General features: G+C 45.0%; 2 protein-coding genes and 1 long non-coding RNA gene across 8 annotated transcripts; 1 reads left to right on the plus strand and 2 right to left on the minus strand.

The window, feature by feature from the left end:
• Positions 1-719: 719 nt before the first annotated feature.
• On the plus strand, positions 720-7,524 carry gldn (gliomedin). 2 transcript variants are annotated; one of them, XM_018763474.2, is made up of 10 exons: positions 720-1,119; positions 2,821-2,872; positions 2,988-3,005; positions 3,211-3,309; positions 3,542-3,661; positions 4,623-4,760; positions 4,974-5,051; positions 5,144-5,272; positions 5,383-5,533; positions 5,621-7,524. In XM_018763474.2, exons 1-10 carry the CDS (start codon positions 733-735, stop codon positions 6,081-6,083), a joined length of 1,635 nt encoding a protein of 544 aa, XP_018618990.2. In that variant the 5' UTR covers positions 720-732; the 3' UTR covers positions 6,084-7,524. The 2 variants fall into 2 exon arrangements, with proteins under 2 accessions (XP_018618990.2, XP_018618991.2); XM_018763475.2 differs by having other exon boundaries at positions 5,147-5,272.
• A 270-nt stretch (positions 7,525-7,794) lies between these two features.
• Positions 7,795-42,987, minus strand: dmxl2 (Dmx-like 2). 5 transcript variants are annotated; one of them, XM_029256162.1, is made up of 45 exons: positions 42,278-42,987; positions 37,800-37,925; positions 37,555-37,626; positions 36,736-36,814; positions 36,357-36,501; positions 35,354-35,420; positions 34,500-34,672; positions 34,107-34,287; positions 33,806-33,980; positions 32,948-33,154; positions 32,543-32,805; positions 31,663-32,365; positions 31,403-31,524; positions 31,218-31,307; positions 30,997-31,108; positions 30,737-30,862; positions 29,742-29,972; positions 27,879-29,546; positions 26,176-26,286; positions 25,745-25,914; positions 25,417-25,514; positions 25,077-25,242; positions 23,704-23,968; positions 22,154-23,247; positions 21,777-21,974; positions 21,524-21,600; positions 21,093-21,223; positions 20,250-20,498; positions 19,965-20,108; positions 16,917-17,101; positions 16,679-16,812; positions 16,359-16,444; positions 15,443-15,644; positions 15,224-15,341; positions 14,181-14,246; positions 13,655-13,741; positions 13,210-13,331; positions 12,980-13,118; positions 12,396-12,456; positions 11,908-12,035; positions 9,982-10,059; positions 9,730-9,821; positions 9,558-9,610; positions 9,186-9,403; positions 7,795-8,695 (listed from the first exon to the last, which is right to left on the minus strand). In XM_029256162.1, exons 1-45 carry the CDS (start codon positions 42,362-42,364, stop codon positions 8,486-8,488), a joined length of 9,309 nt encoding a protein of 3,102 aa, XP_029111995.1. In that variant the 5' UTR covers positions 42,365-42,987; the 3' UTR covers positions 7,795-8,485. The 5 variants fall into 5 exon arrangements, with proteins under 5 accessions (XP_029111995.1, XP_018619240.1, XP_018619241.1 ...); XM_018763724.2 differs by lacking the exon at positions 19,965-20,108 and having other exon boundaries at positions 7,796-8,695; XM_018763725.2 differs by lacking the exon at positions 19,965-20,108 and having other exon boundaries at positions 7,796-8,695; positions 21,783-21,974; positions 42,278-42,364.
• Positions 42,988-51,313: 8,326 nt separating this feature from the next.
• Positions 51,314-53,561, minus strand: LOC108941065 (uncharacterized). Its single transcript, XR_001966605.1, has 6 exons — positions 53,449-53,561; positions 53,322-53,356; positions 53,145-53,240; positions 52,816-52,979; positions 52,509-52,685; positions 51,314-51,758 (listed from the first exon to the last, which is right to left on the minus strand). It is a non-coding gene; the product is annotated as an uncharacterized LOC108941065 (long non-coding RNA).
• Positions 53,562-71,644: the final 18,083 nt, after the last annotated feature.

Here is a 71,644-nt window from a genome sequence, read left to right on the forward strand (position 1 = left end):
CAAGTGCTTATTGAAATTGGTTGGTTGGTTTGGGTTGGACATAATTGGACAGCTGCTACTGTAGTGATTAAAGCTACTGCCTTCAACCCCAAAGGTCAGGGGTTCAATTCCCACCTCTGGCTGTAGTTCCCATCAGCAATGTACTTACCCTCAATTGCTCTACAAAAAACTACCCAGCTGTATAAATACCTTAATGTTGTAAGTTGCTTTGGAGAAAAACATAAGCTAAGTGAATAAATGCAAATTGACTTTAAACAGGGAAAAAATGTTGTACTGAGATAGATTCCTTTAGATTGTTTACAGTACATTTCTCTTTCTCAGCTCAGAGGCCATTAACCAAGGTCACTGCTATGGTTGAATGTCCTGTGAGGAAATGTTTGCCATAGTTAGAGTCCCAGATCAGGAAATGGGAAGGTCATCCATGAACCACACTCCTTCAGCCTTTTCCCATCACTTAGAGCTCTTTGAATATGAATTATGGCAGAAATGGCCCACAGTTGCAGTCTTGAGTGCTAAAAGCAGCCGTGCTGCATATAAATCAGGTGGCTGCGCAAAGCGGGGGCAATCTTTTACAGAGCTGCCATTGCGCAATACTGAAATTGCCTGACATTTTTGGAGAACAACGGACACATTTATCAGACTGCTGTATGCTGTTGTCTGGAGGAGTTCAAATCTGCTCGTGCACGTGCTCATTTGTCCCACATTCGTGTTCTTTCAGCCACTGGAGCTGGCATGCTGAAGCTGAGACCGTGTGCGGGGCAACGGGGGAGTGTAGGTCGGACCGGTCCTGGGGTGCCCTGGGGGCTGCGAGCTCTGCTATTTGGGGTGAGCTCACTGACCCTGCTCGCTGGAGCCGGGCTGCTCCTCCTGCTCTCCCAGCACACTCAGCTGTCTGGCCGCCTGGCCCAGCTGGAGAAGCGGCTACAGGAGCTCTCTGAGCGCTCGCTAGTGCAACTCCTCACCGAGGCATCTAGCGACCATGACCCCGACCCTGACCGCGAAGTGGTGGGGTACCAGTACTCCCGAGACAAGAGGAGCCAAGACCAGTGGCCTCAGGAGGGACTCCGCAGAGCTGAGCATGAGGACATGATGATGATGATGACTTACTCCATGGTGCCGGTGAGCACTATTACTATATGGTGCACTGAGTGATTTAGTTTACAAAAAAGGATAAACTAAATATATGGTGTAAACATGATGTTTATTTTCACAGTATTATTGGGAAGGTATTCTTCTGTGTTGGGGTGCTGTGGCACAGTGGGTTTGAGTGCCTGCTCTCTGGTGGGTCTGAGGTTCAAGTCCTGCTTGGGGTACCTTGTGATGGACTGGTGTCCCATCCTGGTTGTGTCCCCTCCCCTTCCAGCCTTGCACCCTGTGTTGCTGGGTTAGGCTCTGGCTTGCCATGACCCCACTTGGGACAAGCGGTTTCAGACTGTGTGTGTGTGTGTGTGTGTGTGTGTCTGTGTGTGTGTGTATTCTTCTGTACAATGTTTAGGTAACATTGCACTTTAGTTTTCTTTGGTAGTTTAGTGTTATGTGCTTCTAGGGGAAGGGGGTGCAGTGGTGCAGTGGCGCAGTGGGTTGGACCATAGTCCTGCTCTCTGGTGGGTCTGGGGTTCGAGTCCCGCTTGGGGTGCCTTGCAATGGACTGGCGTCCCGTCCTGGGTGTGTCCCCTCCCCCTCCGGCCTTATGCCCTGTGTTGCCGGGTTAGGCTCCAGTTCCCTGTGACCCTGTATGGGACAAGTGGTTCTGAAAATGTGTGTGTGTGTGTGTGTGTTTGTGCGTGTGTGCTTCTTACAAGCAAAATAGCTATATTCACAGCCATTCATCAAAATTAACCAGCTTGTTTAAGCAGCATCCAGAACTGCTAATTAATAGTTACAAAGGTAATGAACAGCTTTCATTATTATTGTAATGCTTTTTATTACAGGGGGCGCGGTGGCGCAGTGGGTTGGGCCGCAGTCCTGCTCTCCAGTGGGTCTGGGGTTCGAGTCCCGCTTGGGGTGCCTTGCGGCGGACTGGCGTCCCGTCCTGGGTGTGTCCCCCTCCCCCTCCGGCCTTACGCCCTGTGTTGCCGGGTAGGCTCCGGTTCCCCGTGACCCCGTATGGGACAAGCGGTTCTGAAAATGTGTGTGTGTGTGTGTGTGTGTGTGTGTGTGTGTGCTTTTTATTACTCCTGTATCATTAAGATGTACTACAGGTTATTGCAGTGCATTTACACTTATTCAGTTATCTGACACTTTTCTCAGAAGCAACTTACGATGTGTAGCTATCTATTGTAGACCCATTTATACAGCTGGGTAATTTTACTGGAGCAGTTTAGAAGCACCTTGCTCAAGGGTACTACAGCCTTAGGTAGAATTTGAACCTGCGAAGGCAGCAGCTCTAAATAACAGACCACAAGCTGTCCCCAGTGGGAATAAATTATTATAGAGAATAATTTATTGGAAGTTCTGTTCTTCCTTGTCAGATTTCATAACCTTAACTGATGATTTTAGATGAATTTATGTATAAATTCTAGCTACTGAAAGTCTTCAGGTAGCTTTATTTACATTTAAGTATATAAATGTTTTTTTTTTTCGGTTTACAGAAGAGCTGCAGAGACTAAACAAGGCCTTTTTTAAAGTACCGAATTATTACTCTTTCACCATGTGTAAGAGTTTGGATGTAATTCAGGAGAAAAGCACACCTGTCCTTGTATTTGCTCTGCTCTGTTCTGTCGACATTCAGTATCGTCAGTACCTGACTGGCAGTAACTGCACAGGTCGTCTGGACAATAAGGATGTGGGAGCAACAGAATCTTTTGTTTTTTTTTCTAGGTCAGAGTCTTAGTAGACCTCTGTAACAGCACAAAAGGCATCTGTTTAACAGGTACGTCAAATTTCTGTAAGATTCCTGCTCTGTTATGCCCATTATATACAATAAAGGAAATCAATGTAGTGTGATGCAATCTTTCATGGTGTTAATTGTTCTTCTTGTGTTACAGGACCTCCTGGACCACCTGGTAAGAAAGGCACTCTAACAATTCAAACCAAAAATCCAGAAACCACAGGGATGTGCTGCTGTCAGCACTGCTGCTCATGCTTTCAAAGATCTGCTTGGCTGCATTAGTGAGAAGGCCTGAAGGTCACATGTAGTGGGTGTGTGCAAATATACCGATGATGTGGTATCGTTGTTTGCGTGTTCATTTGTCCACACATTTATTAAAGGTCTGCCTGGCTCTGATGGAATCCCGGGACACAATGGAACGGATGGAATCCCAGGGCCTAAGGGAGACCCAGGAGTCCAAGGAAGACGAGGGAAGAGAGGTGAGGAGTAGCTGCATATTCTTCCTTGTGGCTCTCGGATTCTTTATTAAGTGAAGATCCTGATACCTGCCACCTGCCGGTCATGGTTCTAGGGTTTAAACAACTGCATGCTGCTTCAACACATTCCTGAAGGTATTTTGTGATGGTGCACTCTGCCATTGTGACTAAAACATGCAAAGACATTCCTCCTGATGAAGTAGGTTTCTTAAGGAAAAATGTCAAAATCTGCTAGGACCCACTGGAGAAAAGGGAGATTCAGGAGAAAAAGGGGATGTAGGAAGTCCTGGTCCACCTGGTCCCCCTGGTGCCCCTGGTGAGAAAGGAGAGCCCTCCAATGAAGCTGGTTTAATGGGTAAGCAAGACAGACACTGACAGCGTTTGCATGGCATAGGTTTCAATAATACACTAAAGTATTACGGATATGATCCATCATCCAGCTGACACTCTTTTCCGATGACACTTACAATGCTAGGTTTGCGCACTAAACTGCCTACAATTGTTTTCTCATTCATTCAGCTGAGTAAACTTTTCTGGAGCATTTTCAATTCAGTTCAGTTCAGTTCAGTTCAATCCAATTCAATTCCATTCCATTCCATTCCATTTATTTTTACAGTATAAATAAATTTCAGAGTAAGTGCCTTGAGCAAGGGTAAAACGGGTGGTATGGTGGCACAGTGAGTAGCGCTGCTGTCTCACAGCGCCTGGGTAGTGTAAGAGAACGTGGGTTTGATCCCTGCTCAGTCTGTGTGGAGTTTGCATGTTCTCCCTGTGTCTGCGTGGGTTTCCTCTGGGTGCTCTGGTTTCCTCCCGCAGTCCAAAGACATGCTGTTCAGGTTCCCCCATAGTGTGTGAATGTGTTTCACTGATGCATGGATGAGTAACCCCTTGTAAGTAGTGTATCTAACAATGTAGTCACCTTGGTGAATAAGGTGTGTGGGCTAGTATAGTAACACTACATAGTATCTGTTGTAAGTCATTTTGGACAAAAGCATCTGCTAAGTGAATAAATGTAAATGTAAAACAACAGGAATGGAGATTCAGACCTCTGAGTGTAAGGGAGTGCTCTATTCACCACACTTCTTGCTGAATTCAAATATAGATTATTTATACTGTCTTCAGTCTAAAAATACAGACATTAGAAATCTTTAACACTGAAATTATGTGTACTCTTTGTACTAGTCTAAGACCCCAATAGGCGTATATATTACTAAGATATATTGGGCAATGATATTGCCATTTCTCAGCCATCTTGAGGGAAGAGGAATGGTTTGTAAAAGTTTTTCTTAAATTGGTATGTCTTTGTTTTTGGGAAGGTCCCCCAGGTCCAGTAGGACCTCCTGGAAGTCCTGGCCCTGCTGGTCCGCCTGGCCCTCCAGGCCTACCCGGGCCTCCGGGGCCCCTCAGGGGAAAGAGCAATCGGGTGAATGAGCAGCAGGCCCAGCAGTCTGCAGGTGAATGTGGAGCATGTTTCACTGCAGCCCGCTTGGAGGACTGACCTCTTCATTCTACAAGCAACTCACTAACAAGAGCTGTAGAGGGTCAAAACAGCTGGACAGCATGCAAAATTTCAAATGTTTTTGGACCGCTAAAAATAAATGTCAGGCAACCCAATTGTGCTGATGCCAGAGTGTGACTCCAAGTTTAATTCAGGTGGTGTTTTCCAGGGTTGTTTTATGCTGTCCCAAATGATGACATACTGTATGGAGGAACAGGAAAAAAAGAAGCAGGACCTCAAAAACCTGGTACAGTATATGTATTGTTGTATACATGCTTGTTAATTTCTCTAACACTCTCCAAAATCCTTCAGTTAAGATCACTATTTGTTTAAACCCAGCAGGGTGCATAATTAAATCCATTGTTAGCTTGAAAAATATCACTAAAGTGGACACTACATTCGGGGCATGGATGCAGGATTCAGCAGTAGAAAATGACCAGCGCATCTGGGTGGCTGAGCACTTCTCAGGTATGCCTACAAAAAATTAATTTCATTGTATAGATTAATTACCTTTTTTTGTATCAGTGTTACAGTGCTGAATCACATTCTTTGACTTCATGGATCTGTCAACACGCCAGGTCGAACAGTAAGGGAATATAAAGACATTGAATCCTTCGAGAACAGTAGCAGTGACATCATTGACGTAAAGAAGTTCTTTCAAGGCTGTGGTCATATCATGCGCAACGGCTCCATCTACTACCACATAGCTGGGACCTTCAAGATTGCTAAGTAAGTGTCAACAGCTAGGGTGTGTTGGAAATTGGGGTGCTTTTCCTGCATTTTATTTTCCATTTCTAATGAACTGTTATTTTACAGATTTCACTTGCAAACCGAGAAATTATACACTCTCTCAGTCGAGAACGCCCTCTACCAGAACCTTGTCTATCTCCTCAACAACTCCAAGACCTACTTCAAATTAGCAGTGGATGAAAATGGCCTGTGGCTCATATTTGCAGCCAGTGCAGATGAAACCATCATGGTAGCACAACTGGATGAGAAGACCTTCTCTGTTGTCGCTTACATCAACACGTCATATCCCAGAACAAAGGCTGGGAATGCTTTCATAGCCTGTGGGGTGCTGTATGTTACTGATGTCAAAGACATGAAAGTGACATATGCCTTCGATCTGCTCAAAGAGAGACCCCTGAGTGTTAGTTTTGATTTTAGATCTTCCACAGGTGTCCTGGCCATGCTGTCCTATAGTCCGCGAAATAAACAATTGTTCGCTTGGGACAGCGGCTATGTGAAAACATACAAAGTACACTTTCTTTCTGATTAGTCTTGAAGGCCTTATATCTCACTAATTTCTTTCGCAATTTTTACTGAAGAATAAGAAAAGCTGCAATAGGCAGTATTCCAATTTCCATTTACAGACACTCCTCTACTTATGGTTTGATTTATGATTTTTAGAAGTTACAATGGTACGACAGCGATACGCAATCAGTAGAATCCATACTTCAAGTTGTGAATTTTGATCTGATCACGCTTGCACTCTCTGTAGCGATCACGCGAACGAGTGTAAACAACTGATGCTGTGTTAGAAGTGTTTTTTTGGGTTTTCGCATCCCCTCATGTCTACTAAACACCCATGCTTGTCTCCTGCTTAAATTTGCCCAGCTGTAGGCTATGGTAAGTGTTCCGAGCACGTTTAAGGTAAGCTAGGCTATGATGTACTGTAGTCTTTTTCGACTTACGATTTTTCCACATACGACGGGCTTATCGGAACGTAACCTCGTCATTAGTTGTGGAGCATCTGTACTCAACTGACAAGTGATGTTATACTATTAATGGGAGGCATAGTGGTGCAGCAGGTAGTACAGCTCTCTCAGAACTCCTGAGCTTTGGGTTTCCTTTGGGTGCTCTGGTTCAGTCCCACAGTCTTGAGACATGTTTCAGGTGAACTGGCTTCAAATTGCCCAGTGTCAGACTGTGTGAGTAAATGAGTGTGTGTGATTCCCCTTACAGTTCAGGATCAGGGTTTCAAGGTGTCCATTCCAGGGTGCACTATGCCTCATACCTTGTGCTTCCAGGATAGGCTCTGGACCACTGTGTACCTAAGCTAGACAGGTGGGCACTGATAATAAATGGATGGATTTGATATGCTATTAATGTACAGGAAAACCATTCCAAAGAAGTCTTGCTGTAAACACTTGCAAGATAAAAAGGAACCATACACTGGAAAATTACAAGTTTTTAATGATCTCATGAGGGGGAAAGAAAGTACTCCTTTTCTTTCCTGAAATACTATTTACCGGGATAAAACAGGCACAGTCTCCTTCATGAGATAAAAAGAATTTATTCAACTTACAAAGGTAAAACATTGATGGTGGCAGGACTACCTATGCACAGCGAGACTGCTGAGGCCTCGGCCGCGTTCCCCGTGAGCAGAGCATCGTGGGCTCTAGATCCATACACAACACAGACGATAAGTGAAAGTACAACTGGTGGTATTTAACAGTTAAATACACAGAGCAGACATGGCTTCCAACAGTTTTGACAGAAACACAAACCTGTTTAACGAGTACCGTACAATTAACCAAAGTACAACTAATTGAGCAGCTATGATACAAATAAAATAAAGAAAAAGCTTTAATGTTTGTACAAGCTGTTGTGGTACTTCATATATCTATATATATTAAAACTATTTCAAATTATTTACTACTTGGCCAAACAAAGCCAGACATTCATTTGTAAATGTAACAGTTTCTTCTTTAAGTTTGCATTTGTAGTTTTAAAATAAAATTTATTAATGTCCAAAGATTTGAGTGCAAAGGATCCTCTGTCATGGATAAATTGTTAAAAAAAGTAACACCAACCAAAGTAGTGTTGCACTGAGTCCCAGTTTTCTATGTAATACACCTTACATTCTAATGTAAAGGCAGTAAGTTAAATATAAACACAACAGTCTATGAACACAAGAAATAAGCAAAAAAAAAAAAAAAAAAAACGTTGTGCAAAATAACAAAAACATTGCACTTCTGTTAAAACCAATAATTTAGTGATTTAAAATGTATGTTCCAAACCAATGGCAGATGACATTTACAGTATATGATGTAATAGTTCTGAGCTGCCACAAAAAAAATGGCATTTCATGACAGCAGCAGCAGTAGCATGTGAACACAACGGTGCTCTCCCCTTTTCAATTACTCGGGTTAAAGTGGGATCGAGGGCCCTGCGTTGCTTATTCTGCAGTCTGAGCAGCAAAACAAACAATCAAATAAATAAATAAATAAAATGCAGATCCAACAACTTGATTCACACTGGAAACCACAGACTTGAGTATAGAACCACAGTGCTGGTAACAGATGCTAAGAGTTTAAGCTGTGGGCACAAAATGATTACAGATACACACTTGAAAATTTTTGCTTTGAGTACTTTTACAGAGCACTATCAATAACCTGTGATTGCACCGCTTTTACAGTTACAGTACATGCATAGCTTTCCTATTAATACACTCTATAAGAGATTCTGGAACAAATTCAGCCTTTTTTTTTTTTTTTTTTTTTTTAACTGCAGCAATTTGTCTTTAAAATAGAAGAATAATACCTAGCCTCTGCTTCTGGGTTTCAAGAAAAATATTTACTGTAAGCTTCACTTTATTACAGTCCACGGGAAAAGAAACGTTACCATTTACTGCAGAAAACTTTTCCCACCCATCCTTTAACTGCAAACTTTTACAATTTACAAGATATCAAATATACTAGCCGGTATGTTGTAGCGGTCAGGCAGGACCCTCATTTTCAGAGTGCCGTCTGCCCCGCAGGTGAAGATGCGGTTGCCTGGGCAGGTCTCGATCTGCATGACGCCGGCGCCAATGTTACGGAAGATGGACTGCTTGGCGTGCTCGGTGCTGAAGGAATGCAGCAGCCCGTGACCCGTTAACTTCCAAACCTGTCCAAAAGGGCCCGAGAACGATGATCACTCATAAGTGGAAACAGGAGCAGGCAGCACGAGAAACACAGTGGACAGTAAATAGAGCATCTCAGAGGAGCATTTCAAGTGGGCTCTTAAGTTTGCTTCCCTACAATGACTATTTTGGGTCCTCAATGTTTACCGTTTACTAAGATAATTAGCCAGGGGAGGCTTTTGAGGAGAAAGCTACACTCAGACTCTGCTTTCCATTGATGCGAGCAGATGCATTTCGTTCTGGCCTCCACACGCATATATTTCCTCCCCACAATCCAATACTCAAGTGCTCTGAAGTTGCTCTATCAGCTGCAATAACGAAGATTCAGGACTTCAGACAAATGGTGTCCTGCCAATTCTATACAGGGTTCCCAGTGAATGGTATTACGGCGGTACAGATTACACACTAGGCATTCAGAATTCTTATGGGAAGAAGACGATAACCTAGTGAAGTTACGCAAACACAGGAGGTCACCTTCATGTTCCCTTCGGCAGACCCCGTGACGAAGAAGTCCTCGGTGGAGTCCAGGGACAGTGCCTTGATTGCAGAGTCATGGGCCTGAAACGTGTGCAGCAGTTGCCTCTGGCGGATGTCGAAGATGCAGACAAATCCCTTGCGGCCCCCAGTGATGATGAGCTGCTGCTTGGGAGCGTACTGCAGCACCGTGGCCCCGTTCTCGTGACAGTGGAAGGCTGGCAAGACGGAACGACAGGTTAGTGACGCGTCTCCTGGGACCAGGTGACACACAGGGTATGTAATCCTAGAGCAGAACAGACACACTCAGGGTTTCGGATACTTATTGCCTCATTGAATGCTGGGTCATATCATCTCAGGAAGAATACATACCGTGGACCATGGTGTTACTTGGTGAAACAAGGGTGTCCCACAAGCACACATTTCTGTTAAATAAACAAATATTAATGCATAAATACCATTCTCTACAATGGTGCATGAGGAGTTTGATACAGTTTTTGTGCATCGGGTACATATGTCGGGTCACGTCTGCCCTCACGTTCACCTGTTGTCGTTGGACTGGCCCGCAGTGGCGATGAGACTGGAGGATGTTATGAAGGCAAAGTCACCGCAGGTCTTGGAGTGACACTGCCAGCTCTGCATTTGGAGATGAGTGAGACACACAAATCATTGGCTCAATTCAGTGAAGTTTAAATTATTCACACTCCAGTTGTTCTGCGCTAAAGCATTAAAAAAAAAAAAAAAAAAAAAAAATCTGGAAAGTCTGTTTTTGTTCGTTTCTTTCTGGCCGACTTACCAAATACGGTTTGGGATTTGATGATGTTTGGTTCACTTGCCAAAGGCTTAGAAACCCTTCACCATCTGCAACCCCACACTGCAGCAGGAGGAAACAGGATTTTAAAAGGACTGGGATTGTAAAAGCAGTGTCCTGTTGTGCAAAATTTGACCTTCAGCACAGAATCTCCCATCAACAGTATATTAAACAGATACTGATGATACAGCTACATCAAGGTAATGCCAAAAAAAAAAAAAAAAAAAAATTGTTCACTAAGCTGACACTGAGATAGTCTACAAAGTAAACATGGTTTCCATTATTTGAAACACATAACAGTAAGCATAATGAATGAATTACATGTGTTCCTCCTTTCAGCCTTAGGTATATAACGCAGCAAACTACTGCAGGGTCATAGAGTAAAAGCGGGTAAAAATTGAGTATTGCTGCAGTGCCCATAGACTCCCTACTGAGCTGGACATTTTCCTTTCAACATCATTATGATTCCAACACAGCATGAAGTCCAAAGGGAGCTTACAACTTCCCATTTATAAATATGACCTCTTTGTTTATTCATTTAGCGGAAGTTGATTTTTTTTTTTTTTTTGAAAGCAATGTACAATTATTATTACCCAGTATTTAGCCTTTCCATTGTAAGGTCTAAGGTGACCTACAATGCTTGATACATGATGCTGAACAGCAAAGCTATGAAACTAACAGACACACACACACACACACACACACATATATTTGGACTGCAGGGGGAAAACACGAAAATTACACTGAGACTGAGCCTGATTTGCACCCATGTCCAAATCCAAAACCTAGGAGTTGTGAGCACCAGCACTACCTGCTGCGGCACTGTACTACCTAGTGAATATTATATCAGTTGAAACAGGTTTGTATTAGACATGCTAAAGTACTGATATGCATTTCATAACACATTTTATTTTATACACACACACACACACACACACACACACACACACACACACACACACACACACACACACACACACACACACACACTGCTTATCCCAAGCAGGGTCGCGGCAAGCTGGAACCTAGGGCGCAAGGCTGGAGGGGCAGGACAAGAACCCCAGACCCACCAGAGAGCAGGCAGAGGCCAAACCTGCTGCACCACCGCATCCCCTATATTATACAGTTACACATTAATTACATTTAGATTGCTAAATAAAAAACACTTTTTTTTTTTTTTAAGGAAGTTACAATGATTTAACCATTTAAATAGCAGGGTAATTTTTTTTTTTTTTACTGGAGCAATCTTGGGGAAAATTCCTTGCCAAAGGGTACTTCAGCAAAAGGGGAGATTCGATCTTGCAGCCTCCAAGTCCAAAAGTAGCAACTGTGACCTGGTGCCCCTTTTATTATATAAAAGATGTACAATTTTTCTTTTCATAAAATGCTAAATCTAATTACACACAACTACAACACTGACATACAAATACATGTTAAGTCATTATATTTAATTTATATTTGCTTTTATATTTATTATAAGCAGAATAGTGCTTATAATAAAATGTAGTGGATTCGATCCTCATTCAATCTGTGTGGAGTTTGCATGTAATCCCTGTATCTGCGTTGGTTTCCTCCAGGTGCTCCGGTTTCCTCCCACAGTCCAAAGACATGCTGTTCAGATTCTAAAAATCACCCACAGCACGTGCGAGTGAAGGAATGATGGAGTGTGTGTTTCACTGGTGTATGGATGAGTAACTCATTTTAAATAGTGTACCTAGCAGTGTAAGTCACCTTGGGTGAATAAGGTGTGGGTTGATAACACTACACTGTAAGTCACTTTGAAGAAAAGCATCTGCTAAATAAACAAATGTAAACGTAGGAGTAGTATGACCGGGTTCAATCGTGGGCAGTTAGGGTGCAGGAAGACAGGTCTGCACAGAGGAAGTGGAGGAACAGAACCACGACACCCACCTTGTTTCCCTGCGAGTTGAAGTAGAGGCGTGTCACCCTGGCATTGCCCGCCTGTCGGAAGCACAGCAGCTGCTGAGGTCGACTCCACTCGAACATGCGCACGCTGCCATCCTGGGCGCCTGTCATGTCTAAGCACCAGGAAAACTCATGGTATGAGTGCGATAGGAACGTTTTACACCTCAGCAGGTCAGCGTGGACAGCACAGAAACGCTGTTAGGGTGACGGCACAGCAGAGCAACATTTGGCCTTTTTATTGGCTCAAAGATTTACATTGTATTTTTTTGAAAGGACTCAGTGACGTCTGTAAAATCAGTATGTAGCAAGTACAAAAATATTAGTCTAATTTCAGGTGGTCCATCTTAATACGTTCTGTGCATTGCAGGACCACGGGCCAAAGTTGCACTTGAGAGTGAAGAAAAACACACGTAGCATTGTTTTCACCCTAGCGTGCATGCACCCTGCAGAAATGTGCCGGAAGTAGGACTTACAGTATTGGTAAATGGGATGGGATGTCATTCTCTTCACATTGTTCAAGTTCCTTTTCATAATCTGTAAGATAACAGACATAAAAGTTTTTCCTGTTTCACCACTGCAGAATGTAGTCTAGGGGACACACACTCTATAAACTGGCTTCTTTTAAATTCTAAATTCTTTCTCATACATCATGGAGTTAATATATGGTAAGAGAAAATGTCTTTATATGAAAAAAATAATGTGTACATTTACGTTTCCTTTTGAAGGAAGTTAATGAAATGGTCCGGATTTTGCACCATTGTTAATGTCTCCATTCTCCTACTAGCTGATGAAATTATTACATAATATTTCTCACGAGTTCAACTTTCAGTGTATCACACACTTCCGAAACACAGTTTCATTTGCAGATGTGCGGTGCTGCACACACAGGAACTGTACAGTTGGGAAAACGCGCAAAAACCCGGTGTAACATGTGAACCACTTAGAGGTGGAGCAAAGGGCACCATCTGCTGGCCATGTACTGCTCTACCCACAATCCCTAGCTCAAAAACAGCTATTGACCCCCTCACTGGACCCTGGCACTTCAGAAAGCACGTACCACGCTAGCCCCGGTGCTGGTCTGCCCGCTGCCCAGCCATGGCATCGAGGAGGAGGCTGGCACCTGCGGAGGGGCGAATGGAGGCGCACTGGCCTGAGCAATGTTGGTGTGTGAGGAGCGATAGTCCAGGTCATCGGAGCTGAAGAACGAACGCGAAGAGGAAACCAGGTCACAAACCCGTGCAGGTAACCAGCGTTCAGCCCTAACCCAAACCAGATGTTTGGACAGACCTGCGGGACTCCTTGTCAAACTCCTCCCCAATCCAGGTGTAGGGCTGTGCGGCTAGAAGAGTGGACACGTCCACCTCCTGCACGTCATGTGTGGAGGCCAGCACGACTTCGTTTGTGTTGGCCTAGGGAAAGCAAACAATAGCCTACAGCTCCAGACTACGATTACCTTTAAATCTGAATCCTAGAATACAATTAGCGCTGAGCATATTAGCCAAACTCATTGTGTAGTACCAAGGCACATTGTTGGTTAAATAAATCCAAACATCTGACTCATGGGGACTGGAAGTCTGAAAGCAGAACCCGTGAGCATATTACTTTTTTGTACTGCGTGGACCTTGAGCCATCATAACGAAAGTGTTTTCTATTTTACAGGCATCACGGTACAGTTAATAATGTGCCAGTCAAGACAAACACAAAGTCCAACCCCACTTCAAGTTGTTCTCACCTTATTGATGGCAAATGCCATGATAATATCCGACTCCTTGTGAATGATTTTAGCTTTGCCTCCTGGATAGCCCAGATCTGCCTCCACCTGAAAGGAAGGTCTATATTGTTACACCAGCCAAACCTTCTCATACATAAATGCTGCAATCTCTGCATATTTGATGAAAGGAGGAAAGAAAGCATTCAATATTCATGCATTTTAAACCATGTGCCACATCTCCTGAGTGGTTCTTATAATTCCTTTGCTGTCTGACAAAATTCCTCCATTACTATATTGGAAACCAGTTTTGCTTTGCAGTGCAGACATGTTCAATGAGTTACCGTATGTACACTTTTGTTAGTATATTTCAGTTTGTTAATGTCACAACATAAGCATGACTGGAGGTTTGGGTTAGGGGTGGTGTTTAGTACTTAGGGCTGTGTTAGAAATCGTCTGTCAGGAGGAGCCTGGGCGTTTTGAAGTGGAAGTGAACAGAGGCCCAAAGCAGGAAGCTGCTGGCGTGAGGGTCTCAGCAGAGGAATACTACCTTGGCGGGTTTGTGACCTCCTGCTACGCAGTTTTGTGTGAGTTGGTCCACATGGTCTTCTAAAAACTACACAACACACACCACACAGTCACGACAACAACGAGAAACACATGCACGCACGACAAAAACATGGAATGAAAAAAAAAGAAGAGGGTTTTGCCATAGAGAACACAATGTAATGAATGGGCCGTATTTTTCATATGAACACTTCACTCCGCATCTTAACTGAGCTCTCAGCAGTTAAGATCTCTTACCCGTTGACAATACTGCCAGGATCTACGATCTACCTGACGTCAGAATTTGAGGATCTACGCGCAAAACTGTTGCGTCACTTACCTCTCCGACTACAACAAAGCAGTGGTTTTGATTTACTCTGCCTCGTGTTGCCAATTTAACGCATGCAATCTGCATGAAATTTAATTTTCTATTGTAATGACTTCATGATATGTTGGTAAACAAAGACAATAAATGATATGGGAAAGCATAAAAACCAAGGAATATCATGAGATCTTGTTTTTCTTTAGCAGAGATGACTGATATTAGCAAACAATGGTGGTGTGTATTTGCCAGAAAGAATCTGAAAAGGAACAGCTGTAACAAGGAAACAAAAGCTTATTGGTCTGGCACAGTAGTGTATGGGGGGGGGGGGGGAAAAAAAAAAAATTAAGCCTTTATTTTTTTTGCCCATTGCACAATAAATTCATTCCTTAGTTATGCTATGGATGTATTGTTTATGTCTAATTATGCATCAGATCTGTGAGTCTTACAAGCCGTTGCATCACACACGCAGTAGATCTCGATACAGGCACTGCTTAGGGACTTGCTTTGTAAAACAACTACTGGCAGTAGTTACGCACGAAACACTCGAGGTGTCGTGTAGAAGCAACAGTAGGTGGCTGCTTTGCCCAAATCAACTGTAAAATCAGCAGCTTGGACAGAGCAATGCAAAGGGGGTGTGGCCATGATGATGAAGGCTGACTGGACTTCTTGGGTGAATGGAAGAGGATGAGAGGGGCTAGACAAGCTCAGCTCCAACCCATTACCTCACTCTGCTTCCTCTTCTTGGTGAAGATGTAGCGAATCAGAGTCTCCTGGAGAATCTCCTGTTTGACCAGGAAGTGCCACAGACGTCTCACAGGAAAGGACTGGTGATGCTTGGTCCTGAGCAGAGCACAGGGACACACTTGAGTGACATGACAGTGCCGGCACGAGGACGTGCGTGATATTCCGATGCCCAGGGGAAGGCGGAGGCCATGGCGTACTTGAACGGGGTGTTCTCGGGCTCAAGCATGGCCTTGTGCCTCAGTATGGCCGGACCACCGCCTGCGCTCAGGTCCGTGGGGTAGGTATTGATGTAGTTGGGTGGGGGCCCATCGAATTTGTTCATCCGCTCAAAGAGCAGCTGCTCCCAATTCTCCATGGTCTTCAAGACAGCGTTTACTAGAGGAGAGCTGACCGGCAAATCTGCAAGCACACGGATCAAAAGAAAAGAAAGGACAAGCAAGCAGAGTCATCCCTCCATTTTTCAGATATTACACTGCAGGACATCAGTAATTAAGCCACAACAGGTCAGTTCTAAACCTGAACTCATTCAGTGAACTAGCATATAAAATTCTCAACTACACACCAAGCCCCGCAAATTAAACCGCTTCCTTTGTGTTACGAATAGTCGACTTAAGAAAGATACATCTATCGTGATATTGCATTTTCCTTACTTACAGTATTTTATAAAATTTCTACTTGCTGCACAGTGAAAGCAACACATTTAAGATCCTTATTACCCAATTACTTGTACAGCTGGAGCAGCTCAGGGTAAAGTACCTTGCTCAAGGGTCCTATTGCAACAGTGGGATTCAAACACTGACTGCAAAGTAACAACTCTACCCACTACATCACCTGCTGCCTGGACACTAACCTAAAAGTCTTAAAGAGCATATTTATTACAGCTATACCAAAAGATTTTTTACAGACCTTAGCTAGTAAATAAATCAACAGATGACCATACTAGTCAACTTTTACTGATTTTGCATTCGATTCATGAATACATCATTCTATAAAGAGACTTTTGGTCCCAGTTGTGTTTGTGAGCTGAAGAGCCAACATGTTAATTACAGACAACTTCAGGGAGGAGAGGACAGGACACTGAGCGTACACTCTTCAGCAGTGGATGAACAGTACCTGTGAAATCCAGCCCTGTTATAGGCAGGAAGCTCTTGACACTGTGCAGAATCAACTTGACCATGACTAAGCGGATGAGTGCCCAACTGTGATTGAGAGAAGGGAGGGGGGCGGGGAAAAAAAGTCACTTTACTTCTGAGGCCTACATACTGTATAATCTCAATGACAGGTATTTTAAAGATCATTTGCTTTGCACATATTGGCCCCTAGTTCCACCACAGTGCAGGGCTGAAGTGCATTTTTCTCTAAATGAGTAAAAAAAAAAAAAAAAAAAAAAAAACTGGTACAGCCACTCTGCATAAGGAGTAATGGCGACACACCTGTACGAGTTGGGATCAGAGTGCTCCGTCATTTGAGTGTTGGACAAGAAAGCATCCTCATCATCCTCATCATCGCTGGCCACACTTTCGTCGGAATCGTAGAGGGCGCCACTGTCCGAGGGGGGCAGGAAGGGCTGCAGAGGGCAAGAGAGCAGTACGGTCACAGATCTGCAGTGCAACAAACGTGACCTTTAGACCAGTACCACAGAACAGCCAATCGAGTACAGGAGGCACACACTTTTGCCACAAAATAGTCCCACATGCTGAGCTCAGGGGGTATGAACTTCTCCCGGTAGGTGGGCCGCTCGGCTGGCACCGGTGGGGGTGTGGCAGGGGTCTCTTTCACAGGCCGACCTGGGACTAGCATCCGCATGTTGAACCTGCGCCGGTGCTTATCCACATCCTCAGTTGGGGGTGGGGGCACTGCAGGGAGGTGAAGTGAACACAAAAGGAGTTAAGAGGAACCAAAATGTGTTTTTTTTTTTTTTAAAAAAAAAAAAAAAAAAAATTGGAGTGAAAGCAAGAAGGCAGAAGGGAAAATGTGAAATCCTCCATGATAAAGTCCATATAGCATCACTTCTGGTATCAGACACTCCACACTACATCGATAAGCGTCCTCCTCCATCGACGATACGAGGCAGGCCGATCCAAGCGTCATCCAGCTGACAGATTTACGGTAAATCTATACCAACCATGTGTCAGCAGAACAAAGAAATCCATCTGGTGAAGAGGTGCACACCACTCTGGAGTGGACAGTGTAAGCAGTCAGATTTGACCGGAAGCTTACAAAATATCTCAAAGTGAGGAAAAAATGGGAAGAAGCCTGGACGTGTACTATTTAAAAACCAAGGCCTGGTTTCACACACAAAAGCTCAAATATAGCATTTAATACACGCTGACCTTCGGGTCTTGCAGGCATAGACCGTGCTCACAAGGATAACCATTAAAGACCTTTTTAACGAGAACAATGCTCAACCCTCATCTGCGTCAAAACCCGGAGAAACCGGAATTGGATACATCATCCGGAATTTTCAGTCCACACCGCAAGATGAGTCAAGTGTTTTAAATTTAACTCCAGATCAGCCTTGTTTTTAAGCAAATGTGCCTCCTAACCCACAGGAAATTAGTTTTTTTTTTTTAAACCACAGGCAGGTTTTTAAAGTAAATGACACTGTAAAATTATATCAACCAGCACCAACAGAGCTGATGTTTCCCTAGATATGCACACTGGTGTCATTAGGCATAAGAGCACCAAACAGGCAGCTTCAGAGAAGAGAAGAAGCATGTCTTTTTGGGATGAGATGCACTTCAATTAAAAGGTGCAGATGAATATATATAAATGATTTCATCTGCTCTATGCCCTCTTCCAATGAAACAAGGTGTGTGACACACACACACACACACACACACACACACACACACACACACACACAGTTCACAAACCTTCACAGCTGTCCTGTGTCAATATCTCAGGAGCCACTGCGGTGCCATCAATTAGACAAGCAGGACAAAGCAGGCAGTGAGGACACAGATGAGCAGAGACCAGTGAAAACTTTGGAAGGTATCTTTAACATGACAACATGGACGATACAGTATGATGTGACACACAAACATGGCACAGCAAGAAAAATTACACCATGAAGCCTAAAATCCCCCATAAATTATAGACTCTTCAATCTCTTTTGTATTATATCCTTGCCAACAGCGTGAAAAACAGTCTACATTGCCAAGGGGACAGATAATCTGCTTTTTTGAGGATTATGGCCCAGTATAAACCACTCCCAGCTGATAGGAGTTCAGTGACCTTCCTGTTCGAGAAAAAAGTTCATGATCAGATAAGATCTTATCTTACAAAGACTTCACAGGCTCCGGTTCCCCGTGACCCCGTATGGGACAAGCGGTTCTGAAAATGTGTGTGTGTGTGACTTCACAAATGCTTTCTGGGTAATGTGAAGAGGAGTCCATCGCCCAGGTTTTTCAATCAGTGTTTTTGTGCTTTTGTTTTCATTTTCTGGGAAGTGTGAATGGAAAGGCTCTTGATTGTGGAGCGATACCTCCCAGTCGCATGCAGCGCTTGCAGATCTACGCTTCTCTGGTCCCCTCATAATTGGACCTGTTGATACCTCCTTGGCACAGAGATCGACATCACGACAGGCAAACGCACAACACGGCGTGTCTAAATCTAAACTGTTCATGAAATACGCAACTACAAAGAATCCAGCAGTACAGTTAATAAATCACGTGTCATGTCCCGTTTGCGGTCTTGTAAAGTGGTCCGATTAGCACAATAAGATACTTGGTCAGTCATCGGACATTAGGTTAAAAAGTGAAACTAACAAAACAGAGTGAAAAGTGTATTTAATTAGACGGGGTGGGGGTGCGGTGGCACAGTGGGTTTGGCCGAGTCCTGCTCTCTGGGGTTCGAGTCCTGCTTGGGTGCATCCTCTCCCCATCCAGCCTTGCGCCCTGTGTTGCCGGGTTAGGCTCCGGCTCGACCCCACTTGGGACAAGCGGTTTCCGAGAGAGCGTGAGTGTGCATTTAAGTACAAATCTACACAAAGTGCTGTATTAAAGCAAATTTGTATGATGGCAAAGATATTCAAAAATAATATTTGCAAGCTTAAAATGAGCCTTTGTCATTTGACATCACCGCTCCCAAAATAATGAAAAACTGTATAGGTGGGTGCCATTACGGTAAACTGATTTATATGGGACATTAATGTGTCGAGATTTTTAGTAACAAAACAGAAGCGCTGTCTGTGACCAGTAAAAAGCCAAGCAGTGACTCGAGACTGTCCCTTCAAACCACAACCGTTGCAGAACAGAGCTCAGCTGTAATGGAAAGGGGATCTCATTTAGGCCACTAAAAGGGACAAGGAGGGAAGTAATCTAATCTATTTATCTAATACTCCACTAAAAACATCTCAGACACAGTGGAAATAAAATAGAATGACTGTTAAAACCAAATGTGTACCTGCTTTTGACTCACTGGGCTGGTCTTCTTTGACCTCACAATCCAAATTAATGTTAATGGCTGCAGTGTTGACACATGGGAACAGCAAAACATAAATGAAACAGAGGTCACGGCATGCAAGCAAGCACGACAAACAAGCGACGGACACTCAGAAGAAACACATCCTCTTTTGGTTCCTTAACAGGAAGCCCAACTCTGAAGCTCCCAGATCCAGAAAACAGAAAACTCCAGAGCAGAAGTTTGAGAAAGAAAACGGGGGAAGTCAAACTGCACCAAAAGCTAAATAATGCAACCAGTTCTGCAGTTACTCACGACTAGACAATGATGCGACTCCCACTGTAACATCAGTGTCAGTGGGCGGCGTGGCCCGAGCGGGTGTGACCTCACTGAGGCCTTGTGAACTCTGCTCATTCCCAGTGCCTTGTGTCTCTCCTTTTTCAACGCCTTCAAAGACATCTGGCAGAGGCGGATCGGTCATGGAGATAAGCTAGACAGAGATGCGCCCAGCCCGTACAAAAAAATACGCTGGGGAAAAAACAAGCGAGAACAGCTGGGGTGTGTGCGTGCGCACGCATGCGTGGGGGGTTGCTGCTGTACCTGGGGCTATCTCTGGAGGCCTCTTTGGCTTGATGATGATCTTAGCCCCTCCCCCGAACACAGCAGCCCACATGCGGTTGTTCAATGGGTGGGCAGCCAGGCGGAAGAGCTCGTTGGCAGAAAGCGTTCCCAGGCCGTGGATGAGGAGGCTGAAGCAAACAGCCACCACTGCCTCGCACAGCATCACGTTCAGCTTGGGCTGGTCCTCACCCTGCGCTGATGATAGCAGGTTGATGAGGGAGGACACGCCTGTGGGAAGGAGGGCACGGTGACCGTCAGTCAACGCAGGGCTGCCTGCAGCGAGCCCCTCTTGCGGCAACCTGCGTAACTGCTCGTCGCACAGAGGCCCTCATCCTGAATCCTCTGCAGTGGCCCCCCTCCTCCATGCAACGCGTTTCAGCATCAGGGCCATCTTGGCTATGTGAATCTACTAGCTGGGAAAAAAAAGGCAGCCCTCTAAACACTATTCCATCTTCTTTTTTCCTTAGAGTGCGCAAGAAGAACCATGTGTGCCATATTTAAGCATGACTTACATTTTATTCCCCTCCTACAGGCAAGCGTGTTCTTATTCTAATAAGCCATCTGCCTTAGACTGTTATGCACACCATAGGGCCAGTAAACAAAAAAAAAGGCACCAATTTTCAGTGATGTCTCCATGTATGCTGCATTGCATTAATTTAGCTACTTAACAGACGCGGCTGTTGTACATTTTACCCTTTCATACAGCTGGGTACTTGCTGAAGCAATTTTAAGTACTTGGCTGATGGGTACTAAAAACACGGAATCGCCTCGGACCTGTCTATAGACATGACTGACTGGAAGTGTGGTCCCACAGCGAGGTACCTGGCCACTGTGCAGGAGGGGAGGTGGGCGTGGCGTGTTCCTCGATGCTCTCAGTACGTAGTCTCCGTCTCTCGCTCAGCAACAGGCCTTGGTACACCATCCCGGTGAATTGGTTTGCTTCCGATTGGCTGCTGGAAACATGGACCATCCCACAGCGACGTTAGCGATGCACAGGATCTGAACATGAATTAGAACTGACGTGTGGTAAATGGTGATTCAGGTTGAGTGAGGAAAACAGCCAAAACGAACCGCATAAAAAAAAAAAAAAAAAAAAAAGTCTCTATTCGGGATACTCTGATCTACCTGTTCGGTAGCAACATTGCCAGTACATAATGGGTTCCAGATTTCACTAAAAACTCAATTTACTTGCTTTGATTTGCTTTTTGCCAGCTTTGATGCACCTAAGACAGCAAGAACACAGTGAGCAGTACCTGTAACTGTGGCTGTCACACAGGGCCTGGTAGATGCATGCCGACAGGGAAGCTGCCAGGGTATGCAGTGCGTTAACCTGCATGGGGACATCAGCATGTTAGCACCATCATGGACTCAGAGCTACTCTTGCATCCTGTGCTGTTTTTCAAAGAACACATCTCTCTGCAGAGGAGATCAGAAGGACAAGTGGATGGACAATCCCCCAGTCTGGACCTCCTGGCTCCCTTCTGAGCTACTGCTGTGGATGCGTACTCTTACACGATCGTCGGGAATTTCGGGATGCGGTGGAGCCTCCATCTGCAAGATGGTGTACAAAATGTCATGGATGTGGTTGCTGAGGTGCAGGACAGGGTTGGCAATGACGGTTTTGGTGGGGGCAATGCTGGCGGACAGCAGTGGCAGCGTGGTGGGCAGAGGCAGAGGGGACTGCAGCTGCTTCACCGTGGTTTCCTAAATCACACCACAGGAGACATTAGGACAAATATTCAGCAGGACACACCCATAACTGCTTGAGCACTGTATAAATCAGAAGACATATACATGAGATGCATATCTCTCATTCCATGGTATGAGGAACCCATTAAAACAAATGAGAAAGCTATGGGTGGAGACATGCTGTAGAGGCTGACCTGTTGGGATTCCTGCAACAGGAATATGAGCTCCATCCTGACAGAGGTAACACCTCCTCCCTTAGCTCCATGTAGGCTGCAGTAGCTGAGGAAGACCCGCAGCAGTGCCTGGTTCTTGCGTAGCCAGGCCTTGCGCCTCTCTGCATGCTGCTGTTTGGCTTGCAACCGACGTCTCTCCAGCTGGTGGCGCTCGTACGCCCCTGCATCTGTTCTATCCAGAGCTTCGTCCAGCTCGCCCGAGCCCTCGTCCTCCTTCCATTTGTCTAGCTCGCCGGTCACCTCCTTTCCCCCAACCTTGTAGTTGCAAATCTTGTGCATGGCGCCAATCTCCTTCTCCAGCCAGTTATAGAGCTGGAAGCGCAGCTTCCCACCGTCCACCTCGTACCCAGTAGCCAGAGTACGCAGTTCTGTCATCAGGATCTTCAGGCAGGCACGGAACTTCAGCTGCTCCGCAATCACGTCCACCTCAGAGTCTCCAGCCGAGTCTTCTCTCTGAAGGCTGGACATTTTCTGGCCCGTTTGCTCTTTCTGCTTCTCTTTTTTCTCATCAGTTTCAGACTTCATTGTCAAGCCACCATCATCATCCTCCTCCTCCTCCTCATCTTCATCCTTGTCATCCCCCCAGTCGAGCTGCAAACCGTCATCTTCCAGCGCAGCTGATGGCTGGCTCCAGTCCAGTCCTGCAGATATGTCACCACCACTCTCCCAGGCCAGGCCCGATGTGGCTTGAGCAGGAGTCGACCAGTCCAGGTTGCTGGCTCTGCTGCCATTCTGTTGCTGGGAGGATCCCACAGTGACCATGGAAGAACCTTTACTCAAGGAGGCCCCAGCCTTCTTGGTGACCTTTGGAAGTTTTGAGAGGACTTCAAGAGCCAGAACTGGACATCCCACCTTGAAATGAGCATTAGCTGTGGTGAAAAAGAGCTTCCGTTCAATGAGGTTGATTTCATCGGCAGTGCTCTTTTCAGAGGCGAGTCCTAGGGTGGCCAAGGTGCCTTCTGGAGAGGTGAAGTGTCGACGGATTAAAAGCGGGTGTGTGCGCAGGTAGTTGTAGAAGCTGAAGACCACAGGATTGCAGGACTTCACCATCACTTCTGAGAAGAGAAGAAACCTTCTTAGACCTGGTTATTGCCAGGACAATTGTGTACTTATATACAAACACATAAGCTAATAATTACATTGACACTTGTAAACAGCTGAGTTACAAATTTTTGAAGACACAAACATTTTTAACTGCTTCTGTCCACTTTATATAGTTTCTGAAATTTCTGTATGTAGTGGGACAAACATGATGTATGTTGCTGGGCCATTATGGTAGACAATGTGTGTTTCTGGGCCAATATGGTCACTAAAGCGAATCCAGATAGAAGGAGAGTGTGGGATCTAATGACTTCAATTCACTTCCACATCGTAAATTAGTTTAATTTTCATGGAGCTTTAATTCAGAACGCTGACTAATGTAACCAGATGGACCTTAGTCAGATGTCCTTATTAGCAATGTTCAGTGTTCAAGATTCCTTAGACAAAGTAGCTCATCAAATTGAGCTCACCTAAATTTTCATCATCTTCCTTTGGTATCTGCTCTAGTAGAGTGTCTAGGGCTCTAGTGTAGTCCTTCATTATCCAGAAGGCAATACTGCGCAGGAAGGGATCTGGGTGGAGTTTGGTGCAGGAGAAGCCGGAGCCGTCCCTCTGGCAGCCGAGAACTTTCTCGTAGAGGATGCCTTTGCAGGTGGAGGAGCTCTCGTAATCTGACTCATACAGCCTGGCCACCACCATGGCCAGCTGAATGTCCTCCATCTTCTCCAAGCATACCTGCAATTCATAAAGAGCGAGTCATCCTGATGGTGTTGTAGAGCTCTGTGCCAATTCAGCAGAGGAAGGCAAAGGAGACACTCCAACCACATTTTGTTTCTCAGGACTGAAACAAATTATTGCTTCAAATCACAGGCACATAATTTTGGTCCTCAAGAGCCACAATCCTGCAGATTTTCAAGGAAAGCAGTTTAATTTGCAAACACTGAGCACATGGGCTGCCAAGTACGAACACTTACTAAAAATAATTACGAGAAAGCACTGCAGCCAAGCACCCTTACTTTGAGCATCACATCCAGACTGCTACGATAACAGGAACGAAGCACTACTGGGCTGTTCTCACCTTTCCGATTTAACAGTACACAATACATTTACATTATTTAGCAGACGCTTTTCTCCAAAGCAACTTCCAATGGACATTATGTAGTGTTATCAGCCCACACACCTTATTCACCGTTGTGACTTACACTACTAGATAAACTACTTACAATGGGTCACTCATCCATACATCCCAATACACGTACCAATACAGAGCAGTCCGTCCGAAGTAACCCTTGTGTACGAGTGCACAATGAAAATGCGATGGGTGATCTCAACAATAGACCTATAAAAACTGAAAATGAAGTCTGACTGCAACCATAAGCTGTGACAGTAACCAAAATGCATCTTCAGGTCTATGACCAGAGGCTTTATTTCATAACCAACTAACATCTAGCCAACTGTTAATCAGAATGAGTAAGGCCAACACAAAAACAAAAAACAATGAAGAAATTAGTTGATATTTGAATTTTAACGTCATAGATCACTTAGATTCATTATGTACAATTGTATCTCTGGAAAGTTTGTGGCCTTCAGAGCTTTTCTTAATTCAGTATCACCATTATTTACTTAGCTGACGTCTTAAAATTAAGTCCTTTTGAAAGCACTGGACTGCACTCATATGATAATCTAACAAAACACAGTACTGTAGTTAACACAAGATCAACATACCAACAAAAAAATCAAATGAAACAAAGCAAAAAAAAAAAAAAAAATTTTAAAAGGTTTCTTTTAAAAAAAAAAAAAAAAAAAAAAAAAATTTTTTTTTAAAAAGCCTTTGAATTCAGACCTCAATAGCGTCTTTAAGGGAGCCTGCGAGAAGGAAAAAAGCTGCGGACTGCTCAAAGCGCTGCTTCCCCAGTAGGGAGAAGGCGTTCTTAAGGGCCGCTTTCCGCCATCGATCCTCTGTGAAGTTATGGCTGAAGAACTGGGTCATCTTTTCATCATGCTGGGACCTGTGGAGAAAAACGGCTAAATGCAATCCACACCCCGTGGGTCAGTTCCCATTGACAATCCGGTTCAAACACACACAATACGAAGCATCTCCCGCTAACACGCAACAGACAACAGCTGCCATTGACAAGAAATAAAGTCTAGCTAGTTACCATTGAGAGGACTGAAAGCATTACCTGAACAGCCCCCACAGAACAGCTTTCTTCTTCATAGCGAGGTAGAAAAGAGCGGCATCCAAGGGATCATTATTCCTCTGAAAGGCAGCTTTTCCAACCTAGTGGAAGGACAGCAAGAAGCACTGGTGAGTTTAGAGGGGAGGAATGAGCACGTCATGAAGCAGTTTAATGTGCATTCGATCAGCGGTTTTCCGTTTGGCCTTTGGCAGACTATCAGCAGTGATCTGTGGAACTACAAATACTGATGTGGAGACAGACAGCTGGTAAGAAGGGCACTCTGTGCAGCGAGGTCGCCCGCAATAGGGCCAGACCGCTAGCGGAAGCCGACCTTCTCCACCATCCTGCGAAGGGTGTTGATGTTCCGTATCCACCAGCCCACGCCTACGGCCCGAAGTTCAGACCACTGCGGGTCACCCCTCTGCATGGCCGGAATCATATTCAGCAGCTCCTCCTCTGCCTCCGAGTGGAAGGCCCAAGCGAAGTGGCACGTGGATAGCCCTGCGGGTACGCATTGGGTAGGGAGAGCTGAGCATGCAGACGCACAGCGGATGGGAAGCTCTGTCACACACACACAATTTTAAGTGGAGAGCTACATTGGGATGACCTTACTTAAAACCCTGAACATCGTATATGACAGCCCTTCGGGGAAGCGCCCTTGACCGACTGCGAGTTGTTGAAGCGACAGTAAAGACCACCGAAAGCGCAATGCTGGATCAACTGTATGAGCGCCACATCATCCTTCTGGCCTCACCAGCTTACCCTGGTGCAGCAGCTGCATCCTGTAGAGCGGGGGCAGGGAGGTCAGCAAACAGGTGTGAAGACGCATGGCCAGCAGGTACCGTAGGCCACACTCGTCCAATGCCTCACCACCTGGATTTGAGCAAAACAGGTCACAGTTTACCAACACACTTGGGAGGAGACCCAGGGTGGCCTGATGACCGGTAGATGCTGAATGCACCCCCTCCAAGGCTACCCCGCCCATGTACATCTGCTCTAATTCAGCTGTCAGGCAAGCCCTCCCCTCCCAGGGGCATGTATAGCCTTCTCCTCTCTCCGACAAAAGCAAGCAGCTGAATTAGCCAAGGACCTTCCGCTTGTATAATGGCAACCACAAAATACCCTGGGTTTGGAAATAACACTGTTACACAGCAATATATGGTATGTGAACACCGCAAATGGACACAACATTGCAGACAGGTGTACAAGTAGCAGAAAATTGCCACTGCAGACAACGCTCTCAGTTGTTTCATTCTGTTAATACACTACATTTATTCAGCTAACATCTTTATCCAAGGCGATTTTCAACGTTAGAAGCTTAGAGTACAAACCTAACCACGGTCTGTCCATTTATACAGCTAGTTAATTTTTACTGGAGCAATTCAGGATGTGGGACTCAAAAACAGGTTCTTATATTGCAAGGCAATGACTCTAACCACTAAGCTACATGCTGCCCATTTATTATTTCATAATGTAGTTAAGGTGGTCAAGTTTCCGACTTCTACTTCGCAGACAATGAAGAATTACAGCCAGTGTTAAAGCCGGCATAGTAAATGCACTGTGCCAGTTTCTGCAGCTGTCGCTATACTCCCCAAACCAACATTTACTTAATTTCCCAGAAGTAGCCGTCCAGAAGTCTATTAAAAAATCTGAATCATTTAGTATTGTTGCAAATTATACAGGTCTTGTTTATACTGGTTGCTAAGTTCCAAGCTTTTAGTGCACACTGCACACATTCCATTAATTACTTCTTACAATGAGTTATTTCGGAAGACCGTATGTTTGAAGACATAATAGTCATTAGATTAAACCGGATCTAAAGTACACTGAATCCTCAACTTACAACAAGGACCAGAATTCTGTTTGGAATTTGATTTGTTCAAAAACATTTTACTTCTAAATCACAATAAAATATTAACCATACAGATATCCCTTAACTTGTTTACAGGTTACGTAAAAACCTTGGACATAGCCATAATAAAAAATACTTTGTAAATTAATGTTTCGCGAGCTACATTAAAATTGAAATTACATAATTAAAATACTCCTATTCAAAACTGAACATTGACAGAATAATGACACAAGCACGTTAAATGGTTGACATACATTATTGATCGCTAACAATCACAAACTCTAGATAGGAACTATGAACACTGAGGACGGAAACTGAATAAGATCCCACATTCATATTCAGTGTTGGTGAGTTTTATTGACACCTATTGGTTGAGTGAAGAAAAATGAGTCGCTTTCTCTCCTCAGACAAGTTTTTTGAAAATAGGCAAGTAAAGGAAGAGAAAGCATTTATTTAAGTAAACTGGAAAAATTTCAATTTTCAAATATGTAGCATGACGAACCCGTACCTAATCGTCAGCCAAAATAACCATAAGAATAGTCATGCATCCACCCTTGTGTTACTTGTGGTTGCATTCAAGGAGGAACCACTAAAGAAGAGGTCCAGCACTCACCAGTGTACTGTTTGTCGGAGGTGCTGCTGACCTCAGCGCTGGTGGTGGCCACGGTGTCTGCCAGCGCTACTAAGAACATCTGCTCCAGACGAGTAAGGCCTGGTAGGCTCGAATGCATCAGGTGGCTGGACAGCACCTGGGCGTGCTCGGGGCCAAAGTAGGTAGGGCCATACTGCGACAGGTTGATCACTCTAGACTTCTTCTCTCTCTTTTCTGCTGCAAAGCTCACAAAGTCATCAGTGGTTACTGGCTGCACCTGGAACAGATCCGCGTACTGGTCCTCTGAAGACTTCTGTGCCTCCCCGTCTGGGCCCTTAGGTCCTTTACTCGTCTCCTCACCACTCTTGTAGGAGGTGTCCAGGTCAGCCGAGAGGAGGGCGTACAGAGGAAGTGGTGGAATCGAGTTGATCTCAGTGTAGTCGCGCCCCCCTTCCCGGCCAGCAAGGATGGTATCCTTTGCTGTGCTGCCACTGACGCTAATAGTCCGAGATAGATGACGTCTAGCCCCGCCCTCGCCAGCCTCCACGTCCCTTACTACCGCCACTTCTCCAGCGATGCACTTCACCAGGTGGGACAGGATGGCCTTAGCCCTGCGTACCTTCCCTAGGTCCATCAGTTCCAAGAGCTGAGTTGGGTGGTACTGCGGCAGCGTGGGGGACAAAGAGTGGGCGGCCTCAAAGAGGCTGCCATCCTGGATGACAGCAGGTGTCCGAAGAGCATCATCCATGCCAGCGCTTCCCTCTACAACGCTTTTCGACCTGCTGCGGGACTCGGGTCCCGTGAAAATTTCGTCGCTGGATGAAAGACTGTCTCCCTCTTCACCAGGCTTCTTGTCTTGCCTCCACTGAGAATAGACATGCATTTCACAGTCCATGCCCACCACGAGGATCCCGTCTCGTACCCAAGACAAGGACACAGGCAATGAGGGCGTGCCATCCACAGAGGACACCAGGTCCACCGAGCGCAGCAGCACCCACCTGGACTTGATACCTTGCTTGATGCTCCCCCCAAGAGGTAGTGTGATGACTGCCATGCCATCCTTGCTGCTGGTCTGCTCATTGACGATGCCAGAGATGCGGCCGTACATGAGAATGTTGGAGCCCACGCCAACAGTCAGGATGTGGGAGCCATCCTCCTTGGACAGCCAGTCCAGATGGACAAAGTGCTTGATGTTGGGGCTCTGACGGCTCTCTCTATTCAAGTACAGGTCAGCCTTGCTGTACACGAACAAGTTGCTGTCCACGCTGACTTTGGGGCCCAGCACGTTGCCTACTTTGGTGAAGTCGTCCAGGTGGATGGTCTGCTCCAACACCCACTCGGAGCCGCCCGTGGACTCGCACTCGTAGATGGACACGTGCATGGAGAACTCCTTGGTGACACAACCGTTACTCTGCACGGGCTGCTTGAAGGACACGGCCAGGCGGCCTGTGTAGGAGCAGCTGACAGCAACCGGTCGACCGAGCACGCACACGGCACTGTCATTATCCTCCTCCTCGTTGAGGTGTGCCCAAGGCTCCCAGCGGTATGTGCGGCCCTCCTCAGGATTCTCAGCACCCAGGTCTGCCTCCACAGAGCAGCGCCAGAACCTCACTCTACTGTCTGAGCAGGTTGTTACGATCAGATACGGAGCCAGGCATACTGGGTAAATGGATGAAGAACTAAGATGCCCTTTAAAAGAAAGAGAACACTTAAAAGTGGTATATTAAACTAGAGAGAACACAAAACATCCACTAGCTATCATCTTACTTAAATCTGGTTGATAGATTATTACAAGTTTGGTTTAGGAAAGTTGTCAATATTATTACAAAAGGCCCAGTTAAAAATCACATCCCAGGGTTCTAATAAGCATGATCCCAGACTAACCTGCTGAGGGTGTGGCGCGGATGACCTCGACCCCGCTGGGGAGATCCAGGTGCTGGCTGTACACCAGCTTGGAGCTGAGGATGAGCTTGCTGGCGGACTGCAGGTTGGCCGTGGAGGTGGAGCGGGGCAGGGGGCTCTGCCCGGGAGACGTCTCCGGGGACGATTCAGCATTGCCCAGCTGGTGTGGGACCATCAGCTGGTTCTGGAACATCTGTGCTGGTCCGGTGCTCTCTATGGTCCACAGAATAGCCCAGAGCTGCTACACTTCTGTTTGCATGCATTTGTGTGCAAATTAAAAATCTTCTTTCATTTGGTCTAAACTTACAGCAATCTCAGTAGCAAAGTGATATATTTGAAACTAGTGGGAAATTACATCCATTCGCCATGTCATTTACCCTGGAGAATCTTGTAATAATTGAAGTTTTAGCCAGTAAAGCTTTGAATCTTACTCAGGAGCATTATTTTCCACTGTAACAACAGCTTTGGTAGTAAAGTTTTTGACAACAAAAGCTTAATGTTCTTCATAATCCAGAACGGCAACTTCTATGTGGCAATAAACTGCCGGCCCTGCTGATAGTCATTCTCTTTCATGGATGCAAACTGCAGCAGTGTTGCTCTACACCATGCTGTTGCAGTATTTATTAGATTCATAAATTGGTCATTCATCTCAAACGCCATTTCCAGCGTAAGCAGCCAGCATAACGCTGTTCACTCCGGCTACATTCTTTGCCATTTACAAGCGGAATGCCACTTGAAAGCCCCTGTGATTGCTTACGATCCACAGCGATATACTGAGTAATTGCAATGCTTCTGTAAACAGCTGAAATCAACACCAGTTAACCATTACAGAATATGGCATATTGCAATCCTAGTTCAGCAGGGTCGAAACACCCAAAAAAAAAAAAACAAAAAAAACACACAACATGAAGGAGAACCCTTCGTATCAAATGAGAGGACAGCTACTGATCAGCACGAAGCTCCTCCATCTTACACACCTACACACGCCTGCACGGACTTCAGATGCAGGTGCCACATTTGTAGAACGGAGTCCCGGTTGGCATCTTTCTCGATAACCACCAAGAAGAACTTCTCTGAAAAAGGGGGTGGATGACATCCAATTCCTAAAAGCAGGACATTATGACACATATCGGTTAACTACCTTGACAAAAAAGCACCAACATCAAGAATGACTAGGTTTGCTGTATGTAATAAAGGAGCAATAGTTTTCCATTTGCATAGTAAGAGACAAGAGTACCTTCAGAGGAGGGAAGGCTAGAAGGAGGGAAAGCACTGGGGTCATCATGGGGCCTGTATCCCAGGATGAAGTCCTCCTGGAACACGTGGAGCAGCTGCGTGTTGGAGCCACACTGCACCGCAGAAAAGGACACCATCAGAACAGTATCCAACCTGGAGCCCGTCTGGGTGGGATCCACCAGGAGCACCACATGCAGCTATGATACTGCATGCTGATCTCACCTGGTTTGTAATGGCATCAAGCTCAATGATACACCCAGGCCTGGCGGTGGACTGCTGGCTCACAATGTTGAACACTTCGCCAACCAACCTCTATGGGAAAACAGATGAGCTATTGGTCAACTGTGATTTACACATGAGCTTGTGAGACCGGTGTATGGGAGAAGTAGAGTGCCAGGTGGGCTTACAGAGGTCTCAGGATCTGAAAGCTCATCCAGAAGTTTCCTTGCGTCTACCACAGCTTGGTACAGCCGCAGGTTTGTTCCATCAGAAGCCACGAAGCAAGCGCTTGCAGAATTGCAGTATGTACCTGGGATATAAGGTATGATTTAAAAAATTAAGGAACTCTTCCAGGTGAAGAGCAAAAGCTGTAAACTGAACCGAAATTACACTGTTTGTGAGAACGCATACTGAAAAAAGTGCGTGCTTAAACATGAGACCTACTTACCGAGGACTGAGCTGGGAATGAGAGTGGGCAGCCACGCCACATTGGAGAAGGCAGAGGTGTGCAGCGAGTTAATGCGAGCCAACTCGGACACCCCTCCCGTGCAAGACAGCGGCCCAATGTGGTCCACGCGCCACAGGATCAGCTCACTGTAGATGGCGTTGGGGTCATGGAAGGTGCGTGTGGCTGCATTTCTCAGCTGCCTTCGGGGGAAGCCCTTGAGAGGCCCGGCAGCCTGCAAGACATTCTTCTCCTTCTCGGAGTCCCAAGTGCTGTCTGTCTGTGGTGTGCGCAGGGCATTGTGGTGCGAGGAGGTCAGCAGCAGTGGCAGCACCGTGTGGCAGGCCAGGTCGTTCAGGTGGAAGCGGTGGCCGCAGTAGCGGAACTTGTGTGTCACGGTTAGCACCGAGGAAAAGGCTGAGCGTTCGGCAAAGGTCACTACCCACTGGTTGAGCGAACCGTCAACGTGCTTGGACACCATCATGACGGCTGGACCGATGATGGGCGCCACCGAGTAGGCTGCGGTAGACCCAAGCTCGGCCGAAACGGAGGCGCTCTGCGGTATGCGCTTGGCTTTCCTCTTTTGCTCCAGTGCAGAGTTGCTCTCGGGCTCAGTGAACGTGCACGCATACATCATGATGTTCTTGCTCAGGGAGTTGGCATCCCCAGTTGGAAAAGCCACAGGAATGCGAGATGAAAATGACACCTGAAAGAAAATTGAAAAATTAGTAAAGATTTGGAAAATTCTTAAAGAAATAAGTAAAACAAACTGTCCGGAACACTAGTCTCCAGTCAACATGAGAGGAGTATTTAGAAAAATAAAAGCCAAACCCTTTACAGTTAATGACCTTTGCATATAGTGATACTTCAGAATATACAATACCTGGACCTGTCTGAAAATCCCTGGAATGTATTCGTCTAGATACTTCACATGCCACACCAGGAAGGAGCCATCGACAGGGTGGATTGTGAAAAGCATGTCAGGGCTCTTATTCCACTCCAAAGTGAGCGCCTCCATCTTCCTATCTAGGAGCACTGTGGGTAATGGAACACTGCTGCTTGATCCAGGCGATGAGGCCTTAGTGCTTCCCTCCTGCTCTCCCTCCTCGTGCTCAGAAGAGCCTTTGTCAGACATCTCATCAAGATCTGGAACATTTAAAGGATTAACAGTAAGTGTATGGCAACACAAGACACTGAAAAACACTCATATCAAGAGTGTGGTCAACCCTTTGTTATACTTATTGCTTTCCAGGGAGCGCTGACCTATATATAATGAGCATGTTCATACCCAAATCGAACTTGACTGGCTGGGCCTCCTGATCGAGCTCTTCGGTAGCCTGTTCCAGTTGCTGCTCTGACAGCTTCCTGAGATGCTGCATGAAGAAGTCCATGGAGCTGGTAAAACTCAGGTCTTTGTTGTTCAGCCAATGGACCACAAAGCCTCCGCTGGTTTCATCGGCTGAGAACGCTGAGCCAGCCAAATTCGATGGAATGTCTACAAAGGACAAATGCATGTACAAAAGTAGCCTAACTTTGTAAAGATCTTGACTAACAGATTTTTAGATAGAGTACAAGTCAAATTTTGACTGAAGTTGCTAGGAACAATTTGTTTTCCCCACAAGGCATTCAGTTAAGTTTGAGCAGGAAAGGGGTGGACAAGTCTTCCCAGCTCTTATCTCTCAGTTCCCAGAGACTGAAGACACTTGGGGATTGCTTCACTTTTACTCTTCTGTCTGGTTTGTCCCATACAAGTATTCCCCAGGTGGACTTAAACTTTTATAAATATCTAACATACACACACACACACACACACACACATTTTCAGAACCGCTTGTCCCATACGGGGTCACGGGGAACCGGAGCCTACCCGGTAACACAGGGCGTAAGGCCGGAGGGGGAGGGGACATACCCAGGACGGGACGCCAGTCCGTCGCAAGGCACCCCAAGCGGGACTCGAACCCCAGACCCACCGGACAGCAGGACCGTGGTCCAACCCACTGCGCCACCGCACCCCCCTATCTAACATACAGTATGAATTAAAACATCGTAACAGGTAATACTTGTTAATCATTAAACAAGGCCAACGCGGCACAGCGGTACATTTAAAAACGTGCAAATATGCAACAGAAGAGTGTTCTTCAGCTACCAGTGTGGGGATTGATGCTCGCAGAGATGTGGAAGTGGCAGAGCGCGTTGGCATGGTGCGAGATGTGTCGGTGAACTTCATGTGACCCCAGCTGGCTGGGCAACAGCTCTGTGTGGGCCACCAGGGCGGAGGATCTCCTTCTACCACGGCGCAGGTGTTTCAGGTGGTGAATCGACTGCAAAGATAAAGCGTGTTAGAATGGACAGGTCAACGGGTCCAGTGAATCAAATGTGTATCGGAGTGCCATTAAAACAGCAGCCTCCGTGCTGCCTTTGCACTCAAATTCTCTTTCACACACTACCTCTAGAGCGTGCTGGATCTTGTCTTTCTGGCCTCCGAGGTTGGGCAGGCTGCTGGAGAAACTGGTGCTGTTTTCCGAGATTTGCCCCCCCAGGAGGCTGTCCTCTGGCAGCAATGTTTCCGACCAGAGGCGACAAATCCCATCTTGACATGAGGTGAGCAGCACATTGCAGACGGACCCCCTGGTTTGCACGGACACGTGGCATAGGTCAAAACATGCGAACGGAGGGCAGTGACACTGTATGGTCAGAGAGAAGTACAGCGTGGTGCTCAACAGAGATTTTTATAAAACCCGCAGATACTGAAATGTGGAAAAATAAGACCTGTCCCATAGGAAGCTGCACTTTAGGGAGGGAAAAAAAAGGGGGGGGGTGTGAGTTCAATGGGGTCTTACTTGGGCATGTACTTGCTCGTCTTCCTCCAGGAAAAGCCTGTGACAGCACGGGGATGTGCCAGGTAGACGAAGGAAAAATGCACGGCTGGGGCCTTTTTCTCCTGCAGGTCTGGGATCACCACCGCAGACTTCCAGCCCGTGGTCGGATACCACACTTTCAACAGACAGTCATCCTGCGAGAGCATGGGACAGAGAACAAGCTCTGATGTGGCACATTCCCACACCTTGGAACACACTCGAACGTTTGATAGCAAGCAAGTAAACAAACAAACAAACAAACACACAAAAACATCCCCTGACAGAAGCACCCAAAAACAATTTTGCAGCACTGCTCAGCAATACAAAACACATGACAAATGGTCCAAAGCTCAAAACATTTTATTAATGAAGGCTGTGTTTAAAAAGGCCGCATCTAAATAGAAACTGATGTCAAAACAGTGTATTTTTATGAAAGATGTTCCTGTTACGACCCAGTGTATTGACAAAGGAAGTTACACATTACAGGAAAGAGTTACACCCACACCCACACACACACACACTGTCTGAAACCGCTTGTCCCAAACAGGGTCGTGGCGAGCTGGAGCCTAACCCGGCAACACAGGGAGCAAGGTTGGAGGGGAAGGGGACACACCCAGGACGGGATGGCCGTCCGCCGCAAGGCACCCCAAGCGGGACTCGAACCCCAGACCCGGAGAGCAGGACCCGGTCAAACCCGCTGCGCCACCGCGCCCCCTCACAGAAAGAGTTACACCTCTCAACAGAAAGTCAAAGACCGAGTGAAAACGTCACAATAAAATGCCACTGCTCCCGTGACCTCAGAAACTCTGCCTATTTACAGCAATAATGTTCTATACCTTCCCTGCTGTGGCAAAGTACTCGCCGTCTGGTGACCACTTCATTATGTGAACAGACACTGCAGTCCTGCAGGAAATGAAACAGAGTTACAGTGAGATGCCGCATTCGGTTTCTGGCTGAATTATCTTTGCTGCTCTGATCAGATACATCTGCACTCTGAGTTTATTGCAAAATGTGTTGCAGGGTTCAAAATGAGGTGCAGAAGATGAAATGGACACTGGCCCAAAATACGCTCTGATAGCACGTAGCACTTGGAGGGGACAAGCAGGAGGGGTTTTAGCAACAGGTGATATGGTTTTTATTTTATAAATAATATGTTTTATTAAAAACAAAAAAAACAAAAGATACAAACAATAAGTAAATAATATATATATAGATTTTAAAACCAAAAAACATATATACATAAAGATACAAATAAACAATAAATAATAAAGAACATGTGGAAAAAATACAGTATTTGGTCAGGATAACCATACAACGATCTAAGGGAGAGCAAATATTCCAAAACTCATTAGAATTATGAAAAATGGGTCAAATGTTAACTTCTCTGGTGGAAGAAATGCAGACACTTTGTACAGGGGAACTCTGGTGTGGCCCACAGCAATTAAATACATTTCCTTGCAAAATACAAGGAGCAAATCAACCTGCCCTCCATTTGTTCATCAAAATAAAGTTGGGGTCGTGGTTTCACAACTACAGACGAATGTACGGCGGGGCACAGGTGAAACTTTTTGTCAGTAATCATCTGAACGCCGTTGCGGTAAGCTCGTATCCTATCCTTTTATGTTTTTAGTTCCATATTTCAGTTCCTATATTACTATGAACCCTTATGTGAAACTATGGCTGTAAATATCTCTCCAACTTCCCCACTGCTCATTAGATGAGGAATGCCAAAAGGCAACTTAATCCACTCGTTATTTGGTCGGCACCTGGCACCTAGGTGTCATCTGCTCTCCCTCCGCTGTAGGGAAAACAAGCGGACGGAAGACACGTGCCACTCACTTGCACTGCCACACACACTTCCAGTCGTTCAGGGCGGGATGCGTTTTCTCCTCTGTGGTCTGACCATCTTCCTCCTCCACCAGGGTGTCAATGGATGGGGGCGCCCACAGCTGTAGGCGTTCTGTCGCTGCTAGGATCCGGTTACCTGGAGGGAAGGGGTCATCGAGCACGCAATGGAACACAATCAAAGGTACAGTCAATATCACTGTTAAACATTTATAGATCACGTGACAGCAAGGAGTGAAGTCATTATCCAAAAGATGCTGAAGAAGCACACAAGAGCTCACCATTATATTGACTGGATAAGCAATCGATTTATTTGGAGCAAATTGCAAGATCATAATATAAAGTATGAATGTAACAAACGCCTTTGTGTTACCTTGCGGATCCCAGGCTAAGTTGTAGGTCATGGCATTGAGGAAAAACTGTCCCATCTTTTGCCACTGATAATTCAGCTGCTGTTAGACAAGAAACGGTACGAAAAATCACCACGTGCGAGAAACAGCTCACGTTTAAACACTTTGTGAAGTCGTAAAACGGAGTGAAACAAAAAGAATCATTTGGCGTCGCACGTAAAATGCGTCCTTTGCAAAATCAGCCAAGTGAAAATAAATAACAATATTTGTAAGCGGTTCCAAATAAATCCACAATGGTGTTTCAAGGGAAAAAACTATTTCACAACTCTAAAGGTGTTGTTCCGTAGCAACCCAGGACTGCGTGTGGGGGCTTCCGATCTTGTGCAACTCGAACGAAAGTCCGACTGAACTCCAATGACTCGTTGTCTCTCCGCATCTCCCCCATGTGAGCTGACAGCGTATGCCTTTTACCCCGGGTAACCCATTTTTACCCCAAGCATGACATTATTACTACGCGTATCAATCTTTAACAAACATCTACGTTCACAGCAACGAAGCACTCGTTTAAACAACAGGATTTATTAACTCGATCAATTCAGGATAAGTACCCTGCCCAAGTACACACCACAGTAATTTGTTTTGACAATGCTTTTTCCCCAGAGGCATGGAAAGTGAACGCAGACAGCCAGCAAGGTGGCCGACACCTGAATTTCTGAGGAAGTGCAGGTAAGGCTGAAAGCACCATGTATGCAGGTGGGTGAACAATCCACTTGAGATGATGACAGCCTGACTCACACCTATTCTGCAATCAGACAAGAGATATGCCATAAATGCTTACTTACACTATGCCTTTTGTTAGGGTTGGTAGCAAGTGGCTCGAAAATACACACTGTGTTTCCATAAGATGCGGCAATCTGGGGGGGAGAGAAGGAAGGGAAAAAGAAAAAAAAAAAAAAAAAAAAAAAAAAAAAGACCAAGCAGGGTAAAAGCAAGGCACTGACACATCAAAGTCCTTGACAATTCATCAAACCCGATGCTGTCCCGAGCAGTATAGAGAAGCAGAAGGAGGGGGCGGGGGGGCACTTACTCGCCCCAGCTGGTGTGAGCACTCCACGCAGCCCACTTGAATGTTCCCATGCTGAGCTCCGGGGATGATCTGCACACACTCAAAGTCGCTGGCCAGGATGACGATATCACAGCCGGAGCCGTAGGCCTGGAGGTCGACAAGCACACGGAGAGCAGAGGAGCAGTTATAGTTACACCTTTAAGAAAGTGGCATGTGAGAGTGGTTGTCAAGGAGCATGATGGGATGAACTAGGGTGGGATGAACTGGCAAATCTGAGAACAGATTCCTGTCGATATCCACCTGCCCTGATTCAGGGTGGTGGCGATCCAGCACCTACCCCGGACCTGTAGGGCTCAAGGTAGCGTACACACAGGACAGAATGTTAGTCCATCATAGAGCAATCAATCAATCTCTCTCACACACACGGTAATTTAGAGTCACCAATGCACCTGAATTATGTTGCTGTACTGCAGGAGGACTCAACCAGAGGCCCAGGGGGAACATACCAACTCCCCGCACACACACACACACACACACACACACACACACACACACACACACACACACACACACACACGGATTCAAACCCAAATCCACAGTCTGGGACATATGAGGCACTACCCACTGCACCACCATGCCACCCTTGCTGACAACATCCCAGTCCCAGCTGTATCACATCCCAACTCTGTCCCATTTTCATTACTCCTACTCGATGCATGACGTAAGATTGATACCGATCAGCGATCGATGGAGCCCTGGGCTGCGGCTCTTCGTGGTCAGCACAACTTCAGTAATGACACAAAAGCAGACGGGCTCTTCCATATGTGCGCTGCCTCTTGATCGTGACATAATGCAGGTGTTCAAACACCCCTTCCAGCCCTTGGGCGGAAACAACAGAGGAGGACCGAACAAAGCCCCCAGCACAGCAACCCCTCCAGCGGCACGAGCCGCAGCCCGGGGCGGGCGCTAACGGAGCGCAACACCACACAATGCAGCACCTGTTGTCACCCAAGCCACAGGACACAGTGACCGTTATCGCCCCCGCCATGACTAATTTATGGGAACGTTAGAAGCAGAGAAGTCGTGCAGACAGCGAACAAACCGTGTGCGCCCAGTCCGTGGCGTGCAAGCACCGACAAACAGGATGAGAGACAAGCTGACGGGCCACGGCGGCGTATGTGTGCGCGCTTGGAAGTATGCAGTTTGACCAACTGCGGAGAGCTCCGTGGTCGGATTGTCTCGGGGTCTCCTGCGTAACATTTGTGGCGAGGCTGCATTTCTGTGTGCGTTTGAGGACGAGGGGGGGGGTAAGAGAGCCGCCGCAGAGCTCGTCAGGACATCGCAGCCGCCGCACATTACGGCAGGAATTAAGTGCAGTCACCGTCACGCACAAGCCAGCCGGGCCCAAAAATACCTCCCTCGCAGTGAGCTCCGGCAGCAGGAGAGCCCACGCGGACACCGCACACACTCCAGCACATCACGCCCGCGTCACCGTTACATTCAATCCTCTTCCCGTCTTGGCAGCCCTTCACGCGCTGATGAGCTCAGTCATCTTTCGCTAGCCGAGGTGTGTACCAGTTGCCCGGAGGAGGCGCCGCAGAGCAGGCATCATTTGTTTCGGTGTCATTATTCCGGCCGCTTGCCCTGCGACCCGCAGCTAACGGCACATCTCCACTTGTCCGTAGCGAAAAGAAATGGCTTCTCTCTCGTGTCACCCCCCCTCTTCTTGCCTTTAGAGGTGAAAACACAGCGATGGTATGCGCATTAAGTTGTCCCGAGGCTCGCGATGCCTAGGAAACAGCTTGCTGACGGGTCTGGCTGTCGCTCCAGAACGCCTGTCACCTTGCTTCTGAATGGCTGCGTTCCCTTTCTGTATTTAACCACCCATCTGGCGGGAGAGCTGTGTCGCCCATCGGTCTGCAGCACCACGGCACACACAGACACACGACAGCCGAACCCGTGTGCGCTTCTCCTCGCCATTCTTCAGATGTTTTATGCGTTTGTGAAACTGAAAAAGACCCACCATATTAACCGCAGCGGTCTAATGGGGTTAGCGGGGATCATCCACGGGCTGCGACAGTAGATCCGTACAGCGCAACGGTCAAGGATTCGGCGTGGTTGTGGGGAGGATGGAGGATCTCTCGAGACAGGCACGTGCGAAACCACAAGAAATTACGGCGATGAACAAGCTTCTGTTCCTTTTCAAAGCAAAAATCATTAGGGTGGCCTTATGTTTGAGAGCAATGCCAATATAGTTGCATCCAATTGAGTTTAACCACTACAACAGCACTTGCAATACCCTGCATCACTCCATCTTTTCCCTCTTTGGGCTTCTACACCTGAGACCTATAAAAACCCCCATGGATAGACAGCCCAAGGTATTTCCCTGGGACATACAGCAAACTCCACATCTTAGTGAACCCCTTGACAAATGTGTGTGGAAGCCGTGCTCCTCTTGGGAACATTGTGAGCCTGGCACCTTCAGACATGTGGAACACGGATCCTGTTCCTGTCTGCGACCAAAATCTGACCGCACAATCAGACACAAGTCCTTTTTTTCCTACCGCAACCGAGGTCTGACAGTATGGGTTCACAGGAGTCCCTCTCCTGCCCACGATCAAGCTTTGACCCCACACACACACACACACACACACACACACACACACACACACACACACACACACACACACGTCCTGTCCATAAGTGACGTTTGATCCTCCCGCCTTGCAGAAGTGTTGCTTCTGCACATGACCGAGGCCTGACCACACACACGAAAGAGCGCATCCCTCTTTGGTAGATGCAGCAAATTATTTACAAACAGCTGGAAAAACCAAAATGACCTTTTAAAAAAAGTAACACTCATCTTACGGTATATTTGGCAGCGACATTGCGTGACGTGCCCTGACACGCAGGCAACATCACCGCAAAACCTGCACCGTGTTTCGGTGGAGCGATGTTGCTCACGGATCCAGCAAACGGATGAAGCGTTTGTAGACGGCAGTCCAGCCAGAGGCCTCCGCCAGCCGCTCTGCGAAGCGGGAAGCTCAGCCTTCACCCAGAAGCCATGATGGGGTGACCAGGGGGTCCACTCCCATACAGCGAGAGCTCGGCGCGCACTCCCCATGTGAAATATACACAATGCACCACTGGCCGTACTCTCAGTCCTCAAGTCAGCCGTCATATTTATGGGCCCGGACGCGAATTACCATTTCCATCTCATGTTCCCTGACCTGGCAAAAGAGAGCATTATTACTGGAAGAGTCATGTGAAGAATTTCACTTCGACTTTCTACGCAACGCCCTGCGTCGCCCTGCATTGCACAATGTCTCCAGAAAGCAAATTAAAAAAATCACTTTGATTTCAACAGACAAAATGGATTCCACTTTCACACACTTGCTTTTCTCTTTTTTTGTTCATTTAATTCAAGGGAATAACGAACAAACAAACGAGAATCTCCTTCTGGAACATCTGTATGGGGGGGGGGCAGGAGGAGCTTTCATTTTGCTCTTCATGGATGACAGCAATAATTCATGTGTGTAAGAAGTGATTCAACTGTTTTGATGTGCTGCTTTTACCACTTAAAAGAAAAAAAAAACTATCACTGGTCAGCTGATTTTTTAATTTATTTATTTATTTATTTTTTTTAAATGTACAAGGAATATTGTACATCATATATTACATCCACTCTGCAACAGCAGTGCAACAATGGGTCCATGAATGGCGGGCGGGAAAGGAAAAGCAGTCCTGCCGAAGCCTAAAACCTGCAACCACAAGAACACAGCGCAGCGTGGATGTTTTCAGCGCGGACGCTTAGTATAAAGCACAGTATAACACGGTAAAAGGGTGTATCCGCGCGCGCACACTGACTATGACGGCCAGGAGAAGAGCTAATACACGACTACCGGTCCGTAGTGTCAGTCAGTGTACCGCCCGAGCCACAGAACTGGAAGGAGTCCCGCACTAGTGCGGTAAATATACTGTAATACCAGCGATTACTCTGACCGTCAACATGACGGCTAATGCCGCGCCAGGGTGGAGGTGGCGCCCACGTCACGGCTGTACATCTGATCCCCACGGTGACAGCCCCGCCATCATCATCATCGCCAAGAAAACAACACAAGGACCAGCAGGACCGCACCACGACGACGACGTGACGATGCGAACCGTCCTTCAATCATCCCTCCATCGTCGCCTCCATGATGATGTCGGCGCTCGGCCGCCGGGAGCCGCTTTCGCTCCGTCCCACCTGGTAAAGGTCATTCGCACACAAGCAGGCAGCACATCTTTCAGCCGCTGCATCGTTCGCGGAAAAGCTCCGCCAACCCAGCCCTAGCCTGGCATGCCATCGGCAACGTAAGCAGACAAAAATGAAAATGAAAATAATAATAGCAGTGATTAAATTAATTAAAAAATGCGGAGACGGACGGTCAGCCCACTGTGTTGTTCCGAGGCGCCGCTAAACGGATCAGACTCAGAGCGTGGGGCGGAGGAGCGCTCACCGTGAACGGGGTGTCATTGACGCTGCCCACCGAGTAGCAGCTGTCCCCGGGGTTCACCGCTCCCGTTAGCACCTGGTGGAGATGCATCTTCTTCCCGTTCCGTCCCTTCTCTCGCAGAAGATGGAGGTTTAATTATTCACCGCGCCGCTCCGCTCTTCTCTCCATCGAGGTAAGCATAAGCTCTCGGGAGGAATCCCATCGCACGCTCTCCGGCCCGCTCGCCGAACACGGACAGTCCCCCTCGCGTCTTCACTCGGACTCGGCTGAATCTGTGGAGCGCTGCGGACGCGGTGTGTGCCGCTTCCGCGCCTCGCCGCTGTACGGACACCAACGCGGATTAGACCCTTCGGCGAACGGATGGGTCTCCGTTCCGCAGCGGCGTTAGCATGCGCGTACACGGCATTCCCAGGCAGCGCTCTTCTGCCTCGGGCATAGATATAGGGCTTCTAGAGCAACACGGCCGTCGAGCGAATGCGGGCCAGATTATTAATGTTATATAGTTTTCTTACAGTGGCGCTCCAGGAGTGCGATACTTCGTAACATATCCACGTTTATGTACATTCGTGTCAAAGTGAGCGGGTCACAAAGGCTACCGACATTGTCACGTATCTTGTGCCCGATCTAGTACGCATATATCTAGGTGCACGCACACATCCAAGCTGGTGGAGCGCGCGCCACGGCGATGACGACGCACGAGTTCATTGATCATTAAAAAGACTCGAGGCTGCGCTTTCCAAAATACAACGCAACCTGAGATAATGCGCGTTTAAATTCTTTTAAGGTCGCGCTGCATGAACGCGTGGCGCTAATTTCGAAGGACGTTACAAACGCGAAACGTAGCCCTCGCGGTGGTCTTCAGAGAGTAAGAGGAGCGCGTGCGGAGGGAATCCCCGACCCACCCCCATACGCGCGCTGTTTTGGTGCATTCTGTTCGAAAAAATCTGAGATGAATTCCAATCGCGCCCGTGCCTAGAACGTCACCCGCAGTGCACAGTATAGTATGACGACTGGTGCGTGTATAGAACCAGAGGAGGAGGCTCGGTTTATGTAATTCCCTATATAATTAATAGTTATTTTGCTCAGTTCTGCGAAGGGCTGAAAACACAGTGAGGTTAAATGAGAGGGGGATGTTTCTAGCCTACACAACACAGTATGAGTCAACTGGGAAGGGATTGCTGCCTGGCCTGGAGGGGCCAGTGGGCAGCAGTGGGACACACTGTGGAGGGGAAAGCAGAAAGCTTTGCCCTGCAAGCAAGGGTAACAAAGGACGGTGCATGTCAGAGAGCCATGCCATGGTTCTCTCATTCGCAGACAGCCTGCTGGTCAGAGACAGTGGTCCAAACACACACAGAGTGTGAATGCACACCTACGTACAGTCTGCGTGCCAGCTTAATGTGTGTTTTTCACATGCAGGCTGTGCTGTGTTTACGCCTTTATTGTTTAGGGACAGGAACCAAATGTGTGCACTGTGTGTATGCTTTGGCACAACATATATTGATTTATGTAATATTCTGTAAAGCTCAACAGACAGCTTGATAGCTCATGGTCAAAATGTGAGAGTATTTACATTTTAAATCTGTTCAAGATCTGTTTTTACAGTTTTCATGTAATCTCTACTAAATATTGTTGTGAATGCTGTGCTAGTAGAACTAAAATATAAAGACATTACTTAGTAGGATAAGTGATCAGGGATTTGTTTTTAGGTTCAAGAGTTTATTAAGGACAAGGCACATTTTAAAGGGAAGGTTCATCATTTAAATAATGTACTGACTAATGCAATTTGTCCCAATGTACATCTTGGCAGGAGACAACAGACAACTTTATTTAATTAGTGCATCTTAAGAACATCAGTGTTTGTGCCAAAAGCAGTGGGCCTGCTAGTGATTCGCCATTAAAATTGACAATGTTAGGAGCTGTACAAACTGTCTGGGACCAGATGTGCCATGGAATAATCCAGTAAAGAAATACAATAGAAGAAAGCCTTTTGTACCATATGTAAAACACCAAAATGAGTCAGAAATACAACAAATTGCTGTTTCTAATAAGGCTACAAGGTCCCCATGAATCAAATGTACCTATATAAAAGGCAGTTTTACACATTGCCTTTATTATTATGAAAATTCTGAAAGGAAATCATGAATGAAGTCTGAGTGAACATGTTACAGTATACACTGTATGTGGCTGCAATTCATACATAGGCCTACGTGGCATCTTTGTCGCCAGTCTGCTGAGTCACTCCGTGAGACATGATACATGTGTTCTGCATACATTGACTAATACATGACAGAGGAAGGATCGTGTTCATCGCCAACAGACCACTACTGTATTGCTGCTGTTGCTTCTGTGCTCCAGCGCTTTAACATAACAGCTGGGCGTCATGACAGCTTGTAATGAAAGTTGATAATGAATCCAAAACAAACGCTTCACTGCTGGGGTGTGAAAGGTTGAGATGCGGAGAGTTGGACGCGATGCGGGTGGAAGAGGAGGCCACGCCGCTGTTCTCTACAGTATTTAATTCTGCTGTGTCGATCTTCTCATTTCACGGATCAACGGCGGTTTCCCGGCGCTCCTAATTATCCGGGAGCGTCGGCGGCGGGAAAATGGAGAAACGAGCCGCTCGGCTTTACTCGCCTCAGCACGTCACAACGGCCCTTCTGGAGAGCGTTTTCTAGAAATTAAATGCTGCGTTAGGTTTATCCAATACTTCGACGGTCATCTTTTGATACGTATGAGACTTGGAGAGTGAAAGCGTGGTTCAATCTGGTACACAAAATACCGAATACTTCTGTATTATTATGTAGTCTGCAATGGGATGGCAAATTGGTCACTCACTTCAGTTGACTTAATCATGTTAACTGGATAAATACTGATATAAAAATGATAAATATTTGTTTATATAATATAGTAAGTATATGCGACGTGCGTGGGTAACCAATCTTAGCGAATTGCGTGTCGCATAGTTTACACACATAAGTCTCCGTGAACAAAAACTCCGTCTGAGTACTGACAATGAAATTCCATCTTTATTATTGTAACTGCTGATTTATACTATGAAACATTAGTTGTGCACATTGCCTACAGCCGACCGGCTTCACTCTGTTGAATAGGAATCCTCCTCTCTCCAGTTCACTTCCCGCTCCCACCCTCCGCAACGGATGCGCTCGTGCCGTACAGCCTCGAGCCACAGCACGTGACCGGCGTGCCCCACTTTGCGTGCACGCAGCGCCTCCCCCTCCTCGAACAGATGAGCTTTCGCCTCTCTCTGTCACGCGCGGCGCGTTCTTGCTGGGACGCGCGCGTGTGGTTGGGCAACGTTTCGGACCGTTGTGTACGCGAATAGCGCGGTGAAATGTGTAATTGTCACTGTAGCACCACTGACTAATGTAAAAAGAATCGTAAAAATACTCGACATACATGATTGCCTCTTAGAGCGTCTGCATGCTGGGACATTGAATGGTGTGAAATTTAGAAAGAATCCGAAATGCAGAAACATTCTTCTTAAAGTAAAAAATAAACAATATTAAACCATCAGTCTACTGAATACACATAGTAGTTTTTGTTATGTTAATCTTTAGCGTGATTGGGGCGAGATGAAACAATAGGATCTTGTCAAATGTACCCCTGCAGCTTTTTAAACTTTATTTAACTTGTTATAGGTTCTTTGTGTGCTAAACAGATGAGTCCTTTCGGAATGAGGGCTGACTCAGCCACTAGATTGCATTATGCACTCAGTATCTAATCACAAACCCAAATCAAATAAAGCAATATATTCATAATTTCACATATTTTTTAAAGGAAGGGGGCTCAGTGGTGCAGCGGGTTTGGCCGGGTCCTGCTCTCTGGTGGGTCTGAAGTTCGAGTCCCGCTTGGGGTGCCTTGTGATGGACTGGCGTCCCGTCCTGGGTGTGTCCCTTTCCCCTCCGGCCTTGTGCCCTGTGTTGCTAGATAAGGCCCTGGTTGGCCACGACCCTGCTCGGGAAAGCGGCTTCAGACAATGCGTGTGTGTGTCTGTGTATTTTTAAAGGAGAGAGAAATGACGGGATAGCCTCTAATATTTAGGCCTGAGAGTAATGTAAAATACAGTGGTTCTTATAGAAATTTTTATTTAGTTGGATTTCTATGTTATCAATACTTCAAAAATGCTTTAGTGCATGATAAATGGTTCTTAATAGTGCTATTCACTGTCTATTGTAAGTAAACGGTTATACTCTTGCATAATAGCCTTTTTAATGTCAACATTTAATACTGACGTTAGGAGAACTGATATGTAAATAATCAGTTAAATCTTTGAGGAAAACCTGTTTCATATTTACTTGAAAAAGAGATATTCTGATAATTATGTCCTATTCTTCTTCTTCTTCTTCTTCTTATTATTATTATTATTATAATAACAACAGCAATAATAATAATAATAATAATATCCTTTTCCATGGGTGAACAGCCCTGGGTGCCAGAAATTCGCTAGTAAAGCTGACTTTTGTTTAGTTAGTTATGTTAATTATTTTTCATTTGATGTGTCAGATGAAAATCAAGCACTAACTGAATATTTTCTTGAGAAGTTGTAGGATCATTGCTGGATTATGGCCCTCGTGATCTGAAAACTGACTTGTTTTATTAGAACACTCACACATCTCCTTGAGAAAGGAGTTAGGGTGGAATGGTGGTACAGTGAGTAGTGCTGCTGTCTCACAGTGCCTGGGTGGTATGACAGAACGTAGGTTTGATCCCTGCTCAGTCTGTGTGGAGTTTGCATGTTCTTCCTGTGTCTGCTTGGGTTTCCTCCCACACCCCGAAGACATGCTGTTCAGGTTCCCCCTTAGTGTGTGAGTGACAGAGAGAGTGTGTGTGCTCCACTGGTGTATGGATGAGTGACCCATTGCAAGTAGTGTATCTAGCAGTGAAAGTCACCTTGGTGAATAAGGTGTGCGGGCTGGTAACACTGCATAGTATCCATTGGAAATCACTTTGGAGAAAAGAGTCTGCTAAGTTAAATAAATGTAAATGAGTAGGAAGGCTAGTCCTTGTTAGAATATCTTTACAAAAAAAAGCTGAATTGGAAAACATGACAGAAGATTTTTTTTTTTGCTGCAAAAGTACTTCTGTTTTCATGAGACTGACTCTGAGTCAGTCCCTTTCAGTTCCTTTGTGGCCTCCTGGTGAATGAGAAATTATACTCAAACCATCCTGGATTTGCTTGAAAATGTGAGGCCTTCTTAAACTCTTCACAATCACAGTCCCGTGAATCTACAGTTAGAGAACGTGAAGCAAATCAAACCACCAGGAAATTATTTTTTTGCATCCTTATGTAATCTCTCACTCTAAAAATGTTGCAATATGAAGGAAAGATGCCAGCCGCTCAGTACAGTTATCAAGAGTAGGAATATAACAGGCTGACGGAGAGAGAAAAACGCCTTCTCTTGGCAGTCTTGGGTCTGAACTGCTAAAACCCACTCACTCTACAGCTGGGCTGTCAACTCTATTGGGTGGAAGACCATGCAGGTGTTTGCTTTGCCTCTTTTCATGATTGCTTCATATATCTAAAGTTTTAATATACATTAATATTTTGCATATTTTGACCCCAAATGTTGCAGTTCATTGCTGTCTTGTGAGAATACAGAGGAATAAGTAGCTCTGATAATAAACTACTAATGGGACAAATTTCCCTGCACAAACAAGCCTACCCAAATAACCCTCCAGTTTGCCAATACTGCGTCAAAATTAGTGTTTAAGGCACCAGCATAGGAGCGCTCGGTTTAATGCAGCTCGAGTAGTGCCATTTAGAATTTCACCGGTGCTGGTCATTTGGGTTAGGGTTTAATTCTGACTCAGTCTGTGTGGAGTTTACATGTGTTTTTGTGGGTCCACAAAATGGGTACGTGTTTCTGGTGAACCGGTGATTACAAATTGCCCGCAGTGTGTGAATGTGTGTGTGAATGCCCTGTGATGGACTGGTGTCATGTCCAGGGTGTACCCTGCTTCGTGTCCTGTGCTGCTGGGATAGGCTCCGGAACACTGCCATCAGTTATTGATAATGATCCTTGTGCCAGTGTGCATGTCAAAGTAATTCAAATTTTAGAAGTTAAAATGAACTTTCAGCACCAAATTCCTCATCACCTTTAATGTTTTGGAGCCTGGGTCTTCAGGGAGGGCAGCTCTTGAAGTGGTCCCTCACCTGCTCAGAGAAGAGACACGCAACCAGCTTCGAAGCAGATGTCCTACTTTTAACTACAGCTGTGAGTGAAGGACATGAATAAAGATGGGGCCCACATAATATTTCTTGTGTCCTGGAAGGATATATTGATAGTTCCCACCTCATTTATTTAGGCTTTTACGCATTTTATATCTATTTGAATCTTTTTGCAATATTTTTCCCATGGCTTATTAACTGGTATTACGATTAGCTTCTTCATCCTGAAGGACTCGCTTATAATATATGTGTATTATCAGAGCATTCATCAGCCCGTCAGTCCCCATGCCATAGATCTATAATCACATTCAGTTCACATTCCCAGTGATCTGCCTGTCTCCTGCGCAACGGTGAGATTGATGGCATTCATTTCAAAGTGTTTTCTCCTCCCCATCTCTGGATGCTTTTTCACAGTTAAAGCGGTCAGCCTCCAGTGTCGTCCTCAAAGAAGTACATCAGTCAAAGCCGGCTCATTCAGGACATACCACTATTTTTTTTTTTTTAACCAAGTACTCTGTATTCGTAGCATGTTTTTATTCTTTCTCTTCCCTGTTTGCGTACATCCAGTTGAGTTGGTGTTAAAGTGCATGCAGACGTTTTAGTTTTTTCTTTTTTTTTTTCTGCGGCACTGTTACTTATCTCATACTTTCCCCTACACACCCCCACAGGATACACAGCAGGTCCCCAGTTTGATGTTTTGAGAAGAGTTTGTACTGTCTTGAGAGAAGTAAGTATGACTGTGAACTGATGTCTATAATAAAGCTATGGGATCATATGGCAGACAAAAAAAAGTGCAATAAATACAAAAATGTGCCACTCCACCTGTCACCCACTGCAGAACAAAGCAAAAAAAAAGTGTCTTGCTGGCGAGGTTAAGTCTGTCAGGGCTGTACTTTCAGATAAACCATCCCCATAATATACGCCTAACGTGTCCAATACACAATAATAAAACAGCCTGTAATATAAGCCCAGCGTGACACATCCATTCAGGCTGACACTGATGATGTTATGCAAGCTTCTAATGCATATTTTCACAGAGGGGAAAACACTGTGAAAGGTAATATCTTATCTCTATTTCAGCAATAAATCACGCCTGTAAGCAGTTTACCTTTCATTTAAGAATATTTCATTTCACAGCATCTCCAGGCATTTCTGCGCCTCACTTCAGCTCCTGTGATTATTAAAAGATCATTCCTCTCGCCCTGTGTCATTGCACAATGATTAGTTCTTCATTTTAAAATCACGGGTGTCTTTTCTACCCTGGCACGTGGATCTGAGATAATTCCCAAAGCCTGAAGCTTTCCTCCACAGCACAAGAGGCTAAACTAGCCTCATCTGTTGTGAATCTCTGTGGATCAGAGCAGATGGTGATGGCAATTCCTGGAGGATCACCGGTGGGCTAATCTTGAGGTCGCACTTCAACAGCGACTTCTGAGATTCCAAATCCAGCCCTTTCCTCTTTCCTTTTCAGGTCACCGGGTCGGCCTTGTTTGTCCCACACCCCCCCACCCCCCGTAGCAACACCACCCCGATGCCCCCTGGTTCTGCAGCTCCCCCGCCTCCTGGCTCCCCACTGCTGCATAGCGTGATTCCCTCTGGAGGAGACAGCGCTGGGGAGATTAACTCACGTCTGCAGTCAGCTGGTCTCGCCTCTACCAGCAGTAGCCGCCCCGACACACCAACACACACGTATATAATTGGAAGCCGAGCTTTTCCTCCCACAAGGTACCGTATATCAAACACGATCTTTCCAACGCGTAGAAACATCTTTGTACTCATCTCATCTCTCACGTCAAAGCACGCATCTGAAGAAACGCTTCCAGGCAGCGAAGGACCCATCCATCCAGTAGGAGAGCAATAGAAATCCTGCTGTATTTCACATGATTTCTGTATTTAATTATTACTAACCATTGTTAAGGGTGACTTATGATGATAGGTTTGTACACTAAGATACTTGTCTTATTTACCCATTACAGTGTACCCCTGGGTCAGTTATCCTGTAGCAGTTCAGGGTAAGAACCTTAGTCAAAGGTGACAAGGGTACTGTAGCAGAAGTAAGTATTTGAACCCAAGGCCCTTGATTGGAAAGTAATGTCTGTAATCACTATGGTACCAGGGGTACCACTCATTTCTCTGCTTTACCTTCAAGATTCTGCAAGGTTTCCAGCTGATTAGCTACATGGTATAACTGTCCTCATATACTGTAAATTAGTCATTTAAATTAGAGGAAGAAAATACTATGAGCTTCTGTGGTATGTGTACTAATCACGCCATTCCGGAACTTTTATTTTATCAGAAACCAACAAAATAAATGAAAAAGATAATTTTCCTGATTGAATTATTACTTGTATCACGTGTGTTTTTCATGCTGAAACTCAACAGAGGGCTGCAGGAATACATAGCTCACTCTTGGGTACACGGAGCTCTGGGAACAAGGAAAAAACAAACATAAAAATGTTCCCTAGCCGTTGCCTTTCCAGTTCAAACAGCAGCCTCTGTCCCTGAGCTGCAGCCGCACAGTTCTTAACAAGTGGCACACACTCGCAGAACTTCAGTCGAACCAGCCGCTCCATCACAGCACGGGAGGTATATCAGCCCGAAGGGAGTGTACCGACACTCCGTCTCGATCACGGCTGCCGTACCGAAACCCATCAATCCTTGGGCTCGTTTGAATTCTCCCCACATCTCAAGCCATCTTGCAAAAAATCTTGTTGAATTTTGAGAATCTTTTATCCGAAGCACACGTCTTTCTTGGGCAAAATCTCATTTAAATGTGACAGTGAAAGTCTTATTTTGTAAAGGTCTTTTTCTATTGTTGGTTTATTTTGTCATCAGTTGCCATGCCCTCGTTGAAGGGTAATATAGAATGATTGAATGTTACAAAGGCTCTCGTACACTGCAGATAAGAGGCCCGCTGTCCAGCCTTGAGGTGTTTTCTTTGCCAGAGCGGGTCGGAAGAGCAACAGCCATGGAAGGAGTGTCAGCTCGGGGCTGGAGGAGACCTTTGAGTCAGCACCAGCTCCAGTTGCACCATCACAGTGGTCTCTGGCTGGAGAGCCAGTCTTCCCCAATTGCCCTGTGCTGCTTTCCTCCAATCTGTGTCTTTCTAAACTGGACCACCACTCTTAGCAGTGGAACTTCAGAATGGTGCCGTGATCAGCTTCCACAGAGCGTGGAAGGTCTCTGTCCCTTTTGGGACCTGTGGGCCAGGTTTCTCCTCACTGTCATTGCACCTCAGCTCTTCCACAGAGGGCTCATTTCGGACTCATTTGCGTGCTTCCCTTCCCAAGACAGCTGTGATGAAAGACAAAAATGTGAACAGCATTGCACTGGAACCTCTGGAAAAACAGATTACGGATGATAATGAGAATCTTCACCAAACCCCCCCAGTGCTGGTTCTGGTCAGCCTGAGCTTAATTAAGTAGTGTTCTACACAGAAGTTAAAACTCTTATTGAACTATGTTAGCAGCTCAGTTAGAATAGAATATAGAATAGAATAGAATATACTTTATTGTCCCATTTCTGGGAAATTTGTCTTGGACAACCATGACACAGCCAGTGCACGACATTGGACTCACATAAAACAATACATACCGTAACATACAAAAAAAAATTACTTTAATTACTTTAAATTGCTGCGTTATTCTTTTACTCTCCTTATTTTGTAGGCGTTATTATACTCTGTGGCCTCTAGGTGGTGCAAATGCTTCACCGAGTACACAGTCAATTGGCCACCAGAGGGCGCTATGAGCGAAGAATGTGCATAATACAGTGAGTAAAATGTAGTAAAATGTTTAGTATCCCATCTGACCAACGTTTTCTGTTTCTAGTACATTCTCTCCAGTGACATATTAATAAGTGAATATACTGTCAATACTACATAGAAGCCTCATGTTCCAACTGAACCTGGTTATTAACTTTAATGATTTCAAAAAAGAAAAACTGCCAATCACAAAATGATTGGTTTGTTAAAACGGATGTGGTAAAATAAGGAGTGGAAAAAAATTGTGCGTCACTCTTCTGCCAGGTGCTATGGACACAAACCTGCTTTCACAAGCCTGCTGCAGGCTCGCAGCAAGGCTCCGCGGTTCCGTCTGTCAGTCACTTCATTTGCATGAGACCCACCGCAGCTTGCCGTGGGACAGTGGCCAAACAGACCAGGCCTTTCACCCGAAACACTGACCGAGTCGTCCTCCTTCACGTTTCCTGTGGCTCACAACACTAATAAAAACCAGAATAGTTCCTCAAATGTTAAGCAGTTTCGGGCTACTGCACATATTTATGAGAGAAGAGTGCTGGCAGGCCTGCGGAGTCTCTGCTGGTATCTTCATGTACTCTAGTCAGAACACACCTGTAGGGGTGAATCTGGGAGGCAGACTGCTTAACCGCAGGACTTGAGCAGATAGCGGCAGGAGTGGAAATAATCCTCCCGTATGTTCTGTTCAGCTCTGATCTTTTTTCTTTTTTTCTCCTGGAAGATGTCTGATTCGTTTTGTTTTGACCTACCAAGTGGGACTGTGATGAAGAAGTGAGGAGAGTTTTAAAAAAAAAAAAAAATGTTTGGCGTATGCAGCCAGTAAAATAAGTCTTATGGAGTACGTTCCTATAAATAAACACACGCTCGCATCGTTAACGACTCCAATGGTCTTTCAGAGCACATCAATCTCACAGCAGCCGTACCGATACGAGGCGCTGCAGGGAACATGCCGTGGCTTCACACATCTTGCAGGACTTTTGCATGCATCGCACACAGCTGTGAAAGGTCCAAATCGCGTGCTGTGAAGGAGTTGCAGGGAGGCACACTTCACATGTGAAGTACCACATGTGTTCTGAGCAATTTCACAAAGCTTCTCTTACCTGTGGCACATAAACCAGATGTTGAGAGCCACGAACTGTGAAAAAATGCAGAAAATATTAATTCATGTTTGTTGCATTAAGTATATACATCTGCAGAAATGATAAAGATAACATCAATGACTCGTACACTTTCGTTAAATACTTGTCCTGGTTAGGATCACAGTGGTTCGGAGTCTATCGCCGAATCAGCGGACAGTAGAGTCTCCAGTTAACCTGCAACACGTCTTTGGACTGTGGGAAGAAACCTGTGCAGACACATGGAGATCATGCAAATTGCTCACAGAATGAGCAGGATTTGAACACACACCTGAACAGCCCAGTTGCTGTGAGGTGCCTCTAGCAGCGGTGCTACCTGCTGCTAGAGGCAAAGTAATATTTACATTTTTTTCAGTTGAGCAGAGCCTTAACAGCGGCCCAATTTTAATAACAGTAGACATATATCTGTTTTCTAAAGTAAAGTCTACATACATTTACTATATAAAGACAGAGTCTGCTTATTGATTTATAATTAACAAGCAGGATGTAGTGATTATGTAGTTTACCAATCTGTTACTAATCTGTGACCCATTGTAAGTAGTGTCTCTAGCAGTGTAAGTTACTTTGAATAAAATGTGTGGGCTGATAACACTACATAGAGTTCATTGGAAGTCGCTTTAGAGAAAAGTGTCTCCTAAATAAATAAATGTAAATATAAATGTAAATGTACTATTACCGTTTTCATTCGTTTACGTCAAGGTGTAGTACATTTTCCTGTCCAACAGGGGGAACCAGAGACCAAGTGATATGAACTTGAAAACTACATTTGCAAAAAAAAAATAGCATTTTTTTGTTGTTTTTGTTTTGGACAAGTTATTTTAACGACCACATGTAGTGTACACTCCTGATTATAAGTTGTGGTATTTTTCTAAATGGATTGTCCTGGGTGTGTCCCCTTCCCCCCTCCGGCCTTACGCCCTGTGTTGCCGGGTAGGCTCCGGTTCCCCGTGACCCCGTAAGGGACAAGCGGTTCTGCAAAAAAAAGGATTTTCCGCTCTATGTAAGTGTTCAGATTCCACGTGGTGTATATATGTACATATATGTTTTTTTTTTGTAACTAGAAATGACCAACAGCGCCACCGCATGGCTGGTGTAAAATGAAGGGGTTTTTTTCCCCTCTCTCAGTGTCTCTCCCTCTCTGCCCATACCTCACTCACTCTCTGTCTCACTGTCTCACTCACTTGCACTTTTTTACCATCAGAACTTGCTCTTTCACCATTGTGTTGTTGAGCTCACCCAGCAATAATCACCGAGGGCCCGAAAGCCACCTGTCTCCAAGCTCTGGATAGCTGTCCATCTCCTCAGGAAACATTGCAACAACATAACCACTCAAAAACCAACTGGAAGCCAAAATAACGTACAAAAAAGAAGGATGTTTGATGGAACGCAGAGGCCTCGTGTAACATACGGTACCTACCTAAGCTAGGCGTGAGCTGGGCGTTACAAGAAGTGTTATAAGCCTCATATTGAACCTATTCCGTTCAATTCACTTTCACATCGTGCTCCCGTGGAATGTGGTTGATAAGTGTCTAATGTAAGATCCATAAATAATGTTTAAAAATATAATCACAGATTGATACACACTCAATTACACACAAACAATTAAAAACAGATGTATTGGTGAAAAGCTAGCGAGTTATGAAAAGCAGCATATGAAGAAAAGTAGCACCACGCAGCTGCTTTGACTCAGTTCCAGTCTTGTTTTCAGGAATTTCTCCAACAAGGATAGTGTTTACTGTAAGACCGTTCACCTTGACTGCGATGAATGGACCCAGTGTTTGCCCTCCTACCCCGCCGACCTCTGGAGCACCATAGTGTAGACTGCCATTAGCCTGCAGCCTGAAAAGGTCAAAGCTCTTTTCCTGTTACCAGGGTACAAGCTTAGCTAGAGAATCTGACACTTTTCTCAAGGCAGAAGTAGAACAGAAATTAAATTTAAATATGTATCAACTCACCACCCTTTATATTACCTTTTGTATCTGTTTAACCGAAGACAGAGAACTCAAGACACTTTTTGTGTACTGTATTTAAGATTAATCTTGTTAACTTTATATTATATTTTATTCACAGAACACACCATAGAAACTATCAGGCGTTAATCATGCCATTTTATTAGATTTAGCTTTCCTGACTTTTGAAAATATTTTTTTCTTCACATCAGACCTAAGGACAAAAAGAAGTTGTCAGCTTGTCTGTTCTGAAAGGGCTGAACTGACCAGCCCATCGGTGCATCCCTCTTGGTGTTTGACAAGAACACTCCAGTTCTGCTCCAGTGCCTACGCTTTGTCTCATTCCAGAAGTTGCCTCTGTGGCCCTTCACCCTCAACAGGCATCTTCTCAGACAGCCGGGTGTCACCTGCTCAAATGCGAGCCTCCATTGCTACTCCAAACAACTCTTTGTTCCCCTCCATCTTCCGACGCCCATGACCCACAAAGCGCTCGGCAACTCTCTCTCGGTTCCCTGCAGAGTAGAGCTGCTGTCTCCCTCTCGCTGGAGGAGGTGGCTGCGTTCCAACTGCTCCACACACGGCGGGTGATGTCCTGGCCATGTTTGGTGCTCACTAATTGCAATTATCCCAGTAACCCCTCCGATGACACCCATATATAATGAGGACATGATGTATTTTGTGTTCCTCACGCTTTTCGTGCTCGTTACATTACATCATCGCTCTGCGCTCCAGAATCACAGGTCCTCCCCCATTTGGATCACAGAATCTATTTCATTAAAGTCTCATGACATCTAAGTTTGCATAGATCTTCAAGAAGTGATCAGCAGCAGTGTATGGGCGGTTAAACCATTCTGATGCGTCGGCACTTTGCTGAGCCACTGACTCTACCGCTATGGAAGTAGGTGCCATCCACAATCAGTATGATCAGAATTATCCATGGTGTCTCTTGTCACTTTGCTCTAATTTACCACAGAGCGGATTGGATTTATACTTGTCACTCTCTGAGGATCTAAAAAAGACAGGAAAAAGTGTCATGTGTGCTGCTGAAAGGTACTCTGGTCGTAAATCTGTGGTTTCTAATAAGGGAACAGATGTGAGTGTAGTGGACAAGAGGGATAGTAGTGGCATGGTGATGCAGAGGATACCTCTGGTGTCTCACATCTCCTGGGCTGAGTGTTTGGATGTGGGTTCAAATCTGGGTTAGTTGTTATGTAGATTGCATGTTCTCCCCACATTTACATGGGGTTTCTCCAGATGCCTTGGTTTCAGCCCACAGTCCAAAGACATGTGTTTCAGGTGAACTGGTGACTCTGGATCACCCTAAGGCTGTGTATGTGTGTCACATTGCTCTGCTGCATAAATGGGCACATGATTGTAGGTTTCATTTTGTATAGTTTCTCCAGCATTGCAGGTTGCCTTGGCTAAAGGTGTCTGCTAAATATTAAATATAATTTCACAGCCCTAGAGCTGTGTGGTGGAGAGGGTTGAAAGTCAGGAGGACCAGAGGCTCCAAAAACCTCAGTCTGTGTTTTTCAACTGTCGCCAAGTTGGTTAACCCATCACGGGCTGCTTGTACTGACAACTACTCTACACAGTCTGCAGCACAGGAATAAACATACTTTCCTTCAGTAAGGCACTGTTGCTGCTGTAGCTTTTCCACACTCACTGAAATACACTTCTGAATTTCTCTGGTTGCTCAGTAGAGACAGTCGAGTTTATTACTGATGTCCAATTACAAAATAATTGAAGGCCATTATGCATTCCAGTAAACACGTTCAAACAGCATTTTTCAAGTGCAGGTCACTGGATCACAGAAGCAGGTTACCAAATCCCAGCTGAAGAATAAATATTAAAACTTTCAGGCTCAGTGTTATTGCAAATAACTAACAGATGAGGGCTCAAATTGAGTTTCTGCCAAAATAAATCCACTCCTCAGAGTGCAAACCCATCTCCAGAAATTTTTCTTGGAGGACCAGTAACCGACATGTAATTCTTATGAAACTTTGAATAAAACACCAACTGGGCTTCAAGAAAAGAGTTTCCACGAAAATTTCTGTAGTCTTCAGAGGAGACGTGCAAAGACAACACTTTCTGAAGGCCAAACGCAGGCCACATAGAACAAGGATTATGGATTTTGTTGTTCAGTCTCAGCCTGGCACCATGTGAGGAGTTCATGCTGCAGTGTGTTGTCTATATAGGCATTAGATGGTACACAAATAAGGGACATCTGGTAATGTCTAACATCCATTTCCTAATTACTACATTAATAAACAAATGAACAGTGCTCTTTCATGTTCCCAGCCATTATGTTCAGCTCAGAAGCTTTATGGCTATAATTTGTACTAAAATGCATGCTGTCACGTTTTGTCTTTTTGCATAATTTGTGAGCGCAGGGCTCCCTTGTGTGGGCAAACAGACAAATGTGAATTTTACGGTTCCCTCATTTGTCACAGTGGTGTGTGTGCTTGTTCTGCAAGGTGGTAGATCCGGCAAACACCTACAGCCCGGCTCCCGAGGGTGGGGTCTGCTGCGTTCACGCTTAAGAGAGGAGTCTTGGTGGGCGTCCCCCCCGCTCACATCCCATCTTCAGTGGGACCTAATCGGGCTCCAAGGCCCTCCGCAACCCTTCGAAGTTCACAACAGGCAAGTACCCTCAGCGGAGGAGCAGAGGAGCATGGGAATTGGGTCGGAGGCAATGCTGCAAATTTGCATTTCAAATCTTGTACTGGAGCGAGAACAACACAGGAACCGTTTAAACTACTCTGTGGCTTACAGATCATCCATAATGTAGGATAGATGATAGAGCGGAGGGCAATTAAAAATGGAAATTAGAATTACCGAGAATTCTGAGGCATGGATGGAGTTCAGCCCTATTTTATGGTTTCACTGAAACTTTTTGGCCAGATAAAACCAAGTGGTATTTTTGTCACCAGTTTCATGCTTTAAACATGACACAAGTCCTTATGCCGAAACAGTTTGAATGTGTTTTAAAAATTGAGGATGAAATGCAATGAATGATGGAATGCCATTCTGCTGTAATTGGAACGGTGTCTCCCACTGCATTAGGAGACATGATCTTCATAGAAACCTGTTTAGAATGGAGAGGAGCAGCCATAAAATGTGATGCATATCATTTTAACAGCGTGCAATGTGAGGCAATGTAGTGACTTGGCACAGGAAGGCCTGCACACTGGTGGCAATGAAACCAATGAAACCTGCCAAAGTCCACAATGCTCTATTACCGACGTTTTTTTTGTCCTGAATTTCAGTTTTGACATTTGTCCAATAAATTATCTGTTATTAATAGCAAATGATATAGGGAAACTGTCAGTTGTTCAGCTAAATCAAACTGTCACAGGAGGGAATCAAATAGTGCAAATAGCCAAATTCCATGTTAAATTAAAGATCTGTAGAACAAAGCAAAGCTCAGTCGCTTCCCAGCGGTCCCAGAAAACTCCTGTGTGCTGTTCCGAGAGCCGCAACAATCCTGCGTGTCTGCCTGAATGAACACATGTCCTGAGCCCCCTCCTGTCCTGTGCGGTGCAGTAATGCCCTCACTTTGTACACACTGCCAAGACGTAGCTTCTTGGTCAAACTCTGCACATGGCTCATCTCTGAGCGCTTGACCCATCTGCTGCAGAGGTAGTGGGTGGGAAATGGACGGGCAGTGGGTGAGGCTTTATAAATCTCTTTCAGTGCCCCCTGCCCTACAGAGGAGGTTGTGCGAGGGAATGGGAAGGTTCCTCCTGCCAGTGGGGCACTTGGAGGAAGTAAGCTCACCACCCAGCTGGTGTTAGTGAAAGGCCAGGAGCAAAGAAAAGCGCCGGAAATGCGCAGATTAGCCCTGAGAGTCCCTCGGCATCTGCTTCTCCAACTTGGACTTGGACGGAGACCGAAGGAGTCGTTGGAGGGCTCCCAGCCTCCTCCCATTAAACATTTAAAAACCACAGTGAACTGAGCGACCCGCAGTGGGTGTACGGCTGCTACGCAGAAACAGGCAATTGCTGTTGCGCCGTGACTCATTCAGTAACAGAAATCACTGACATCACCACTAGCATTGTTGTCATCATAATCATCATCACCATCATCATCGTCATCTCCCAGAGCTCCAGGGGGCGAAATTTTAAATATCAGAAGGGGAGGGAGGTTGAGCACAAGGAAGTAGTGGGAAGAACAGTTACAGTACCTCTGGTAAGGAGGAGCTTCACCCGCTTTATGATGAAAAGCAATCAAAACAATCGCTTCACCTGACCCCACCATCCAGCAGCACTGGAGCACAACAAAACACACTGCAGAAGGCAACATTCCTCATGGGAAGACTCCAGGATCACAGTGCTGTTTCTCAGAGATCTGTCAGTGAGCAGAAAGTATCCGTTATGCACAAAGCCCAAAGAAGACCAAATTGCAGGTGATTTCAACACAGCAGTGGGTCCTCAACACCCTATTCTGACCTAATTCAAACCATCAGATGCCTGTGCAATGTTCAACTTGGGTAATTATGTGAACAATTTACGACCGTGCATTAGCGAGGTCCTAATGAGAACCTTGCTTATTTCTCACTGCATAAGTGTAAGATGCCCAAGGGCTGTTTAGAGGTACACTTAGGCGGTGGGGCCCGGGTTGTGTATTAGGGTTTGGTAAACTTTAATAGCTTAGGGCAGGCTAAGTAGAATGCCACTAATTTGCTTTACAACACGGCTTTTATCAGGCACAGATACCATCACCTCCAAACACACAAAGCTGCCCATAAAATCCCATCACCAAACCTTTTACTCGCTTATTGTTCAAAATACAAATAAGAAGATTGAAGCAGGGCTGTCTGTCCTCAGATTTAATGTTATGGAGGTGCCCTTTCAGAGTTAATGTTTTATGTGTTTTTATTTTCATTAGATCTGCCAACTCAATCTGCAAAATTAACATTGCCTTTTCTATTGCTTTCCTCAGCCGACATGAGCTGCAGCCAAAGTGCCAGTAATGTCTTTTCACATGAGCAGTGTTGGGCATTATAATGAGCTCAGTGTTTTCTACATGTTACTTGTAAACCAGCAACGTAAACTTTGAGAAAATGTCAGCTATTATGCAACTGTGGTGCAGTGACAGTTAATCAATACGTTTACAGTCCACCTCATATCGTGTCTTCTACTTTTCCTCAAGTAATGTGTCTTGATCCCAAATCTTCTTTATCACAATAAGTTTTTCATAATTTGATTTCCTTTGACTGATTTTTACATTTGCATTAAATCTGGCTCGCTGCACACACTTATTTTCATTGATCCTTCCTCCAAACCTACTAGAGAAACAAAATTTAAAGTCACGCTGTAGCTTGACTCTACCAGAGAGATAGAAGTTCTTCTCATGGGAGGAAGCAAGCCTTTCAAATTCCATTTGAATCAAAAGAAATTGTTGAAAAGGTGAGAAAACAAACATAAGTTTAGTTGTGGCATATTGGGTTTGGCTTCACGCCATGACTCCCGCGACGCACCCTGGCCGCTGTAAAATAATTAAAGCGAGAGAGACGTCTGCACTCATGTCAGCAATGGCAGATTGTGGGTAAATGCTCTTGACAGCAAACAGTTTTCTTTGCTCCCGCCTGCCCTCAGGCAATAAGCCGTCACCACAACCGTTCCTTGCTTCTTTAAAAAGTTATTATTGATGGGCCTTTAGAGAAGTTCCTGTCTTGAATATCACTGAAGGCAGGACTCTGTGTCTGAGATCTCTGTGTGAGATGCCAGACGTGATGCAACATTAGCGGAACTTTGTGCCTTAAAGCAGATCTAACTGGTCAACATCGCCAAATACAGGTGCCAGCAGTTTGGTGGGTGCCAACCATTAAAGATGCACAGCTCTGTTAGCAGAAGACTACTCACTGTTCCAGCTTAGTAGAGAAACAATATCAGAAAGGTGAGCACCTGACAGCTTTACTCTGCATTTACATTTATTCCTTTACTTGATCTCTTTGTTCAAGGCATCTTGATGTACTAAACCAGTTATATTTTACCAATTTATGCAGCTAGATGATTATGACTTGAGTGATTCAAGTATACTCAAGGGCACAATAGGAGGTAAAGGGATTCAAAACTAGGTGTTCTGACTGCAAGGTGGAAGCTCTAGCAACTATAGTACCAGCTATCTGTTCTATAGAGATACTGAGACATATAGTCCATATGCAATATGCTATGTGGCTTGTGAAATATATCTTCGAGATGTGCTGCCATAACGTTTATTTCAGCACCTTGTAATTAAGCCACCTAGCCTTGCACTGAGAGTTGGAGCTTAGTGTCTCATTTATTACCCGTTTGCTGGCTGAAGAATACAGTGAGTGGAGCTTGCTTCATTAGGATAGAACTAGATTATTAAAATAGATTCTGAATATGCCTGCTCTCTTGGCACCTTGTTTTTTTGGTAGGTGTTACTCTCTCTGATGGAGAAAAACAGCTGTCAATAAGTAGCTGAATTTGTGGCAGAAATACAATGACATGCCAAGCCTTCAGCACTTGTTGGGATGATGTACACACCAGAGGACCCTGTTTTCATTTACATTTATCCATTTGGCAGACACTTTTCTCCAACATGACATGCAACAAAAGCGCATTGCACCAACAGATGGAGAGATACAAATGCAGACATGTGATTCTGAAAGTACAGTTCATTAGTCTGAAACCACTGCTTTCTGATTGCATATATACACAAATAGCTGTATATAGAATTGACAGGGAGGGGGGGTGCAGTGGTGCAGTGGGTTGGACCGCAGTCTTGCTCTCCGGTGGGTCTGGGGTTCGAGTCCCGCTTGGGGTGCCTTGCGGCGGACTGGCGTCCCGTCCTGGGTGTGTCCCCTCCCCCTCCGGCCTTACGCCCTGTATTACCGGATAGGGTCCGGTTCCCCGCGACCCCATCTGGGACAAGCGGTTCTGAAAATGTGTGTGTGTGTGTAGAATTGACAGGGAGTAAATTTGTGTTGTGTGTATGTGTATTTTTATTACAGCAGACCACGAAGTGAGAATTTGTGGAACAGATGCAAGATCAAGGCAGATGAAAGAATGGAGAGGGAATTTCTCTGTGGACTTCATCACACTGTCTTCTCTGTGGAGAGATCATTTGAACTGTAGAAGCAAACATCGAGGTTCAGCACTATCCAACATCACATAAGAATGAAGTCCATGGGTATCTGCTTCTCTCCACGTTATGCCACCCCAGAAAGCAAAGGACAGTATTTAGTTTTGAATGAAATAAGCGTCAACTCTCAAACAACAGCACTTTTTTGGGTTTTTTGCTTTCCCTTATAGACAGCAGGAGCTATCATTAGCTCATGGACAAATCTGTAATGTTTTGCTGAAATATATGAATCTGCTATGTGACAGACAACAGCCCCAGCTCTATGTCCAACCCCCAGTCTATCAGACACATGTTTTTTTTTTTTTTTTCCAGTGGCCTCTACTTACCTTCACTCCATCATTAGTCCTTTCAACAGGATTCCTGGTGCCATAAATTCATTCACCTCTCTAAGGCCATAAAGCTAAAGGACCAAGCCAGCCTATTCATTTAGATCTGTATCTAAGGGTAGAGAGGGAGCTAAACAATGCCATAACCAGCTGAAATCATTTATGCATTGAATACTCTTTAGGCTTGAGGGCAACAAAGAAAGAACAGTCCAACAAGTCACATAGAGTCACAGTGCCAGCATTGCTAGAAAACAGGTTCAGGCAGAAGCATGAGTAACAACAAAGCTGAAAAGTCAAAATGAACTGATAAACCCTCAAGATGCAGAGCTTGATATGCGCTGTGTCCTATATGTGGCGCTCTTTAATTCATACAACAGCCTCTCACAAATACTTCATTGTTTTCAGTTTCTTCTTTGAAACAATGACTGTGTAGAAGATGAATCACTGTCCCTAGGAAAAGGGTGCATGTAAATACTATTTAAGGCTTTTCGCATCCCACAGTTCGGCAGGAAGTTTAAAGTTTAAATCAAGCCCTCATATGCTAACCAGATATGACAGGAGGACAGCATTGCAAAATATCAAAACATCTGTTCATTTTTCTCAGTACGATTATCTGTAACTTCACAAAAGGTATTGCAAATGCTCAAAACACAAAGAAGATAAGTAGAAAATAGAAACATTTAAAATATTCACTGGAAACCATTAAATGTTCAGGTGTGAGTAAACAAGAGAACAAGGGAACAATGTTTGACAGCTAAAACACATCACATTGGTTCATTAAGGAGACATATCAATATAGCTAAAATGACGTGAGTAAGACTGGGGTCCCAGTACATACTTAATTACTGGCAAATGAGGAATTAAATTAAAGATGTCACTTTGTCTCATAAATAACAGATGCAATCAGCAGTGGCATTCTAAATTATTTATAGACTTTGGCCAACCAAAATTTTTATGTGAACCCCCATTAATGTGCTATGTTAACAGAGGTGGTTCAAATGCTATCCATCTATTGAAGGCTCTAAATAAAACTCTTCGCTGTGAGAGAAGGGAAATGCTGTGACCGTGGCCATTAAAGTTCTATCACAGCTTTTTAAATGTCAGAAATACTGTGCAGATTTCGACATCCACAAAGATGACAAGGAGAAGAGGAAGCACATACAGATCTGATGACAGCACCTTGCAGCTGGGGGTGTTTTGAGCCACAGGTGAGTTGTGGATTACTGGGCGCATGGTATCCTCACTGCACTAAGAGACTATCATTGCATCACGCATAGTAGAACTCTACTGAGGACCATGAAGGCACCTAATAAACCCTGGGTTTATTAGCACTTGCTAAACGAACAACTTTTCATTTCATTTTTTGTAACATTTTGAATGTCTCTTTTGGGACCTGTCAGCTCAAAAAAAAAAAAAAAAAAAAAAACATAAAATGTCAGGGCTAAGAAAGGAAAAAGGCATGGATTTGTTACTAAGTAAAATAGCCACAAACCTTGCAAATGCAGCATGAGCAAACATGTGTGAAATTAAAGTATTTGTAGGCCTATCCTGGAAGTGGTAAGGGACTTACAGGGAATACGGCTTGCTAGCGAATAGTCCTTTGGGACACAGCAATTCCACAAATCAATTGTCACTTTCTGCATTTATGAGGCATTAAATGTTTTCAAACAGCATTTTCAAAGTCCTGCTGGTGCAGTTCTGATGTTCGAAGCAGAGTTATTCCGTAAGGCCTATTGGTTGAGGCACCAATTATAAGACTCACATGACCATGGTATGAACAGCAATCATACTTTAATACATAAATACTAAAAACAAAAAATAATAAGTATTTAAGGGGACTAGTAGGACTTAATACTTTATTTCTTATTTTTTGTGATATGGTATGATGCTCCCTTTCTTGTGTCTGATGTCCTCTATGGAGCTTGACTCAGAAGTGACATAAGAACGGAGAAAAAGAAATGCACCATAACAGGACAATAAACTGCCTTCGAAACCATGAAGATCTGCGTCACTCAAGGGACACAGCATTTTACCCACACAGCCGTCCACTTTCTGTCAGCCAAGGAAAGCAAAACAGCATCAGGTAGGTGTTTGGCACAGCAGGCTTGCAGTGTAACTAGCGTGGTACCCACATGGTTACGCCTCTGTCTTGGGTTATATGATCCCACCCAAGTAGACATCACATTTTGCCACAAAAATAGATACATCAGAAATCTCTTCCATTACTTTCCATGTGTCTGGTTTTATTTGTACAAGGAAAAGTGAAATGATATCTGTAATAACGGTTTAACTTTCTTATGAACATATTGCAGATACTTTTTGACATACCTTCTTGATATCTGTGCTACAAAAGAGCGAGACCCTCAGAGATCAGGCCAGCCAGTAATATGGTGCTTACAGAACTGAATACCGTGTTATCATGGATTTACGTCACAGACCAAGACAGGTGCACGTATATAATCAGACCGCTGCATACAGCTGCTGGTTTGCAAAGGATGCCATTTATTTACTCTGAAAATCAATTAGCGGTGCCTTCATTAATCCAGGCTGAGGACTGTTATAATTCTGCCAGGCTGGTGTTAATAACCATCCCTCAGTGGGGAAATGATTCTGCTTGCAAAGCATTAAGTTGGAATGCAAATAATATTACAGAGGGCTAGAAATTATTTTTCAAAACACTCATAAAGGTCATCTTTTTAATTATCGTGCGGCAGTTATACATGGAATTCTCTCAGATAATTAACAGCTGTTGGTAAATCCGAAGGCAATAATGGCCTCGATCAATAATCACACCATTAAATAATCACACTAAGCTTAATCCTTTACCTTTTAAAAAAGGAGAAAATGTTCCACAGGCATTCTACTCACAAACCCAGCTCTAGGCCCTTTCAGTCACAATGCTACAATAAAGACATAAGAAGGAGCACTAGGGCCATGCTTCAGTGCACCATCAATCCCCTAATGTAATAGAGCTTAATCCATCTTTAGATCAATACGCCATTCCTGTTTTGAATGTGGAGTGCCCGACAGGGCATGCTACTGAGACACAGACTCCGCTGTCATTCTGGGACACTGCCGTCCCCTCAACACACATACCCTTCCAGATAGCCTGGCTCCACTGGGGATGGCACAGGGAGCAGTGATTGATTCCCGTCCACTGCCTCACAGAATCGGTATGATCGAGTGACACGTCATCGATGCTCAAAGCCCCCGGTGTCGGGACCTTGCCATCCAGGCGCTGTGGATGCAAAGTAAAATGGTAATTGATCTCATTAGCCTTTACTGATCGTTCCAGGTGAAGTGCCACCGGGCTGTCTCCGGTCCTGCCATCCCTTGCAGGGTTGAGGGGGGCATCAGCAGGGTGTCTTGTTCTCCCCTACATGTGCCTTCTAGTCCCCTGCTGGAATAACCCATCAGCACCAGTCTCTGCCTTAATATCCAGGAATGAGCATGCATCTCAAAAGCTACGTGTGCTTTCAGCATATCGGTGCATTCTAATTTGTGTCCCACAATTACCTGCTTTGTTGACTGAAAAATGGGCTTAGGCCATTACTAGAGCTTACTTGTAATTATGAGCCTAATCTGTCACCCATGTCTAGTTGACCTTTTATGTCACAGCCGACTGAATCTCTCCTGTATCATGCTGCCAATTTTCCTGGCTGCTGTATTGTGGATTTTTCTGCATGTGTCACATGCCAATCCTTTCTGCATTCAGAGCTCATACAAGCCAGCCACTAATTGCTCGTGCTGAACTGCTTTGATCTGAATTAAAATGGGGGAATAAAACAGCACTGAACCTCGACCTGGCAGGCGTGTGTCGTGTTCCTATCATTTTCTATCATACACATCTCACTCTGTCAGCTTCCGCTGGACCGGCTGAGGGCACCACCTCCCCCACTACTCATGTGGCCACCAAACCACATGGTAGGCTGAAACAGTTGGTGAGTTCTGCTCGTGCTATGTGTTCAGGCTTGGGATAGGTCTGTGATCTGTAACATTGACCTAGAGTGCATATCGCCCATGCGGCATTTTCACGTGCTGAATCATACAATAAATAAACCAACTAAAATCGAACTCTGAAAAACATTAATCAGTTTCACACAGTTCAATACTTGCCGCATTTATTCTGAGACAAGGGGTTCTGTTAAGTGCTCTTTAGAGCAATTAGAGTAATGTTACCCCAGACTCAGGTGTGGCTAATAGGTGCTAAGTGCTAAAAGCCTACTGTGATGATGTAAGACCCATCTGAGCCTCACCATGTGAGTCCCAGCTGTCTATGGAGAGACAATGCACCTCCCAACAGAACTATCCCCACCTTCCAGCTGGTGACCACCTCCCCCTGTCATCTTGCCTATGGCTATCGTGGCCAAAAGACACTGCCTCAGGTGCAGTCTTTCCCTCTTCCCTCCCATCCCTTCGATCTCCTGACGTAATGTGGCCATCTGATGCCATTTGACAGCCGGCTATTCTCCGCCTCTGAACCGTCAGCAGAGAACAAGCTTTTCCATGGTGCTGAAAAAGGTCAACATCAGTAGATTGTTGCAAGGAAGTGCTGCTCGATGGGAGGTTCGCTGAAACCAGCCGAATGCGGCCGTGTCCGTCTTCGGTCCAAACAAACCCACATCTGAGACAAACGTCACTTCAGATTAGATCAGCTCTGCCCAGGCATACTTCCGATCTGATTTTCAATTAGCGAGCAGGAGCAAACAGGGGCTGAGCCGGACCCAGAGATGCAACAGCTCTGCTTCACCTTTTCTCATAAAGCAATTAGACTGCTGCCTTGCTGGAGCCCAGTCTTCCACAGGCTTCATTAGGGAAATTATGGAGGGGGCACCAGAGGCCGTGTTGAAAGTGCACTTTCCGGAGAGTGGATTTTGATGGATGATGGCAGACAGTAAAGTCACATTGACCCTGGTGTCTCGCATTGGATAACAGATTAAACCTGTAGGCAGTGACATTAACTAGCAGATCTGAGGCTCCAGAGGAGGGACTCTCTCTAATAGAATAGGTGACATGTAGCCTTTCTCTAGTTGGGAGCATGTGACATTTATCTGGAGTTTTTCATCTTCCTCTGCTGACACTAAGGGTCAATAAATGCCACCCAGTAAGGTAGTGCACATCCTTATGTAGGGCTCTGAGGTTTGTAAAGCTTCCATAAATCCATTCAGAGATGTTTTTGAAGTGTGACTGAAGTATGATCAGATCTGTGCTTAGCAGATTTCTTGGAAGATTAACACGACTGTAACTTTTCATTTATTGTTAATTTAAAAGCTGAAATTAATTCAGTTCCATCTGTAATGTTTTGCACTCAGAAAAAAACACAGCAGGAAAAACACAGAGCATTTGTTTGAGAAGAGATACAAATCCAGAAGGAAACTAAAATATATGTAGCAGAAAAAGTAAGGCATGGAAGAGATTCAATTCAGAGCACCTGGAGGAATGATAACGTCTGTATTTTTAAATGGCTAATATAGGCTGTATTGATTTTTTTTTCATTTTTGAATATTTACTAATATTCATATAAATATTTTTCTGAAAAAAAAAAAAAACATTACAAAAGTCTGTCAGTCTGGCAGTTCATTCTCGTGACCCCCAAACAGCAAGGGTTTACAGAGGACATTCATAAGCATAGGAGTCTGTTCTGTTGCTTGTTGGTGGCTGTCAGGCAGGACCATTTGAACCCACAGCCCTTCATTTGATATTTGTTGACTGTTGTTGCACAGGTTCACTCAAATCCACAGTCCTCCCCATTCCAGGAATCAGTATAACAGGCCTCCATTAACATGGTTTATAAATTATTTGTAGATAGATTAATAGATTAATGTACATTAATGGTTTGGTAATGAGGTTAAATATGAAGACTGCTGTGATAGATGATGCGCCTCATTTTCACAAGAATTATTATAAATGACATAAATTACTCTGCTAATGCCCAGACAATATTTTATAAGGTACCATGGCAATTTCAGCTTAATATCATTGGCTAATATTTTCAGATGCTTAAAAGTAAGCTGGAGTGATTATGCTTGGAATATTATTGGAGTGTACATATGGCAAACAAAAGTACATCTTCTATTTGACATCATGTTCAATGTAACTTTTTCTAGTGAGAAAAAACTACTACTACCACTACTACTACTGCTACTACTACTACTACTACTACTAATAATAATAATAATAATAATAATGATAATAATAATAGCCATGAGTTAAGCAATTATGATTATGAATCATAGCCTTCCCTAATTTTCCTGCACTGTTGGAGTATAACCCATGTATTCCTATTTAACAATCAGCAATTATCATTATGAAACTTTGCCCATTAATCCCCATGGAAACCTCCGCAAACTACAGAGATTCTCTCTCTGAATTATTCAAGTACTTAATGTAATTTGCTGAGGGAAGGGACTGTCCTGACAAGATTCACGGCTAAAATCAGTCTCTACAAACATGAGCCACATAAAGACTTATTTTAGTGATGTTAGTTGAGGATTTAATTGGAATTCATCGCCTGTCCTTATTGATAACTAAATGAAATACTTCATGACTGATATCCAGAGAGGGGGGCGCAGTGGCACGGTGGGTTGGACCGGGTCCTGCTCTCCAGTGGGTCTGGGGTTCGAGTCCCGCTTGGGGTGCCTTGCGACAGACTGACGTCCCGTCCTGGGTGTGTCCCCTCCCCCTCCGGCCTTACGCCCTGTGTTGCCGGGTAGGCTCCGGTTCCCCGCGACCCCATATGGGACAAGCGGTTCAGAAAATGTGTGTGTGTGATATCCACAGCTGAATTGTTTTTATGAGAGTTTGGAGGTCACGTTAGTATAATGAAACAAATATCATAGCCTGTTTTTATGCTGATCATAGTGCGTCTTTGTGCATTGACTTATCCCTTTCCATTGGACACAAGGTCGATATTTTAATTCCAGGGTCACATTTGTCATGCTATACCTGACTAGGAACTAAGCCACACTGAGCACAACTATTGATTGAGACATTCAAAATCCCCCAAGGCAATTTTTTCCACAACTTGGCAGCCCAAGATTAGACATCTGGTGGACATGGAGATATGCTTTGTATAGTCCCTGAGCTTTCCTGCTTGAGATGGTGCAGTCAGGTCATTTTTTGGCATCTGGTATGTAGCCAAATCAGGCTGAGACTGGGTGCCGCCCTGTCACCTATTGTCAAGAGCAAAGCAAGTCTGAAATGATACCTGGAATAAAATGTTTGATGAAATGGCTGGAGATGACCTGTTCAGATTCTTCAATGACCAAGTGAAGACAAAGCAGTTTTTTAAGATAAAAAGGCAGGACAAACAAACATGAGTGTCCTGATATGCTCAAGTCACCAGTTTCCATATTGCAGGATTACGGATCAAACATTTGTTAGTAACACTACACAATGCACCCAACAGAATTGTGTCTATGTGCTTTATACTGTTAAAGACATAGGCTTTGATCTGATAAACATTATTTCTTTATATCATAGACGTGTCTGAGTCATATCATGAAAATGTCTCCATACATGGTGTACCCTGTCTCACCCCCTATGATTCCTGGATAGACTCTGGACCACTGCAACCCTACATTAGACTAGCAATTATAGGTAACGAATAAATGAACAAAAACACAACTTTAAAAGACAAGCTGGAAGAAATCATTTTTGTTACAAATATAAAAAAAAAACTATTGGTGTTTTCACTGCATAAGCAAAACACCTTTTATTTTGTTATTTTTATTAAGATTAAGTTACATGTTTTTTATTCAGTAACCAATTATCTTATTTTCACAGTGGTAAAAGAATTCACTTAACAGGGTGATTTCAAGGAACAAATTAACCCCATTATGTGAGGAGTGAGACTGTGCACAGTTTTTAATTTTCTCATTAGGACAGTGGCGGAAAAAGTATAACACTTGTATACACACATTATTAGTACCACTAGCAGAGTTTCACTAGCAGTGTTAGTTACAACCAGCTCTTTCTCAGTACTATTAAATGCTGTAATGCTACAATGTATAATAAGGTGCAATCTTGCAAGAGCCTAATGTGTTGTGTAGTGTGCTACAGAGTTATTTTTGTGAGATTTCAAACTTCTGAGGTCTCCTTCCGAAGCCTGACTCCAACACCAATGACCTTGTCAAATTAATGGATGTGACTTCTCGTATCATTACGTACAAATTTCAGGTTCATAACGTATGACAAAGTGGGCACTTCTACTGAAAATGGAATTTTCTGCCAATGTCGTACTCTCAATTGTGCAAATTATATTAAGTAATTATTGCAATTATTGTTTTTGATGATAATGGTGTTCTAATTGCTATTATACACATTTTTCCTTCTCGGTACCATTATTGGAAAGGCGTAAATATTCGGTAAGCTGTACTGTCACAGAAGAAAAAGAAGAAAAAATCTACAGAAAAGGACTTTGTACAAAAACTTTCCCGACTCAGTATCTGACACAGCAGCTCTGCGCATTATGTTGAAACTGGTGTACACTCCCGTGTTCAGTTTCAAACCTAGCTGTAGCAGAGGACATTATTTTACAATTTCCAAACTCCAGAGAGCTGTGACAGTAAAGTCACTGTGTATATACAAATAGTTAGAAAAGCACAGTTGCATGTCTGCATTTTATTAATGACAGGTTGCTGGCGTGTTTTCAAAAGTGTTACAGCTCTGGACTTGAAGCAGTCACCTCCAGACTTAATGTGTGTCCTGTTCTAGTAGACATCCTATAACCTCCACACTACTATATCCATACTGTATGAAGGAATATGAGCGCAAATGTTATAAACAAGGGGGGTGCAGTGGCGCAGTGGATTGGACCGGGTCCTACTTTTCAGTGGGTCTGGGGTTCGAGTCCCGCTTAGGGTGCCTTGCGGCGGACTGGCGTCCCGTCCTGGGTGTG

This window comes from Scleropages formosus, chromosome 11 (assembly GCF_900964775.1).
Source record: "Scleropages formosus chromosome 11, fSclFor1.1, whole genome shotgun sequence".
NCBI classification, from domain to species: domain Eukaryota; kingdom Metazoa; phylum Chordata; class Actinopteri; order Osteoglossiformes; family Osteoglossidae; genus Scleropages; species Scleropages formosus.

Coding starts and splice junctions, on each gene's coding strand:
- dmxl2 (XM_029256162.1), bottom strand. CDS start 42,364: ATGCATCTCCACCAGGTGCTAACGGGAGCGGTGAACCCCGGGGACAGC. Junction 30,863..30,996: donor TAGCCTTCCCTCCTCTGAAG/GTACTCTTGTCT, acceptor TCCTGCTTTTAG/GAATTGGATGTCATCCACCC. Junction 14,247..15,223: donor AGAAGAGGAAGCAGAGTGAG/GTAATGGGTTGG, acceptor TGTGTTGTGTAG/TTTTTAGAAGACCATGTGGA.
- gldn (XM_018763474.2), top strand. CDS start 733: ATGCTGAAGCTGAGACCGTGTGCGGGGCAACGGGGGAGTGTAGGTCGG. Junction 3,662..4,622: donor CAATGAAGCTGGTTTAATGG/GTAAGCAAGACA, acceptor GTTTTTGGGAAG/GTCCCCCAGGTCCAGTAGGA. Junction 5,273..5,382: donor GGTGGCTGAGCACTTCTCAG/GTATGCCTACAA, acceptor TCAACACGCCAG/GTCGAACAGTAAGGGAATAT.